The following is a 72,089-nucleotide window of genomic DNA, read 5'->3' on the forward strand; positions in this document are numbered from 1 at the left end:
AAGTTATAAAGGTTATCATACGCATGCCAATATACACACGCACCAAGTTGGGTGGCATCTGATTATAGCCCTTACCTATCTAGTCTTGTACACTAAATCTCACAGTACTTATTAGATGTGCCATGGCTTTTGTCTGATTTTAGATTATCAGCCAACGATCTTAAGGTGGATGACATCATCAGGCCTTGTATAGAAGGGCAGTCATTTTGTAAGCCAGCAGGCTAGCCAAGTCTATTGTGTTGAATGGGGATATACATATATATATATATATATATATATATATATATATATATATATATATATATATATATATATATACACACACACATACACACAAGTTGGTTGGAGTCAGATTAGAACCCCTACCTATCTAGTCTTACACACTATATCTCACAGTACTTATTGCATGTGCCACAGCTTTTGTCTGATGTTAGACTCTCAGATGGCAGTCTTACGGTGAATTACATCATCAGGTCTTCTAGAGGTGGGCAGTTTGGAAGCCAGCAGCTAGTTACAGGGCTAAAATATGCATAACCATTGCATGTAGATAGTCCATGAGGGCATGCCCATTGTGTTTCAGGGATATATATATCTATATATATCTATATATATATATATATATATATATATATATATATCTAGGATGTTTGATCGAGTGATCAAATGTCCAAATCCGTAACCACTGAACACACTTTAATGAAAGCACTTTAACCAAAAAAGCACTTTTGTTAAAGCATGTCAGTAAAAAAAAAAAACACTACATTTATGTTTTTGCAGGGGGTCCCCCCTGCACCCTCCGTGTGGAGAGCTCTGCCCCCCACACCCCCTACTTTAATATTCTCCCTCTGAGACCACACTACAGTGGGGAAAAGGAAATTCTCCCTTAACCACACCATATTACAGCCTCAGCAACAGCATACTTACGCAAAAGTGCTTCTTCGGTGAAAAGCCCTTTTGCATAAGTATGCTCGCGCTTAATGGATTCAGACATTTGATCTTTCGATCAAATGTCCTAGATCCATATATATATATATATATATATATATATATATATATATATATATATATATACACACAACACGCACCGATTTGGATTGAGTAAGATTAGAAAGCCTACATATCTAGTCTTATACACTCACAGTACTGATTGCACTTGCCACTGGTTATGTCTTTTGTGCATGCAATTGCAGGCACAGTACTTGTGGATTACACCAACTAGACTTGTTTTGCTCAGCATCTGTGGCCTGCAGTGTGATATTGCTTTGTACTGTTATCTGCATCTAGTGTCCTAGCAGTTGGATAACTGTTATTATCCTTGCTATGCGTGTAGAGTTACCAGAATGGCCATATGTGACTGATCATAGTTAGAGAAGCAAAACTGTGGCCAGGGACATTGTGCCTTGTCCGTGTGTGTGTTGACAACATTATACATTAAACCACCTGCTCACATGTGACTGTCTACATGGTGACATCCAGCAGGCACAAGGTCTGTACGTGAGTGGATTATGTACTGTTGCACCCTTAGTTTGGTTCCTTTGAGCAACTGTATAGATGTGCAGATTTTCTCACCATTAATAGGGTATGTGGGACAATGCATGCATCCACACATCTGTCTATAACAGGGATTGCTGTATAAATGTAGCTGTGTATGTTTGATATATATATATATATATATATATATATATATATATATATGCATGTGTGTTATGTAGATACATGTGGAGAGTCTATGCATCATTGTAATATATATAGCTAAATATATTGGCATATATCTATTTACACTACATAGTGGTATATATATATATATATATACTAATCATGTGAGAGAGAGAGAGGGGCAGACAGATATGTATACTTATATTTCTGCATGTACAGACATATTTACACATTGCAGGTCATTTTGATGATGAGGCAACAGAATTGCACTTGTTTTAACTAAGTGTAGTAGCATGCCTAGTGGGACTGTCAGTTCTTACAAGGTGACTCCAGGCCAGACCTACCTGTACTCCAGTCTGGGATTTTGTGTATTGCATACATTGCCAGCTGCACCTGTTTCTGCAGCACTGCACATCTGTCAAATTGTTCATGGCATTACCCAGCTGTCTGCTGTAATTAATATGTGATTGAGGTTCATACTGTTAATCCACACACAGACTGACAGTCTACCTCTCAAGTGTACAGATTGTCCAGAACATTGCCTCATATTTCTTGTTTGTTCCTCATACATTTGTGGTATTCTGGTAAATTATTGTATATCGAAGTCACTCAATAATACTAACTACAGACAAACATATGAGTGTCAGACTTTATATCCTTCAGTTATTCTGTAATAATTCTACTCAATTTCATACTAGCAACATTCTAGGTTAATCTGAAAAATTTGTACTGCCTGTCTCCATTTTGGACCTTTGTCCCCCCATTCTTTCTGACTTAGTCCAGATTTCTTGCACTAACAGATTAAGAGGTATGACAGTCTGTGGAGTTACCAGCATACTAATACCTCACCTACAAAAGCTGTGCAACTTCCAGATTCGAACCATAGACACCATTACCCATACTAACATCCCTAGCCCACGGAGCCACATGGGCTGCCAGACAGAGATGTGTCCATCACACAATTGACAGCATACTTATGTACATTGTATTCCTGTGTTACGTGAGACATACACTGTGTGATCGGGTTCTATGTCACAGCCATGAGATTGCATGGTATGCTGATATACCATAGCTGCCTTACTATTACTGCATTTGTATGGGAACACTGATGTGATGGGGGTGTGGGAAGAACAGCACATGATCTGCTGGCATAGACAGTAGTGCAAACATCTTGTGTTCCCACTGTTTAACATCTCCCTTGACTGCTGTAGTGAATATTCCAACCATGAGGCCTAGTGAATATTATGGAACACATACTGTTGGACTGGATATCTGTAGTCCCATGTGGATATTACATCTCTACAAATAGCCCATTATATTCCCTTGCATACATGCAGGAGGTCAATACATACAATACCATATTATCGTACTCCTTACAAGTGGTGTGTACATGAGTGACTTACCTTGCAAATGCAGCAGTTGACAGAACTGTAGTTCAGGGCTGACTGATGCATGCAGTACACAGCCAATACATTGTTATGTACAGGTTGTGTGGGTTGATTGGTATTATTTTTAATATATGTTTGTGAGTTGGAGTAAGTTGTCAGTCCCTAGGGCCCTAGGTTGTCAGTGCATGTGCTATGCATAGTCTCTTAGCCAAAGCCAGGGTGTACTGGGCATGCCTATGTCTTCCTCTAGGGACATCATCAGTGGGTTCCTCTTCCGAGTCCTCCTGTGACTGTGGCTGTGATGACCTAGGCACTGGTGGGAGGCTGTGTATCCCTTTCCTTGCTAATCCTGCCTGTAGCTATTTCCACAGGACCATATTGTGTAGCTTAGCACATACTTTGAATATCTATACACATGTGGCTGGAGAGTACTGCAAGGCTCCACCAGATATACGGATGCCATGCTACCACAGAAGCCCAAACACACACTCTGACACATACATACATAAATACAAATATTTCAAGCACGGGCATTAAAAGCCATTTTAGCATGCCGATATACCATTACACTTGTTCCCATAATAAGGCCCAGGCTGTTCTTAAAAATATCTAAACTAGTACTTGCTTTAATGTAATTTGGTAGTCTGTTCTGTGCATTATCTACTATGTCAGAGAATCAATTAGGGCACTTCTCATTCCTATAGAATGTTCTACATACACTGTCTGATGATTCTCTAGTACTTTTTGATAACCCCAAACTTTCTCAGAGGTAGTTGTCTCTAAATGCCCTATATACTTGAATAAGATCTCCTCTTAGATATCTGTAAGAGACGCTGTACAAGTTCAGATATTTTAGCCTTTCATAATACTTACATTTTCACATCCATGGATGCTCTTGGTATATTATCACTATACTCTTTCCAGTTTACTCATGCTTGTTTTCTTATAGGGTTTCCATATTGTTATTCCATACTCATGTTTGGGTCTAATGTAACTAACAAACAACGACTTCATTTTTGATTTCCTAGATTTTATAAATCTTTTTATGCAACTTATAGTTCTATAATTATCATTAAGCAATTGGTTGATATGATTAGAAAAACTCATAGCTGAATCTACCCATATACCGAGGTCCTTAAATGAGCCTACAGTTTCAGTCACTGTGTGCTCTATTAAATATTCACCTTTCAATTTATGTCTCCTATATCTGATATGCTTAGTTTTTGATGTATTTATCAGCATATTATTCTCCTGTGCCCAAATGGTCAATTTAGTCAAGTTATTTTGCAGGCATGCCTTATCTGTAACACATGTAATCAGTTCACCCAATTTCAGGTCATCTGCCTATAAGACAGTACAACACCTCAGATGAAAAAGTTAGATCTGAAAGATACAATCTAAACAAGTAAGGGCCTAGGACAGAGACTTGTGGGACACCCTGACTGTAACCATGGATTTCACATATCCAGTTGCTGTATATTTGCCATGTCCTGTCTGTAAGCCATGTGACTATCATCCTATCAAGAGTACATCAATACCTAGTTGTACTAATTTATTGATCAGTGTTTTGTGCATGACCCTGTGAAATGATGAAGTTAAATCTATATAAATTACATCACAGCACAATTTTTCATTCATAGCTGTTATATTGTGATAGAACATCACATTACAAGTCGTGATAGATCTGTTTTCAACATATGCATGCTGATCCTAGTTTGTGTGTATGTCTCATTATGGTGTTCTTCCATGGATGTGTGTGCATTTCTGATGGGTGTCATCATCCATGGTTCCAATGTGTAGGCAGCATCCCCCAGCAAATGGCCATGTGGGATGCCTTCCCCAGCAAACATCTGTTACAGCTGTGAATTGTGCCAGATATGCAAGTTGTAATAACTGCCAAGGCTGCCAGCACACACATTCATGATAATGCCCTGGGTATTGCATATGACCTGGCAGTTGATGGAGTAGTACCCCTTGTGGTTAATGTAGATTCTACCCTGCTCACCAGGTGGTGCCTTGATATGTACATGAGTGCAATCTATGACACCCAGTAGTTCAGGGTAGTGTGCTACAAGGTAGAAGTGTTGCATATGGCTGGCCCTTGCCTCAAGGGTGAGGGGAAATAAATGTGCTCACTGGTATGTGGTAGCATGGCATCCAGGAACTGGTGGAGTAGCCAAGATGCTGATGCCTGTGAAACACCCATCATGTCCCCAGTTGATCTCTGGAAGGTACCTGTGGCTATTATTCTAAGGGGTATACATACCTTTGTTTCCACTCTGATGGGTTCTCCTCTGTTTACTCTGGGTCTAAGTTGAGGGTGGCAGAGTTCAGTGAGTTCTTATAGCATGTCCCTGTCCACCCTGTAGCACTCTACAATCAATCTCCAGCTCATGTAGCTCCTGGAAGGTTTTCCTGGGCCTGAGCACACTTCTTCTCTGCCTAGGCCTATTGTCAGCAGCATCAGCACTGACTTCACCATCTAGCACATACAGATGTAGCAGGCCTGCAGCAGCCCCTTACATTTTTTCAGTTAAAATTCCCAAGTCTGTACTCCAATGCTGCAGAGTATGGTAGAAAAAAGCAGATTGTAGGGTATGTGCATACATTATAGTGCTCTGCTGCAGGTGCTGACTGTGTGATTGGCTACCTAAGATGCATTCCCCCTGCCTAGTATATCATTAACATCATTTAATGACCCTAGTTTAAGTTAAATAGCGGTCAAACCAAATTAATATGTCATTGCCTTTTAGATGCACTCACCACTGTGGTGCACTGTGCAAACTAGTGCTCCATAGGTATACAGAGCTTAGCACTTAGTGTACACATCCTCCATCCATCCAGGCTCGGCACGGTGGTGCCCCATCAAACATGTGGCAATGTGCGACTCATAGGTCAATAAAGCTTGAACACACACAGCAAACTTCCACACGCAGCATGGCGGCTCACTGCTCAAACAGGCTCAGATAAGCTCAGGTCAGCTTAGAATTTATTGGATGCACTCTCCCTTGATATCAGCTACCTCTTGTGTGGACATCAACATGATTCTGCGCCTACACAGAGGGGATATGCAGACACGGATACCCATTTGTTCTATTCAGTATCTCCACCTCATTTGCATAGAGATCCATGCTCAGACCTGGGAAACAACATGGTTCAAAGCCCTACCACATTAGCAGCACCACCAATACACCATTGCAGATACTTCATGCAGCGTCCTATAATACATTTCTGTCACATAATATTACTGTTGCTTTTCCAATTTTATTTATTTATTTATTTTAATGAGGCATGTTTGCATATTATGGTATACCAAGCAAACATGCACAGATTATTAAACAAATTATTTTAACTTATTTCTCTTATTTTTTCAGATACACGATGGATAGTTTCGCTCATATCTGTATGTGCCATGCCATTTCTGTCCATCTACCTACATTTTTACAGCCCCTTCTCTCTGTCTACATTCCGGTACATGGAAGTTTTTTCCCTGTACACTATTGACACTGACACAGGGTCTCCAGAACTGCCTATCAGCTTGCTGGATTGCTCTACTTGACCCATTTGCTTGGAATTCATCTGCTTATTAGATGATTTGCATGCCACAGATATTTCTGTGTTGGAGCATGCATGCATGCTGCCCAGCTGTATTTACTGACTCTAAAACCTGCTTACTTTCTTGTAAGCAGCATGGCACAATGCCTACACAGAAAACTAGACTGTGTAGACTTTATTAAATATCCCCCAATCTGTTAATCTATTTTTTGAGACGTTGTTTTGCATGCCCTGAGATTTTTGCTTGGTGTATGGTGTTTGCAAAGTTGACTGTGTTATAGTCAGTCATCGTTTTTCAGTATTTCCTTACACATACGTATATATATATATATATATATATATATATATATATATATATATATATATATTTGTTTTAAAGATTGCTTTGGTCAACATATACTAGGGGTGGCTGAGATTGTTGATTGTTCATATAGTCGAACGTATGATATCTTGAAGTGACATTTATGTGAAAGAGGTTTTAGAGTGTGTACATATGTGTTTGGGTGTTAGGGTAAGGGTTAGATAGGGGTATAAATGTTGTGTGTTTTCAGACAATTGTCTCTATTTCTGTGTTTTGGACGGAGTTAGGTAAATGGTTAGATTTTATGTTTGTAGTGTGAGTTGATGTGCGTTTGTGTGCATTAGTTTCTCTTGTGCAGTGACACTGTGCCACTGTTATAGGAAGGATTTTTTTGTAAAGTATGGTGTGGGGTTAGGGTTGCGGCAGGGACAGGAATATCGCTCAACTGTCCAGGTTTTTGCAGAATGCCCACATTTTTGCCTCATATTTTGGTCTGTTTCTCATAGAATTTGTAGTTTTCTCTCAAATCACTGAGGATTGAAGTCACTAAAGATCACACATTTAAATTCCAGTCTTCATATCTCTCAGAAAATGCATGCTAACATAAATCCTGTTACTCTTGCAACTTTTTAAGTTTATAAAAGTAATGCTTAAAATCTGTCCCTATTTTTGGTCCTTTGTCCCTCCTTTATTTTAAGCATTTCCAGATTTCTTGCACTAAAAGGTTGAGGTATGATTACAGAGAGGATGCAGGGGGGTGGATAAACCACCTTTGCTTCTTTGATCATTCTTAACCTGATACATGGCTGTAACATTCATATAAAAGTTACACTGTGAAGTGCCTGGCTCTGATCTATAAATATGTATCAACCTATAGCCTGTAACATTTGTCCCTTAATGTATATTCTCAAAAAAAAAAAAAAAAAAAAAAAAAAGTTTTTACTGGTAGAAAGACCCTTTCTGAATGCATTAATGCATGTTGGGAGATGTCTATAATTCCCTGTTTGGTTTTAGTCGCCCAAACAATTTTTACCATGACTTTCAAAACCCCATGTAGTATAAAAGAAGTACAACTATATCTGGATCCTTTAGTCTAATATGTAGGCTTAATGATAACCTTGTTCTATTTATGGACGCATTTACATTCTGTCAGAAATCTAGTATGCACATGACCTAGAACTGTAAATATTGCTTTCATAACTTTTTCATGTCAGAACTTGATTCCAAGATGGCTGCCGGCTAGACTGCACCTTATTCACTGTGCTCCTTACTGCTCTGTAATAACCAGTTTTTAAGTATCTTTATAGAGAAGTTTTTCCACAGTTTTTTATTCAGAAAGTTGCCGGAACTTAAATACCCCACTCAGATTTCATTTGTAGTGGGAAAAACTATAAATTATAGAAAAATTTACTACAGAATACTTTTGGCCTCAAGAATCTCTTGCCACGTGCACTCCTGAAGCCTGTCTCTGTGCCAGTTATCCTGATTTCATACCTTATCCTGGGCATGGCTGGGAACTCTGACTCCATGGAGACTCAAACAACCAAGGCCAAATTTTCCTCTATGCTTTCTCCTGAGAAGGACACTGGCTCCAAAAGATTAAGAACTACTAAACAATCTACTGAAAATATCAAAGTAAGTACCAAAGAAAAAATGGACTCTAGCTTTCATATTGAAGATTTAAAAATGGCTTTACAACCTATTCAAATTGCTATACAGAGTTTTTCTGATCAATTCATAGACTTTGGTAAAACACTTAAGCAAATCAATGAAAGAATGGACTTACTTGAAAATAAGAGTGTAGATATAGAAATTAAAATAGTCTCTGTGGAAAAAAATCTAAAGATTCCCTTATTGCTGAGTTACAAGCCAAAGTACTGGATTTAGAGGCGAGAAGTCGCAGAAACAATGTAATAATTAGAGGACTGCCTGAATCTTATGAGAATCAAAGCCTTATTTTAGTCACTAAACAAATATTTGGAGCATTGCTTAAATGTGAATTAAAACCTGACTCTCTTATTGTTGAAAGAGTGCACAGAGCCCTACGTTCCCGCCAAGAATCTACTTCACCGAGACTCATATATACAAGGTTGTTAAACTTTCAGGATACCCAAAACATCTTAGAGGCTGCAAGAAATCAAAAGACTTTTGTATGGAACAAACATAGACTCACATTCTCACAGGATTTACCTTTACAAATAAAACAGAACAGACAAAAACTATCACCTTATTGTGCAGAACTGATTAAGCGCGAAATCAAGTTTCGCATGAGTTATCCAAATACGCTATCCTTTCTGTCTAATGGCAGGAGATTCTCTGTAATGGATCCACAAGAGGCAAAAGATATTTTTTTGAATTTATTCAAATCTCTCCCTGATTCAGTTACTTAAAAATAATGATATACTTCTCAGAGTACTGGTTGTAATCGCTGAACTCCCGTCACGCAAACTATAAACCTGAATGACATTAAACATACAAAATACACGTAGCTTGAAATAACTTCAAATATAACCAAAAAAACATGAGAAATAATTCTACTGTCAATGGACACTTACTTCATAATCAAGCTTGTTTCAAGAGCTGTTTATTTAGTTATTCATCATAACTTACAGGTGAAAACACGAACATTTGAGTAGATATTCTTTCAGGCTACAATTGTTGAACATACCAATGCGAGAAAGCATTTTATGAACTGACATATCATCTGGCATAAAAACTTCCTTTGACAAGATCCATGCTCGTAATACAGTTTGATCGTATCAATACTTTGAAGTTCTGCATTTTGGCATTTCCATAAAACCTGAAAAAGTCACAAATCACTCACTTCGGATGTTATGTGACTAGTCGGAAGGTCAAAAACATGATTCATATCTTGACTGCTGATGTTACATATAATCCGGCATAATGGCTGTTTCCCTCAGATTTCCGTTGTCTTAAAGTGTAGTCTTCCTGGAGGGCTGTGTTGTTGCTTTAGGACCTTTGACTCAGACCCAGCCACATCGGAGAGATTCTTGCAATTTCTCCCTCGTTGAAGAATGTATCTTCATATTTTGCCTATCATGTCTGCAGTCCTAAAGTTCCGTATCTGGTTCTTTAGCTTATGTGTGGATTAGAAATGATGCCTCCGGTGTGAAGACAGCAGCGTTTTTCTTTGGCTTTTTATGTCTCTTTTTTCTGCAGCCCTTCTCCTCCTGGTCCTGCCTTATAAGCTGATGAAGGAGAGTCTTCCCTGATTAGTAAGATTCCTGTAAGCTTAAGAAGAAAAGGACATGCTTAAGCTTATTGCCAATCACCTGTTTGCTGGTTAAGTCGCTGAATTGAAACTAGTTGTGCAATGTACTATGCATAAGTGTGGCTATTTTAATAGCCATCACCAAAGGTCCTGCTATTCATTATAAATTACATGACCAGGCAGCTCATCTCTTAGAAATATATAGCATTTGTAAAAACTTTAAAAAGATTACATTTCCAGTTATTGTATAAATCTCGCAATAGGGTTATTTGATATGTGTTTTCTGTGTTAGTTGCTATTATTTTTTAGTGCTCTGGGGTTTCTTCTAAGTATGAAACAACACATACACACTCAAACAGAATTTTATAAATGTTTAACTATATTTTTTGTTAATAGAAATATATGTATAGAAATATATTTATAGAAGCATTCTCATCCAACAAGATTCTAGCTTCATATATCATCTACGCTTTTTTCACCATGCTTTTACTGAGACCCGATAAGCCACTATTCTTCACGCATATCAGTTCACATAAATATTGTTTACAATTGTTTACAATTTTTTTTTTTTTTTTACTATATGTGATCATCAGCACTTCAGCTTATTATGTAAATGAATATATTTGAAACCTCATGTTACTATAGTATTCATTAACAAAATGAATGGTGTAATATAGAAATTTAAGGTTATGCTAGTAAGTAATGTTTTGACCCTAGATTGACATCTACTATTAGACTATATTTTGACTACATACATAATAACACCAGATGCCTATAACATAATTAACAGGGTCTAATAGCCTAGAGCTTAAGGAGTGATTAAACAAAATGTGTCAGATGCTTAGTTTAAATTTACTTGTAAATAGATAAAATTGTTAAGATATCTTGAACTATATAATAGATACATTTTTTACTTCAAAATGGATACATATTTTACTTTTTAGATTTTCATAAAAATGAAGATGTACAAAAAAGAGGTGATTTACAGTGTTACTTATACATGATTCATCCTTACTCTACATTAAGGAGTGTTGGGGGCTCAAGTGAATGGGTAATGGATATGTTGGACATCTGGTTTTATGATAATCTTGTATATATGTTTAGTTTTGTTAAATATATTATAGTCCTTTTTAGGACTTCACTTAAGTCTTTCCTTTGTATTTTGAATATATTGGTAACCAAGTTTTTATTTATTATAAGTTGTGTTCTCTTTATTCCTTCTGTAGTTAAGGTACTGGTACAGTATAGGCACTGGGGTAGATAGGAAGGAATATCATAAAAATAACTTCAAATTCATCTCGAAAGACAACATTACACAAGGATAATAGCACTATTAGGACCAACCTTCATAGCTCTCACTTTATTCCAAAAACTAAATATTCATAGTTTATTCTTCAGAGCTCTTTGAAAAAATATGGCTAATTCAATGAATATTGATTCATGGAATGTAAGGGGAATTCAGAACAAAACCAAGAAATCCTTATTATTCCATTTAATTTTTAAATCTCAATCCAACATATGCTTTTTACAAGAGACTCATACTCCCAGGGATGATTGATACAAAGAAATGAACAAAAAGTGGATTCAAAAAATAATAGCATCTGGTGATACCTCTAACTCGAGAGGGGTAGCCATCATAATTAAACAGAAATTTCAGGGATCCATTATAGAAGAAAAATTTGATACTAATGGTAGATGGTGTTATTTTACCACTATACTACATAACCTTGATAAACCTCTTCTTGTCCTTAACTTACATGCTCCCTGTAATCATCAACATTTATTTATTCTTCAAATATATGATATTCTTTCTTCCTTTAAAGATCATTACATCATTGTAGGCGGAGATTGGAATGCCATTATTAACCCTGAGATAGATAGTACTAGTAGCTCGTCTTCATATAATCATCAGTCTTCCATAGCTTTAGAAGATCTCATATTAGATTATAATCTTATTGACCCTATACAATTCACGAAATACACAAATAAAAAAGATAGATACACATATTATTCAAAATGCTATAACTCATGGTCCAGATTGGACTTCTTTCTTATTTCAGCTACTCTTTCACATATGGTATCAGAGTTTTCTATTGAACCCAGATATCTCTCTGATCATTCAAGAATTTTACTAAAACTAAATTTGATTACGAGCGCTGGGTATTCATATAAACAGAATATGTGGACCTTGAATAATAACTTGTTACATAACAAGGAAATTATTAAATTAATTACAGAAATAATACAAGAAATAGAGAGTAACCTAGACTCAACAGCTATTCCCTATGATATACAATGGGCTGCATGCAAGGGGGGCTGCATGCAAGGCAAGACTGAGAGGCATGTTTATAAATCAAGCTTCCTATCTTAAAAAACAATACAATAATAAGGAAAACTTCCTAAAATGAAAGATTCACACTCTTGAAAATCAGTATAGATTAAACTCTGACCCTACATATTATAAACAAATCCAAGAATCCCAAAAAGAACTTCTTCTCTTACATCAAAACAACCTCTCCATCTTTGAACAAAGACTTTTAGCTACTTATTCGGAATGGGATCAGGTCCCCTCTAAACTTTTAGCAAGAATTATTAAACAAAATTTCGCAAGGCCCAAAATATCGCCTATTCAGTATAAAAAACAGATTTATAACACAGATAAGGAAGTTATACAACTCTTTACTCTATTATATACTGACATTTACTCAAAAAAATCTAATCCTATGACCAATTCCCATATAAATGGATTTCTAAGCTCATTAACATTTCCTACTTTGAACGATCAACAACAGTGCATTCTTTCAGCTCCTTTAAGTGTCCAGGAAATTTCTGACTCCATTGATAGACTCAAATCTAGTAAATCACAAGGCCCAGATGGTCTCACACCGGAATTCTTCAAATTCTTTAGGCCAATACTTGTCCCCTTCCTTCTTAAAATTTATAACCATATCAAATCAAATGATATATCTGATCTGCATTGGAACACTTCAAAAACTATACTAATCTTAAAAAATAATAAAGATAAAACAGATACCTATAACTATAGACCCATTTCTTTAATCAATATAGATATAAAAATTCTATCCTCCATTCTTGCAAATAGACTTAAGAATGTCTTGCCTTCAATAATCTCTTCAGATCAAGCAGGTTTTATGTCCTGCAGGCATGCTTGGGATAATACTCTAACTCTGGAATCTATTATACACCTTACCAAAAATGAAAACAATCCATTGTATGCATTGATCCTTGATGCGTCGAAAGCATTCGATAGAGTGAATTGGGATTTCCTCTTTCAAACCATGTCCTATTTCAATATTCCCAATACATTTATAAATCTGATTAAAACTTTATACAAAGACTCTTTTACTAGATTATATATTAATGGTTGCACCTCTACCCCTATAAAGATTACTAATGGTACAAGACAGGGATGCCCTTTATCTCCCTTCCTTTTCAACTTATATATAGAACCACTGCTTTTATATATAGCACAAAACTCCTTGCATAGAATTCCTAGGGTCTTGAACACCAATTTACTCTTATCAGCCTTTGCAGATGATCTAGTTTTATACTTTCAAACACTAATTACAGATCTTAACAAGCTGGCCAATTCTTTACAGCAATTTTCAATTGCTTCAGGTTATAAAATAAACTCCCAAAAAACACACATTCTTCCTTTAAACCATTTGGCGCATAAACCATATTTATTTCCTGAATCCCTCTTTCAAATTACTTATGAGACTAAATACTTGGATATTAATGTTGAACATAACACCCTATCCTTTTTTCAAAACAATTTAAACAGAATATGATCAACAGTTTTATTGGATATGCGTAGATGGGAACTACTCAACTTATCACTTCTAGCTAAAGCAGCGATAATCAAAATGAATATCCTCCCTAAAATTCTTTTCCAGTTCAACTCCTCAGACCAAATTGTGTCTAAATCCTTTTTCAGTAATGTTAACAAAGAATTGGCCAAATTTTTGTGGTTCCCTAAGTCTGTTAGAATTTCATATTCCAAATTATCAACCCCCAAAAGTAAAGGTGGATTGGGTCTGCCGAATTTTCATCTTTACTATCTAATCACTGCGGCTAATAAATTGTTGACCATTTCTAATTTGAATAAGCTCAATTATAATAATAACCCTATTTGGGTTAAACTTTGGCATCAATATATTGTAAACAAAAATATTAATTCCATTGCCATTCCATTTCTTTCTATGGATATTATAAATACTCTTAAAATCTCAAATTGCCTAAAGCAAAAAGTTACATAATTTCATGAGATATTAAAACTTATTAATCTGGATAATATTTCTTATCTATTACAACCACTTCATTTACATCCCAATATTAAGTTGAATGAACTACAAATTAATCTTACAAATTATCCTCAAATAAAAAATATGAATGTGTGGGATCTTTTGAAATATAAAGATGAATCTTTGACTGATCTTAGAAAATTACTGAATGTCAGTAGCAAATATACTACTATCCTACGCCAATTAAGACTCATAATTAGTGCTATATTTGCGTATATTAGGCCAACAAATCAAGACTTAAATAATCTAGACATGATAATGAAAATCTTGTTACTTCCTGAGAAGATGCTATCAAAAACTTATAACTTATTAAATAATTTAATACATGACTCACAGTGTCTCTTTTCTAACTTCTAGGATAAATACAATTCTCAATTAACTATAAATCAAAAATTGGCTGCTATTAGAAACACTCTTGAGTATTCTCCTTTCAAGAAATTGTTCTATACTCAATTAATGATTAATAATAATGCTTATTGCACTCCTTCCAAACTAAATAAATTTAATGCTAGTAAATCTCCATCTTGCCCGTGTTGCTCCTTTCCCACTGCTGATCTTCTACATATTTTTTGGTTTTGTCATCACACACACAAACTCTGGATTTCCTTGAAAGTACGGTTACAAAAAATGGGATACCATAAATCAACCTTATCCTGGGAAACAGAAATTCTTCATATACCTATGGTACATCTTTCTAAATTTGACATGCAAGTGTATATATATATATATATATATATATATATATATATATATATATATATATATATATATTTGTTCTCTTATAAAACTTTATATATCCAAAAATTGGCTTGACCGTACTAAAATGAATTGGAATGATTTTAGGTCACTGGCTTATTCTTATATTTCGGCACATAAAACTTTGTTGAAAAGTCCTAAAAAATGGCTTTAAACAATAAAGCTTTAGAGAAGGTCCTCTATATTATTAATGTTGATATATAGCTCTTTCACTTTCTGTCATGATACAATATATGATATATCAATTAATTTATATCATTTTACTAAATGGGTATATTTACCATGCTATTTCTCCTTGGTTACCTTTTGTAAATATTGTATATAGTTTTGCTTACTCTCTTATTTATGAGTTTGTTATATGTGTTTACAAGCTATGTAATTTTTCTAACTCATAAATATCAAGTTTCAATGTCATTATTGTTTGTATGAATCAAAATTCAATAAAGAAATTTTTGAGAAAAAAAAAACTTTTTCATGTCAGAAGCAGAGATAGCTTGTCCTTTTTTCTTTTCAGGTTTTAATAGCCTAAGACTCTGCAACTTTTTATAACATTGTTATTTCCATCATACCACTATTACCCATTAATATCATAGTATTTATACCATCAGAGTGATCAAAACTGGATTCAAAGGCCACAAGAGTGGTTCATTTATCCAAAGCGGATCCAGGGGATCCATTATTATATAGTCATTCTTATTTTTTATTGTAATTTAATTAAGAGTTTGTTAATGTCACTCCAAGTAATAGGCATAACTTACCTAATAGTATTTAGGTTTGTTCTTCCCTTTAAGCTGATATGGAGTTATTTGTACTCCATTTGAACCAATGCATGTTCTAAATATTACCAACTTTTGTGTCATTTTCTTCTTAATTAATTTTCTAGTATCTCTGGTGACTTATCTAATGTATTTATACATTCTACTACCTGTCTTCCTTGCTTTTTGACAAAGTGCAAAACTTAATTTTATATAAACTCTTCACACCTTCAGAACTTTATTCTCAAAAGTCCAGCCCCAAATCTAGTAATTCATTTATTCATCCATACTTGAAATATGTCCTTTCTTCCTCCTACAAGATACATTATTTACCTTATTACATTTCTGTGCACTGCTGTGAATTCAAAAGTGCCATTGTAATATTATCTCACCATAGTTATGACCATTTGTTAAGTACTGGCTCACTTTTGTACTAACATTTCCATGTCTATTGAGGTGTGGAGTGATTTACTGTTATCAGCAAGATAATCACAGTCTGCTAAACTGCGGCAGTTTAACTTTATATACGGCACTTAAATGTGTCATTGAGTCATTTCTGTGAGCCCAAGCACTTGAAGTCAGATAAGTTAGTTTTGTGTGATGCAGACAAGTTGCACTGATCAAGAAAATACTCTCTTCTTGAATCCGAGGTGGACAGTTTGGAGGCCCTTGTAGCCCAAGTGCAGTCAGATACAGCAGAACTGTAACAGGCATCCCTGGAAAGCACTGAGTCTGCCACTTTGCACACCTCCACCAAGCTGCAAGAGGCTCAGGTGCAGAAGGTTTTAGTTATGGTAGAGCCACCCAATGTGAAGAAGTTGAGTTTTAAATCCCATGACCGAAGCAAGTAAGCCAAAGCATTCACTCTGCCTCTGCTTTTCAATAGCCAGTCTGCTATTATACTTATGTTGGCACAGATAGAATGAAGAATATCTGTAATGTTTAATCCACATGAGTGATGGTATGGTATCTGAAAGAGATTCCCAAACATGCATGACATCAGTATAATCTTGTAACCTTTAAAGTTTTTGCAACTCAATACAGGCTCATGCCATTTGAACAGGTAATGTTTGGCAGTATGTCTATGGGGATGTCTAGATATTTAGGCCAACAATCTTCTGCAAAATGATAAGAGACTGGACAAGGCAGGTAAACATTGGGTTAATGGCATTTTGCTAGTCATGGGGGGGGGGGGGTCACAGGTTCATGGCCTGTCAATTGTTTTTAGAGGACAAATAGAATCTGCCAATGTCTTCCTTATGGTTTTGACTTAGGCATGCCATAATGAAACCTTGTCTAAGGTGTTTGCTGAAGGTACTTGTCTGATCTTTGCTCTGGATGAAAAAAGGCCATAGTAGTAATTTTAACAAAGCAGCTCAATGACATAATATTATTTTGATCTCTGCAGCTAACAGAACCAGGGAGACATTATATCAGATTTTTGCAATTTTAGGTGAAGGAGAAAATGAGGAACGGTTATATCTATGAAACATTGATTTTGCTTTGGATGGAAGGTTTTTGTCACCACTGCATGGTTTTGTGGAACTACAAATGCATTTTACTTGCCAGAAAGAGGTGGTTGACATTTTACATAGGTGTTGATGTTGCCCAAAGATGTACTAGGTATGGTACAAGACACTGGACTTAATTCAAGCGAGCTTTTAGTGGAATCTTTCATGGTAGGTAAGTGGTTATTTTTATGAGGGGTATAGGAGTTCCTACACTTTTTTCGGTACTTTTTCATTATCGGCGCAACACTTTAAATGCAGTTGTTGAGCTCCGAATCCAGTCACTTATCATGTCTTTTTTTTTCTCTTAATTTAACCAGATGTGTGTAAAAATATTTTACTTAATATTTTAAAACGAAAATGGCATTTCTAAATTTTACACAAACTTGGTTAAAATACATAAGGCACTGGATTTGAGCTCAACAATGACATTTAAAGTCTTTCCCTCCTGTGTACCAAAGAGAGAAATCAAAAATAAGAAATGAACCAAATCCCAAAAACGTAGGCTTTTTTTTTTCTTAAAACAGTAATAATATGTCTGATCTTTGTCCTACAAAAAATTAAAATTAAGCCTCTACCTTTAAAGAGTGTTCATGTAAATCTCCTGCATGCAGCTGGTATGTGTCCACAACTCATGAACTCATTGGCTATCACACTACTGACGGGGACTGTTGTTACCCATGACAGCATACTGAGTTATGAAATAAATGTGTAGTTGAAGCAGTAATGTGAAACAGCAGTAAGTAAGTTTAAACTCTGTGTGTGAGCTTGTAGAAAAAAGAAGTTTCCTTTTAGTTTGATTTTGAATGAGTGGTAGGAAGTGATAGATCTAATTTCAGATAAAAAAGTGCTTGATAACCTGCTGTAACGTTTTCTATTATTGGAGCAGCACTTTAAACTCAGTCATTGAGCTCCGAATCCAGTGTCTTGTCATGTCTTTTTGCTCTTAATGTAATCAGATGTGTATCAAATATTTTACTGGATAATATTTAAAGAAGGAGATTTCAATTCTAAATTTTAACACAAGACCTAAAAGATATGACAAGAAACTGGATTCGGAGCTCAGCAACCACATTAAAAATGTTTCCCCAATAATGGAAATGTACCCTTTTTTCTATGGGCTGGATGCTGTGGTTCCTGCAAGATTCAATGGTGATAAGAATATAAATAGCTTCAAAATAGAACTTTCCTGAAAACCTGAGTATAGATGGAGAGACCTCTTGGTTGTAAAAGACTCTCGTATTATTAGTTAGGAAGGTCCATAGGATGAATAATTCTGAATTACTAACCACTGGTGCTGTAGCCCGTACACATGATGTTACCACACACTTATGATGATGTTATTTACAACTTGTATCAACTTTTGTTAAGATTCCCAGGCACAGATCCATGATCAGCATGCAATAATCAGACAACTACTATTCAAAGCAGATGATCTGTTGAATCATCAGCATCATATGAACCTTAGGCTTGTGTGGGTGAAATAAAGACTTGAAAGTGCAGATACAATGCAATTCTTACTGGACCAGATTCCACTACTGCTTCATTTGGAGGACAGAGTAACAAAATCTCAGAAGGGGTGCACATGACACTAAATTGGCTGCCAAGTGGGGTGTAGCCACAAAGGCAGATCATCTTTCAAATCTTACACCTTTATAACAAGAATATACTACTAATAGCTGCTGAAGAGGTTAATGAGTTCTCTTGGGAGGCTGAAGGTTCTTCTATTCTAACATTATTTAAATGAAGTACTTAATAGGAAAACTGCCTTCACCGATGTTCACTTTTCCTTCCCAACGTGCTTAAATTCCCAGTGCCTCAGCATATTAAATGGGAAAACACTTTGAAAAAGTTTGAATCTTCTGATGTAGTTATCTGTTTTCTGCAGCCTGAAATTAGTGCCACAGACCTATCTAACCTAATTCTGACCGACTCCAGATATACCCATGAGTACACCACCTCATATGTCCAAAGCAGATGCCAAAGATTCAAACCAGATCAGTTAAGTTCACAGCAGCATATAAGGAAGTCTCCTCACGAACTGAGTCCATTAAAGAGGCATACCTTGTAGTGGGAAACTTCATCCTTTCACTCCCACCAGTGAAGAAAGCTCAACCACAGCCATTCTCAGTGCCCATTCAGAATAAGTACATGGCATTAGCAAGTGAAGAATGGAAAAAGTGCAAGGACCAGCTGACAAATACCCCCAAACAAAAGGAAATTTTGTTTATAAACTGGTAATATGGGAATACAGAAACCCTTTAACTCCTCCTTTGCACTTTCTAAGCAGAGGCTAGAGATCTGAACCACCAGCAAGACTCAAAAGCACAAGTCAACAGAAGACACAACCATGAACTGTGTGCACTGTGTCATATCTCAGGCCTAATGTGGAGCCTCGAACTAGAAGTGTGTTTTGCTTGTTTTGACTGAGAAGGCAGCAGCCAGTAACTCAGGACTACCACTTTGCTGTACCCTGAGCTCCTTAGCTAGTTCTCCAGTTCTGGATGCATGGCAACAGCTAGGCACAATTTTGATTGGTTATTTATTGTTTGTATGTTTGTTAACCATATAGATGGACTGATATAAAGACCCTTTTCAGCCATTTTCCAGGCCAGAAAGGTGTGTTCAGCTGATGCAACAATTATTACATTGAATAGGAGAACATAGCTAGTAGAAATTAATAAAGATAATGCAGGTGAAATAGCATATTATGTTCTAACAATGTAAGAAAAAGAGGCACAAATTAATTGAGACTAACTCCAATGGTGTTGTCAAGCATTTTCTGTCTTATTTTAATATATCTTCTGTATGCTGCTGGCTTGTTATTGGACATGCATCAAAGCAGTAACATTTAATATGTTTTTCAAATATTTTGATAGTACAGCAGAAGCCTGATATTGTTTTTAGCTGTTAGTATATGAGGGTGATTGAACTTTTGGTAGAGGAAGAATGACAGAGGCTAAGAATGTTAAAATACTCAAAACTGCCCTTCATTTTGTAAAACGTTCATGCCTCAGATTTTCACTGTGCTTCTAAGAACATTTTTCACTTTCTGATAAATCAGTAAGGACTATAATTAGTCAGTAGGGTTAGACATTAAAGTTTTATGCCTATTATTCTTTAGAGAAAAGCAGATGAGACTTGCAGGAGACATAATGGATGCTGGGACTTTTACTGGCACTAGTTGCTGCAAACATGGTAGTCCCTTATAACTGAGGAGTGTCTGTTTACATCAGTACAGAGTTAGGGCAAGTTAGGTGGGCAGTAGCTAATGACAGTGAGGAGCTATGCATGTTAGTGAAGATGGGCATCTCCTCTGAAATCTTTGATTAATGGGACAATATATGTTCCCACTGAAAACTCTCAACCATTCCTCTTTTATTTCTTCAATGTGTTGCAGTCAAGAGACTCCAGTAATACTCATATTTTCTTAGGTGGGGAATTTAAAATAGTCCTTAGTGCTGATCAAGGTACATCCTTCCCTGGATCGAGAACAGTGCACCAGGGAACAGCAAATCTTGAGTAATAGATTGATGGACAATGGCCTGTGTGGTCCATGGAGTATTTTGTACAAAGTAAACATTGAGTACAACTTTATATCACCAAATTCTTTTTCTCAAAGTTGAACTGATTAATGGTCAGGCACAACTCCTATAATAAGATATGATTCTTCAGTGGCAGGTCTCCTCTGCCCATAGTTGCAATATGTGTGGGTTTGCATGGAGTTTTTCTAAGGCTGTCCTGAGGTCCCTGAATAAAGTAAATAAGGGCATATTTTCTTGTCATTTAACACCCAGAGTGTTTGCATTCATACTGAGACTGTTTGGTATATATCCAGAATGAAGTATCTAGAGTTGAGGGGATGAATCCTATCAGCAGTTTACCCATCTATGTATGGTGGAGGAAGTTTAAGTGCCTCCTACAGGACACGTGGAGAGCTGCTAAGGCACATTTATATGCAAGAGTTGACAGAAACATTGGAACTCTAGAAAGAAAGGAAAGGAAGGAAAACAGCAATGCAAAAAAAAAAAGAAATAATAGTAGCAAGCACATTGTGAAAGATTATATAGCAGTACAAATCTATGTGTGACAACATTAAAAGTTACTTGTGAAATGCATCTTTATTTTTTTTTCCTCAAAAATGTTTTATTTTTCAAATACAGTTGAATAAATTCCATAGTATTTGTATATAACATCTTAATAACTATGTACACTATTTACATCAGCCTGATCAGAGCTTAATATATACAATTACTTTATAGGTATAACAATCCAGTTATTAGAGAGTATCTGTTCAGTTACTGTAAAGTGTCAATCAATGATAAGACTTTTTTTTTTCCATGGATTGTTAATAAATGGCTTGGGATGAATCCTTAATTCTTTAATTTTAATTTCCAACAATGCTGTGGTCTTCAGTAGGCTGTAGAAGTCTTCCAAAGTCAGTATTGTGTATTCCATCTTCTTGTTATACACTTCCTTGAGATTGCAAGTATTGTCCATACTAGATATATATTTGATGAGGACCTTCGTACACATTAAATAATACTAGAGCTTTAGATAAATGATTCATTAAATAAAACTTGTAAAAAGTGTTTAATACCATTCCAAAATGGTTTAATTTTAACAGTTGAAAAAATGTGATTCCAATCTGCATTGTGTATTTGCTCACACCTCCAACATATTCCCTTTGTGGAAGAATTAATTTTAGTAATTCTATCTGGAGTTAAGAATGCTCTGTGCAAGCATTTCCAATTAAAAACTTGTCAGTATTGTGTAAAGAATGTATGTTTTATTCATAAAATATTTGATTTAATTTTTTCAGTTAGCTGTAATGAGTGTCCATTTGTTATGTAATTCCAATATGAGAATTTGGGTGTTATTTTATAATTTATCAATATCTTGTAAAGTTTTAAAATACTATTTCCCATATCATAATCATTATATATGATTTCATATAAGTATTTTGTAATTTTAGGTATTTCTTTAAATGAAGAATTACTAATTATTCTGCATAAATCTTGCTTATATATCAGAATGCTTTGCATAGTCAGTCTTGTTGTGGAATTCTGTATGTTGTTTCTATTGTTTGATTTGATACATTGAAACCAACAAATACATCCTTTAATTATTTCTCTGTATATTTTATGTGGATAGCTCTTTGCAACTATGAATGGTGTTAAACGATCAAACCACATTTTCAAATCTATATTTGCATTAATAGTTTTCCTAAATGAGTCAATGTAATAATTAATCATACAAGTTTTAGTCAGCTTAGTTATGTTATATTGTGTACTAATGCATACTATGTGCTATGGCAAATTTTTATCTGTTATTTGATTTTTTTTTGTAAATCAAATTAATTTATTGATATTACAGTTAATAATTTTTTTTCTAATTTTCAGAATAATTTGGACATATCCAATAGACTTTGATGCTTTTATATATGTTTCTATATCAGGAAAGTTTAACCCTCCCTGTTTCCATGGTTTTTATATGATGTATTAAAGCTGACTACAACTTGTATGACTAATTATTACATTGACTCATTTAGGAAAACTATTAATGCAAATATAGATTTGAAAATTTGGTTTGATCGTTTAACACCAAACATAAAAATGTTATTAGGCATGAGTTTATTTTTTGAGTATATTCCTTGCTGGTAACAGTTGCATTGCCAAAGCTATATATAGAATCTTGGGTAGTAAAACCATTTTTATTAACTGTAGTCTATCTTCAAATGTTAATATTATTTTGTTCCATTTTTCCACAGAGATTTTAATTATATTGATGATATTATTGTAGTTTTTTTAGACTAAGTCATTATCATCTTTGCATAACTCAATTTCTAGAAATTTTAAGGTAGATTATTTTTTTCCTATAATGTGATTCCCCTTCAACTGCAATTCTTTTTTTTTATTTAAAAATAAAATTTTTGATTTTGAATTATTGAAATGGAGTCCTGAAGTCCTGTAAAATGTGTCAATTAAAATACCTAATTCTTCTAATGCCACTTTTGTATTGGATAAAGTTAATAATATGTCATCAGCAAAGAGTATTACGTTAGAATTGTATTGTTTATAAACATCTACTCCTTTGATTTTTGTATTGTTACATATTGAATCTGCCAATATTTCAATAGCCAAAGCAAATAGAATCGGTGACATGGGACATCCTTGTTTAGTACCCTTTGTTATATGAATAGATTCAGAGGTGAAAGGACCTAGCTTAACATACCCTAAATTATATATATATATATATATATATATATATATATATATATATATATATATATATATATATATATATATTCTTTAGTAGAGGAACAAAGGAAGGAGAAAATTCAAATAACACCAGAATTTTGAATAAATAGTCCCAATTTAGGGAATCAAAGACTTTCTCTATATCTAAGCCAAATATGTTTCTTTTCTTTATTAACATAATATATAAGAGAAATGGTTCTGTTAATATTGTCATGTGTGTGTCTATGATATATAAATCCAGTTTGATCATTATTTATTATTTTGTATAGTGGTATTTTCATTCTGTTAGTTAATATTGTCAAAATATCTTATAGTCATTATTTAATAAAGATATAGATCTATATGAGGTACAGAGGTTTGGGGATTTGTTTTCCTTTAGGATTGGCGTGATTAAGGGATATCTCCAAGACGGTGGTATTAAAGTGTGTGAGTGAATTTCTAATAGAGTTTTATGGAAGAAAGATAGTATCTTTGAAGGAAAAAGTTTATATGTGTCCATAATTATGCCATCTATACCAGGAGCTTTATTATTTTTACCCTAATTTCTTTGTAGGATACGAGTGCTTGCAGATCTAGTTTTAATTTTTCTGTTTTTTTTTTATATTGGAACATTTTTCATCTAGAGTTAATTGATTGCTATGTATATTTTCGTTTGGAAATGTTCCATATAGTGATTTCTATAGGGATCAAGAATGTCACCTATACAAGACATTTTTCCCTTTCTTTTCATGGAATATACTTTTAATGTCATTAGCTTTTGATTGTATTTTGACTCTTGTGGATAAATTATGTAAATATTTGGGAGAAGTGGCCAATGTATTAATTTTTAGTTTTTCTAAAGCTAAACTAGTTTTATGTGTTAGAAGACGATTTTGATTTTTTTTAGCTTTTACTGACAAAAGTTTGGATTGTAGATCTAATAATTCAGAATCACATTCTCTGATTTTTTATACCAAGTTAGGGTTTTACCATATATGTAAGCTTTTAATGAGTCCCATATCATTATTTTATTTATCTCCGTGGTGTAATTAATATCTAAGAAGAACTGTAATGCAGATAATAACCAGGGTTTGAACACTCTAATTTTAGTTATATATGCTGGAATTCTGGAGTTAAAGATTAATGGTTTGTACCCATTTTGAAGTTTTAGTATCAATGAATTGTGGTCTGAAAAGGGGCATGGAGTGATTGAGAAATTAATGATTTTAGAGTGCAAGTCATGGGCAGCAAATATTTTATATTTTATGCCATAAGGCCTTCTTTATCTTCATACTTATAAATGTTTTTTGGGTTAATCACATTGTTTTCCATAAAATTGTTACCCCTTTTGTCTTTGTCTTTGTCTTATAAGTGGACTGTGCCAGTATCATATATTCCTTAGGATTCCATTTGTAATTGTCATTGGCTTTGAAATTAGTTTCTTATAGGAAGACAATTTGTGCTTTGTTCAGTTTTAAGTATTTCAGTAGATTTAATCTCTTGCTATGATTGTTTAAGCCATTGGTATTTAAAGAGAATAAAGTTAAATCCATCTTAAGTTATTTAGACTATGCATTTTTTGTTTTATTTTGACTATTAAACATTTTCCTCTGATAACTATAAAGTATATGTTTGAGCTTTTAAAGGAAATCATCAGTTTTATACGTTGAGTGTTTTCCAATAAAGTGTTTTGGTCAGGCATACTAAAAATGTTATTGTGAAATAAATTTAAACTAATAAATGTTACCAAAACTAAGATCTGCACTAGCCATGGAATGAAAATCATTCCTAATATGATGGATAAACCTAAGTCCATCAGGTTACCACTCATACCTTGACAATCCAGAACATATGAGCTCCATAAATTGAATTATCATATGGAGAATATTTGTAACAGGAATAAGCAATGTTTATATTATTTTGAACAAATATAGTACTATTTTAGATTAGACAGAATTCTAATACAATATAAATGTCTACTTATTGTATAAGCAATTCATATTTACATGAAAGATAGATGATAAGCAATTCAATTATAGTAAAGTAGGATGCATCATATATAAAACCTCAGTAAAATATTATAGCACACAGTTATTTAACATAGTCACCCTTATTGATGAAGTCTTTCAAAATGTATTACTTAATATAAATAGATGGTAATGATATTTATACCTAATGTTTATAATATAATGTATTTTACTAGATGTATCAGAAGTTATATTTCATTGTTTCCCAGCATTTAAGTAATCACTTTGTTGCTAAATTACTTAAAGCATCAAGTTTGTTTTATGTAAACAATGATGAAAGTTAGTGCATTTTAAGTATCAGTGCACCCCCCCCCCTCCTTTCCTACACATAAGGATTTTCATATCTGTCATTTCCTATTATAAAATGAGTGAACTTATAGGTTAAAAACAACAGATTCACTTATTGTGATTAATGATTACAAGTTCCCTTTCCATATTCATAAATTGCCGTAAATGTTTTTATTTTTAAATGGCAACATTCTATTTTGTATAATCAGCAAAGGTAAAACTGATTGATTGTCAATTTAATCCTATTTGTTCAGAATGTGAGTTGCATTCTCTGGCATTCATGGTTCAGGCTTCTGTTGTTTCCCTTGAATAATTTTGTCAGTTTGATGTCCTGTATAAAATAATAGTTACCTTGGTAACCGCTTAAGTATTATATATGGTCAAGATGGGTTACAAAAACTACAATTCAAGTTAAAGCAATTACATGACATGTTATGCATATTGACTTATTATAGAAAATCATCATGCTTCCTCTTGATGTTCAATGTAGCATATATCATTTATGATAAGTTAAGACAGTAGTGTTGTTATACTCAAGTCTATGTTATTAAATCATGTCTTTAATATCAAAATTCAGAAGACTACTTCATCTTATATGATGACTTCTATTTTATGCCTGTATTTACTAAAATCATACATTACATAACTATTGTGTGTGTTTTTTTTTTTTGGCTGTTGCTTAGTTATTTGAGAAACCACAAGCTGTAATGTTTATTCTTATTAGCTCCTTCCAAGCATGTTATTACAGTCCATAGACTTTAAATTATGAGACCCATCTAGTTTCTTATTTGTTATAAGTATATTTCCATCCTTACATACACACATATCAGTACTTCAAGCATGGGCAACAATACCCATCCAGTTTTGCCAGAATACCATTCACTAGTTCATGTGGTACATTTCCAGGCTGTTCTTGAAATATCCAAACCAATATTTGTCCTATTCCATTTTACCAGCCTGTTCCATGCAGTGACCACTCGGCCAGGGAACCACTCAACACACTTTCTATTCTCACAGATATTTCAATGAAGGAAATCTGAAGAATCTGCTAGAGTCTGCTATCCCCATATGCCCAACACATCTGAGCAAGCTTACCTCCCAGACCACTGCAAAGGGTACTGCACAAGACCAAGTGCTCTTAGTCTTTCACAATAACCCAGACTTCCACTCTTATGCACATCCTTAATGTGTTTCGAACAAAATACATTTTAAATATAAAATTGTGCTTATTATTTATTTCTTTTATCAAGAATCAACTTAATGAGCTAAATGAAGTGTTGGGAGACCATCAATATGTGTACATGTGGTTTAAAACAACCCTTTAATTTTATATATATATATATATATATATATATATATATATATATATATATATATATATATATTTTAAACCAAAAATATCATTGCTGAGAATCATCTTGGAGGCTCCTCAGAGCCATTAAGCATTATTGTCACTCTGTCTCTGTCACCATAGCAAGCTGGGAGCGTATGTTTCTGTTAATGTGTCTGTGTACTGCATACCAGAGGCTTGCGATGCCCCTGAAGCAAAGCTTCACTTCACTGCAACTTCAGGCCTAAATTTCCTCCCTTTCAGCAAGGCAGCAGCCAGGAAAAAAAAAAACCTCCCAACAAGTCGCCACAACATGAGACAACACACTCCTCCAGCCCTCCCACCTCTCACTTTGCAGACGTACAAACAAACCATTCTCTGCCAAAATATCTCAAATCACAGTTCTATCCACATCCTCCCCCTGGATTCAGGCTAAAACACCAAATGTCTCTTCCTAATACACAAGCATCAGTAAACCTCGATCACAAGCCGCAACTCACAGCTTCCCAAAGATGAAAACAGCGGCATATAAAAGTTGCCAGACGCAACTGCATCCACGTACACCATGTTAGGCTTAATCAAACAGCACTCAAAGCTATGATACCTGCCATAATTGATATTTATTATGTTTAGACAGAATAATAATGACATTTGTACTAGCTGCCAGACACGGCTGCATCCACGCACACCATATCAGGATTGATCAAACAGCACTCATTGCTATGATACTTGCCATAACTGATATTAACTATGTTTAGACAGAATAATGACATTTGTACTAGCTGCCAGACACAGCTGCATCCATACACACCAAGTCAGGATTGATCAAACAGCACTCGTAGCTGTGATACCTGCCATAATTTATATTAACTATATTTAGACAGGAATAATGATGACATTTGTACTAAGAGCTTGCTACTATTATTTAACCAGGATATACATGACATTTCTAAATCATACTTCAACTGAAAAAGGCATTAGACTCCATGACAGCATTTTTTTTTCAAAACACTCTGCTGTTACTGGTATTATATATGATGTTAATTTGTTACATTTGAGTCTAAACTCTAATGAATGGTACCTTGTTGAATTAGTTAATTATTTACTGAAATTATTATAAGTAAAATCAATGAAAAAATGAACAAGATAAGTATTCATTGAGTTCAAGTAGGGGAATAGAAACTTCTATGTTTGTATTATATGTTGTTTGGCTTATATATAATGTAAATTAGTAACCCATCTTGACCTACCTTTGCTTGTGAAGAATTATTGGACTCTCTGAACATTCTAAATAAATCATTACTGTTTCTCAGTTGTTTAAGAATCCCTCCATTTTTAAAAATAAACACAGAAGACAAGCGATGTACAGTATCAGTTGATACTTTGAAAGATATAGTTGTAAGAGTTATTTTTTTGGGACAGCTATCTTGGAATAATTTTTTGTTTCTTCTTTCTAGCATCAGTCCAAGGATTTCTTTCTTTTATTCTTTTAAGAGTAGGAGCCATCCATTCCATTTCATCTGGGATAGACACTATGTTGTTGTTTTTGATGAATATAGTAGCGTCTTCTAAGTCATTAAAGGTTTTCATCTCATTGGCAAAAAGTATTTTTATCTTGGCTGGAAAGGCCAGCTGTGCTTTTATGTTGTTTTGTTTCAACAGTTTTATTGTTGGCCAGACTTTTTTTCCTTTGTTCTAGTATTGTGGAAGAATAATCATTGTCAAACACAATCCGGCTTTGATTATATTTTAAGGGTGTTTTTCTCCAAGCAGATTTTAATATTAGTTCCTTTTCCAGAAATGACAGGCAGTACAACTATGGATCTAGTTGGAATACTTGTTGAGATAGAAGCAGGTTTCCTCAGTGCTCTATGCACCCTTTCAATTCCAAATGAAAGTTCCTCCTTCAAGTCTAAAAATTCAGGAATCCAGGTTGTTAAGAATGAAATAATGTCTTCTCCTTCAGTGTTTTCAGGCAGACCAAAGATCCTTATGTTGTTTCTCCTTTCCCTGTTATCTAAGTCATCTATTTTGTTAAGCAGCCATGTATTCTGTTTAAGCAGAAATTCTTTTTGGAATTATTCTTCTTTGAGTCTCCTTTCAATGTCATTTAGAGAAGTCTCTATATTTGTTATTTTTGTATGGTGTTGCTGTAATAGTGCCTTAAGATTATCAATCTGTTTTTGAGAATTTAATTTGAGGTTTTCTAAGTAATTTTTAAAGTTATACATCTTCAAAGATAGTTCCTGTAAGGTAGATGTCATCAATCGCAGTTCTTTTTTCAAAGCAGCATCTGGATGAGAATTCCTTGAGTTGTTTATATTCAGTGACTCAATATATCTCCAAGTTACTTGACATGAATTTTTTGTATATCTCCACCAAAGTTAATATTTATGTAGTTTAGTAGCTTATCTATAGATTCCTGACATTTTAAACTTGAAAATAATAAAATGTTCCTATATTTTACTCTCAACATTCACTGTTTTCAGTTGGCCATCTAGGCTCCAGCCCCTGAAATGCATCTTTAGATGGTAGATCTATAAGCATTGGGCATTTTCAAAGAAAGGAGGCTAATTGTTGGATTTTTGAATGACACAGTGAAGGCTGGGACCACATATGTCAATAACTGAAGAAGGAGGTAGCAAATTTATTTTCCAGAAAGATGATAATATATCCTTTGGAAATTACTCAGACCTATATATGAATTTGTAAAAAGAAATAGCAAAGCAGCCCAAAATAAAATTCACAACGACTTTAATCATCCAAGGTCTAAAACAACATCATCTGTAACTGACTAAGCGCTTTCACCCAACCAAGGGCATCTTCAGAGTCAGTTAATTCATGATTACAGATCATATTTAAAGAAATTTGTAATCTGACAATAACCAATAAGACATAATTACCATCAATAATTATTCACTTAATTCACCACATATTAACCCTTCACAATAGTGCCACAATAAGTGTTATAATGTATCATTTTACAAAATATATCATTATGTAAAATGTTCACAAATTAATACATTAAAAAAACTGTTATGTGTTAAATGTTATAAATGTAAAACAGATAACTAGATAGATAAACTACTATCCCAATGTGTTTTTTTAGAATTTTATACCAACAAAGCCTTTTGTTTTAAAATACAGGCTAAAGAGACAACATCATTGATGCCAGGCTTTGTACTAGCATCCAATCTAACTTGTCATAAGCACTCCTTTACTTCTAACATATTCTGATAATCACCCCCAAAATCTCTTGTTTAAATCTTATCTATAACAAAAAATATAAATTTATTAAAACTTACACATCTTTGACTATGAATAAATAGGGAATTTGTTGGTTTTTGTTCTTTATATCTCTTGTATGTTCAAGTATTCTTTGTCTTATTTTTCTAGTTGTCATTCCTATATAGAATGCAGGACAAGAAAACAAAAGGCTTTGTTGGTATAACATTCTAAAAAAACACATCGGGATAGTAGTTTATCTATCTATCTATTTATCTGTTTTACATTTCTAACATTTAACACATAACAGTTTTTTTAATGTGGTACTTTGTGAACATTTTACATAATGATATATTTTGCAAAATGATACATTATAACACTTATTGTGGCACTATTGTGAAGGGTTAATATGTGGTGAATTAAGTGAATAATTATTGATGGTAATTATTTAATTGATGCTTATGTCTTATTGGTTATTGTCAGATTACAAATTTCTTTAAATATGATCTGTAATCATGAATTAACTGACTCTGAAGATGCCCTTGGTTGGGTGAATGCGCTTAGTCAGTTACAGATGATGTTGTTTTAGAGCTTGGATGATTAAAGTCGTTGTGAATTTTACTTTGGCCTGCTTTGGTATTTCTTTTTATCAGTTCTTTCCTGCTATATATGAATTTCTAGGGTCCTTTCTCTGAGTGAAAGGCTATATGTGAGGAAATTTTAGCCATTATCCCACTTCCAAATGTTGGTGAGGAATGCCAAAACACATAGTGTTAGCCCATTTGCATTGATGAGATCATCTCTGTGATTTATGCCTGAAAGTTAGGGAACTTTCTAGGCATGAATGGTTCCCCATCCTCCTTTTACAAACTTGTACATGGCTTTGCAATTCATTTCTTATCTTTATTTACTAATATGTTGTTAACTGATACTTCTCTAGTAACATTAAAGGAGTCTTCAGTCATTCTGATTCTCAAACTAGGTAAGGACCACTCTAAAGTTAGCAACTATAGCTATAGCTCATTCTCCATCATTAGTGATGTAAATTTATTTGTTCATGTACTGACCAAATAATTACAAACATTAAAGTCTCTATTCACTCATAAGATATTGGCAGGATTTGTTAAAAGCCACTCCAGCACTGATCATATCATCATCATGATTAAATTAATGCAAATAATATGTTATCTGACAATCCAGCTGCAGATATTTTATTGAGTTTGAGAAGGCATTTGACTTGAGCTGGACTTACCTTTGGTCAGTGTTGATGGCAAATGGTCTTCTTACATTTTTTTTTGCTATTTCACTCTTTTGAGTGTCCCCACAAGTACAAGCCTTTCTATCCTCTTCCCCTTCAGTAGAGAGAAAATCAGGGCTGCTTGCTATCTACATAATCTTAGCTATTGAGCCCATGACAGCCCAATAAGGTTGAATTATTTGCTGTCTTACTGGAAGTTCCCCGGGGTAGTGTTGAACACCATCCATATTTTTGCAGGCAACTATATGGTTTTAATATTGATGAAGACATTTGGGCAGTGTCAAAGCACTGCTAGAATCATTGGTCCTGTCCATGACTCAGAATGAATACAAAGTATGTATCTCCTTTAAATACCAAAGTTTGATTTCCATTCCTGCTTGACATCAGTATGTTTCTGCTAGACTAAGCAGGGAAGTCATCTTAGATTCATTGTCCTCATGTTTCAAAACATTCACTATGTTTGGGTCCTGTGATGTCAGCAAATATGTGTGCAGTCCTATGATTGCAGATCAATACATGTCATCAATTTCAAGGAGGCCCATAACTTCATTGGAATGGGGAATATATAATCTTGGTATGCACTATGCACTGATTTTTATAAACCATTTGATGAGCATGAAGCATCCTTCTAGTTTTCCTGTCGAATCTATCCAACACATTTTGGGGCCAGTTAATCACTCCAAAACTGTAATTTAGGACAGGAAGAGAAAATTGGTTTGTAGCTTGAATTTTGTTCCTAGATGTGAACTCTGTTTTCAGGATTAAAGTCAAGTCTTCTAAAATATTCTTTACTAAGTTTTATTAGTATTTGTTCATGTTTTATTGTTGATCCTTTATCAGATCCCAAATACTTATACATCCCTTCTTGCTCAAGCTCCTTTTATATCGCATTCTTGTCCCAAACTGATGTTTTCTTGGTGCTGCAGTTTCCTGCTTTAAAGGTTGCTTTTGCACACTTATCATGACCAAATGACATTGTTACATCATCTGAAAAAAATTTGACAACTTGCAGTTGTGCTTTCAGTTCCTCATCTGATGAGCTATACAGTTTTAAATCATTGACAGAGAAGATGAGAAGTCTTACACTTTGTTGTTTTCTTGGAGCCAAATTATAGCCATGACCTAATCTGTTAAGTAGACAGCTTAATGGGTTAAGGGCAAGACAGAATAACATAGGTGACAGGGAGTTTCCCTGTAATATCCCCCTTTGAATTTTTATCCATGGAATACTAATTTGCCCTTTATTATGGCGTAACTGCTAAGTGGTCTGTCACTGTTTCATGGTCACTGTAATGTAGTTGATCATTGTAGGATATATTCTAGATGTTTTTAGGAACTCTTTTATCCATGAATGTGGGATACTATCAAACACTTTTTTGTAGTCAATCCATGACATACTTAGATTCTTCCCCTTTTCATAGATCTCCACTATGACGTTATTTAGCAACATATGATCCTTTGTTCAATATGACTTTCTTTTATTCCCCTTTTGTTCTATTGCCATGATTGAGTTTTCTTCTAAATTACTATAAACTCTTTAGGCATCAATTCTGGTGTATAGTTTATATGTAGAGAGATGAGACCCATTGTTGCAGCACAAGGCTGGCTTACAGAACCTATGTCCGTCTTTGTTGAGTATTTTACCCGACCTCTAGTAGATAGTGTCTCACATGTCCTTAAAGATAGTAAACAATTCCTTTTGGAATTATATGGATATATGAAAAATCTAGATGTTACTAAAGAATACTTTTTGGTCACTCTGGATGTAGTTAGTCTTTTTACGGTGATTCCAAATGATATAGGAGTTTTATATCTACAGCGATTTTTACACTCTAGATCAACCTAAAAACGAACAAACTTGGTAAAACTGAAAACAATGAAGCTGGCAGCAATAAGGAGATAAAGCTGTTTTAATGTAAGCGCTTTCGGCTCAGACCTTTCCGAGCCTTCTTCCGACAAAACAGTAAATAATATCAAACAGACATTTAAATAAGCCATTCAATTAAAACATCAATTAATTTTTAAAGTCGAATGCCCTTAAAAACAGCTTGCTTAGTTTTGTGAGGCGTTCTATATAGGCAAAACGGAGCGTAAATTTAGACAAAGGGTATATGAGCATTGCTACGCTATTAAAAACAAAGATTGTAACAATGCTCTAGCAAAGCATATTTTTTCCAATCCAACACATTCTTTTAAATTTCTCATTTTGCAGAAAAGAATGAATGATATTAGAGGTGGTCCTTGGCAAATTAAGTTAGAAGTAGATGAGCTCAAATGGCAGATTTTGACCAATGCTCAAGTGTCTCCAGGGTTAAATGAAGCACTTTCTATTAAATGTGTATTAAATCTATTGTCTCTTAATAGATGATGATTTTGCATTATTTAATACATAATACTTTTTTAATATATTACATTTAACATTATTTACTTATTTATTATACTAAGGTAATTCATATTCTAGTATTTATTTGTTTTTGTAATTTGATTCTTTGGTATTTTATGTGCTTGAGGATATAAAACAAAACTAAGCAAGCTGTTTTTAAGGGCATTCGACTTTAAAAATTAATTGATGTTTTAATTGAATGGCTTATTTAAATGTCTGTTTGATATTATTTACTGTTTTGTCTGAAGAAGGCTCGGAAAGGTCTGAGTCGAAAGCGCTTACATTAAAACAGTTTTATCTCCTTATTGCTGCCAGCTTCATTGTTTTCAGTTTTACCAAGTTTGTTCTAGATCAACCTACTCAGATGATAGGATAGATCTGATATGTTTATTTATGGAGACTATACTTTGTAACAATGTGTTTATGTTTAGTGATTCAATATATTTGCAGAATGATGGCGTAGCTATGGGCACACCTTGTGCCAATAGCTACGCCAACATTGTCATGGCTTATTGGGAAGATAAGTTCCTATTTGAATCTAGTATTTTTAAGGAAAAGGTTGACTTCTATAAAAGGTTCGTGGATGACCTCTTTTTTATTTGGTTGGGCGACCCCAACAGTTTGGTGATGTTTGTAGAGGAGATCAATAATTCTACTGAATTCTTAAAATTTACATTAAACTACTCCAGTGAATGTATTTCTTTCCTGGATGTGAACATCGCCAGGCTTTCTTGTGGATTGTTGAATACATCAATACATCGCAAATTGTGCTATAGGAATAGTCTATTACATAGGAACAGTATGCACACCAGATATGTGTTTGATAATGTAATGAAAGGACAGTTAATGAGAGCATCTAGGTTGAATCCTAGTGAAGATGGTTACTTGGAAGAAATAGTTAAATTGAAATCTATGTTCCTCAAGAGAGGATATAGTGAGGCTGTATTTGACAGAATGACGCTAGAAGTGGATGATCTTAGACCTACATTCGCTAGACCTTATTTTGCGGAGGCTTTTGAGAGGGATGATATAGGTTCAGAGGAAACATATCAACCACCTAGAGTGCCTATGTTTTACACCAAAGATGCAACCTATATCAGAGGCCTATTGACTAAACACTGGGAAATACTTAGGTTAGATCATGACATTGGTGAACTAATAGGCCCTGAACCGAGGATAGCATATAAGAATAAGCCTAATCTGAAGAGTATGCTATGTTATAGGACTTTGTCACATAGAAATGCTAAATACTGTGATCATGCATACAATACTGAACCATGTGGGGGGTGAAACCAATGCAGTCTAATAGACACTAGAATTACTTTTTTAAATCCTAATAATAACTTTGAGTATAACTTTAGTACAGGTACAAACTGCTTGAGCAAGAATGTAGTTTATTTAGCTAGGTGTCAAGCCTGTAGATCGTTCTACATAGGTAAGACCAATAGGTCCCTAAGAGAGAGAATTAGGGAACACCTCTATCAAACCAGGATAGGAAGTGACAAAAATGCCCTAGCTAAACATATTAAGCTCTCAGGTCCTGAACATAGTTTTATATTCTGTGTGATACAAGAGGTTTTTGAGAACATGAGAGGGGGTGACATAGTGAATTATACGCTAGAGTGTGAGATGAGGTGGATTGTGAGATGCAAGGCTGATCATCCGCCAGGTCTCAATGAGAGGGTTAATTTAAGACCTATCCTTAGGAAAAGGAGATGTCATAAACCTAAGCACTGACATATCTTTATTTTTATTTTTACTGCCTTCATTATGTTTTACACATGTCACGCTACACTATGCAGCTGTTTTTACATTTATACACAGTGTTACAAGTTTACACTATGATGTGATATATTCATATCCATATATATTTTTATGATGTCCATATATACTTTGTGTTTTATTATATAGGTATATATTTATTTAGATTTTCTATTTGCATAGTTTGTTTTAACTAGTTTTTTAGACATAGTATGCTGTATGAGTCAGTTAATTGAATTAATATATCTGTTTAAATATTTTAACCAATAGGCTGTTGTTTAAGACTATTTAAGATTTGAACTGTGATGGAGTAATTTGTACGTCTGATGAAGCCGTTGGGTGAAAGCGCTTACGTTTTCTAATAAACAGCTGTGTTTTATGGACCTTGTGTTGTGGCTTGAAGGAGATTCAACAGGAGTGTATTGTTTCGTTTCATTTGGACACTTAAACTACTTGGTTAAACTGCCATAGGACCCTGCACATGTTTTTGTGCTTTACTCTACTTGGTTTTACTTTTGTGGCTGGGTCCGAGCTCCGTTGGATTGGTGTCTTACTGTGTTTTATTTATAGTTTATATGTAGTTGGAAGGCAAATTATTGGTCTATAATTTTTAGGCTAGCTTGCAGGGTCACTCTTAAGCAAGAGCATTGTTTTCCTGTTGTTAGTCAGGTTGTTATCTGTTCAAGGTGCTCATATAAATAGTTCTTGCTCATGGCTAAATCTTCAGCAAAAATGTCAATAGTTTTAGCCAGATGTTAGGTATTGCATCTGGGCCTGGTGTTTTCCAGTTAATAGCTTTTTTTAACTTTGTTTCAATCTCTCTTGCTGTTACTTCATCCCATTTCATATCTTGTACCTTTGAACTTCTTATACTTTCTTTTACTACTTCTATCTATTTAGCATCTTTATGTTCCACAGGATCTTCATAAATACTTCTCCAAAATGTATCTATTTCTTCTTTTTTTGGGTGGTCTTTCAATTCCTTTTACCTTGTTTCCCAATTCTCTATAAAGCATTTCTGGGGTCATCAATAAATTGCTTATTTTGTACTTTTCTTTTATATTTGTCTGTGTATCTTCTAAGTTATTCTGCCTGTACTGATATTTTTAGTTTATCATTTGCGATAGTACATGACAGATCCTGATCTGTTATAATATTGTTCATTGCTTTTATCACGTCTGAGTATTTTTGTTGATCTGTTCCCCTCTTCTATATTTCTCCAGCAGTGAGAATTCTTGTCTTAATTGCTTTATAGTTTAAGACATTCTGTGATGGTATTTGATTTCCCCCCTTCCTTTTCCTTACTACCCTTTGTTCTTGCGGTAGAATTTATCAGTTATTAATTTAGCTGCAGAGTAATATATCCTGTTTATTTTGTCATATTGCATGGATCACTATGGCCAGTCCTAATTACTGTGTTCATTTGTTTTATCAAACTTCTGATTTTTTGGGGCTTTATTAACTGTCTTCAGTCTATTTCTTTCATTGATCTCAATATATCTAGCTAAAGCAAGCAACTCTTCTCTTAGCTCATTATCTTCTAAACTGATAGCACATTTGTTGTCCTCCATTTTCTACAGGCATTCTGTAGAAAGTTCTATAACATCTTCCTGTGACACATTCTCTTCAATTTCATCCTGTGTCATCCATTGCTCTGTCATATGGGGGCTCACTGGCCTATCACTCCTCAACATTAACTACTCCAGTGTCAAAACAATTTCCTGTTCCTTCCCTTGCTGTCCAGCTTCAAGTGAACATTTATACTGATTTCCTGTGTAAGGCTCCAAAATATCTTCATATGGTAACCAACCTATATAAAATACAGTCTATATATCAGTGTCATCTTGTTGAGATTTAATCAAAAAACAGGGTCCACTCTCATGAAAGTACTCACCAAGACGAGGATAAATTCAGTTTCAGCAATACTACTCTCATTTGCTTGCTGACTTATCTCTCCATTCAGACCCCTAGCATCTCTTCATTTGGAATCCCTCTCTCCCTTGTGATAGCCAAAATGGCTAGATAAGTTGATTCTAGATGCATCTCACCTTACCATTCAGGAATTTAATGCCTCCTTTGAGGAATTTAAATGTCATTTTGGTCTTTGAAAAAGTGGATTTATGAATATACCTTCCTTCCTTTACCCATTTAGCTCTTTCAGTTTCTGACAGATATGGATGGACAATTTCCTATATTTTCTCCTGCCGGTTTAGTTGATATGGGCATCCTGAGACAGTGTAGCAACTGCCTCATGTACACAAACAATTGTCTACTACTACCACCTAGGAGCACAATTTATGAGAGACGCAAATACATCAAGCACCTAGTGTCATTGCTCTCTCCCCCACAAACCAGTATATCTGGCACTGAGAATGTTGGCAACATGAACACCACACCTCAAACACCACCACACCTACATAACACACTTCCACATATGCGAAGGCCCTCAACAAAAGCATACCCAAACAAGAGAGACCTCCAAGGCATAAACACATGCAAACTCCACTGCCCACCACACCACGCACCACAAATAGTCCACACACCTGTGTCTCACAGCCACTAAGGTGTAAACATAAACTCAACATATTAATCATATGAGACTCCATTGTGAGACTCATATGTGCCTCTCACAGGCTGGATAAGAAGAAAGTCACAAGTTAGTTGTTTGTCGGGTACCAGAATCCACCATATGACCGATGCACTCAAGTCTCTCAATAGGTACTGTTAGGACAGTAACAATAATAAATTATTATTGGCAATGCTGGGATGTGGCCATGGGCACACCCTCTGCCAACAGTTACTCAAATCTTGTTTTAACTGTTTGGGAGAGAAAACACATTTTTAATACCATCAATCCTTGGTACAGCATTGTGGCCTTTTATGGATGTTTTGTGGATGATGTCTTTCTTTTATGGAAAGGGGATGAGAATAAGTTGAAGACATCTGTCACCTATTTGAATTAAGCCACAACCTTCTTAAAATTAAATAACATTTTTTGTGTAAAGCTGACTGTAATACACAGCATTTAGTGTACATTGCTACTTGCCAATGCTGCACTGCCTATTATGTAGGCAAAACTCTTTAAAAATAGAATACTTAGGCATCTGAAAGATATTCATAATAAGGAACTTAAGAACGCCCTTACTTGTCATGTTGCTCAATTTCCAGGACACTTTTTTAAGTTTAAGGCTATTGAAGTTATATCTAAAGGGATGAAACTAGGAGATATCACCAACAATACTGAAATGAATGAAACCAAACGGATCATAAATTTGAGAGCAGAAAAGCCTCCTGGTTTAAACACTAGTTCCTCTGAGACCTATTCTGAAGAATAGGAGAACAACCATTTGTTAATGTGAAGGTGTGTTTTCTTTTAAGTGCTCTGGTTGGCAAGTTTTCTGATTGGAGCTCAATGATGATACCTGGCTGTGATTGGCTTGTGATACTCTGACTGATGATTGGTTTATGCAAATAAGTACTACTTTCAAGCTTGTTGATTGGAGGTTTTCCAATTGGTTCTTTGGCAGGACAAACTTAAGCCGATTGATTATGCATATCTTTTAAAAGCATGTTGTTCCTGTTTTCCTTTATGATCTGAAGGTATTTCCGAAAGAGTTTATCATTTGAAAGGGATTTTAATTTTGTCTTGCCACGTTTTATGTCTCAAGTTTTCAGTAAAAGATTTGTGTTCATCTTTTTTGTTGGATTTTAACAAGTTTGCCAGTCATCTGTGGTGGTGTCACTGCTTTTCTCTTTGAATTTTTTACTTTATAATGGGTCTAATGAGTAATGAGTAGAGGGGAACAATGACCTCTTTTTTCCAGGTGTGCCACATAGAAGGATTTCCTGACCACTGTGATGATTTGATTATTAAAGGAGAGTCTACTGTCCACCTGGGTCCCAAGGACTCTTATCACACTTTCGGTGTTAAGTAGACTGTCGCCTATGAGGTAGTTCATGGGTACAAAGTTTTTACCAAAGGGGATGACAATGCACTTTTTGGCATTGAGCTTGAGGCCATGGCTCTGACACCAAGCATCTGTGTCAGTGAGGCCCTTCTGTAGGATGTCTACATCATTTGTGGATTTGACTATGGCAACTAGTTTGCAGTCATCTGTGAACTTCATTAGGCAGAGACCTTCTATGTTAGCTTGTACTTCAGAGAAGTAGATACCAAACAGGAGAGGACCCAGGACTGAACCCTGTGGTACTCCACTTGTCACTGGTTTGAAGTTGGATTTGGAGTCAGCAACTTTTACCATGTGGGTTCTGTTAGTGAGCCAGTTGGCAACCCATCTTGTGAAGTAGGGATTTTTATCTGCGTAGTTGTGATTACAGGGACTCTGTATTCTTCCAGTATAGATATGGGCCCTTTAGGGGGTGAGAGAGGGTAAAGTTAGCAATGAACCTATCTGCCAGGATGTTGGCAATATCAGTTGGTTCTGTAATTTTCGCGCCATTGTGCTGCAACTCAGAGCAGATCTGGGTGTTGCCATTGAGATTCTTGACATAGCTATAGAATGCTTTGTGGTTGTCCTTGGAATCAGTGGCAGTTTTGTTTTCGTAACTAGCTTTGGAGGATTTTATGAGGAATCTCAGCTTCTTACTGAGGCTGACCAGGGAGCTTTTCCACTCGTGGGATTTTACTCTTTTGCAAAAGTTTCTTCCTTCTATTGTAGTTTGTTTATGGCATGGGACCACCAGATTGGCTTCCTTTTTTTGGAGGATAACATCTTGGCTCTGTTAGGGATAGCATGATCCATGCACTCATGTAAGTGCTTATAGAGTACATTTGTGTAGGATTCATCAGTTATAACTGTATTGTCCATCTGTATAGGTGTCATGAAGTTCACCACTTCTGTCTTTAGAAGCATGAAGTTGGCTTTTGAGAAACTTTTTATGGTAGTTTCCTTATTGGGGGGGGGTGGAGGCAGAATGCGGATATCTAGGGTGATTAGCTTATGGTCAGATCTGACCAATGAGGAGTTGACCTCTGGTTTGGAACACCAGTCACTCATGCTGGTAATGACTAGGTCTAGGATATTGTTGCCCCTGGTGCGGGTGTGGATATGTTGATCCAGGGCATTGGAGTTTATGAATTCCAGAAAGCGTTGAGTGAAAGAGTTGGTAAATGAGTAGTTTTCCCAGTTAATGGTGGGGTTGTTAAAATCACCAATTATTAGGGTGTCTGTTTGAACCCTATATTTTACAGTATATCAGGAAAAGAGGAGTGGGAATCCTTGGCCACGGTGGGAGATCTGTAGAAAGCTACCATTTGGATTGCAGTTTTGCCCAGAGTTAGTTGCACTTGGATAATCTTGGATGCATTATGCTGAGCAACTAGCCTGGAGGTATGGATATCCTTAATATGGACACACCTCTGCCTTTCGTGTTCCGGTCCAGGTTAGATGGCTGAAAGGTGTGGTATGAATTATAGCCTGGTAATGCAGGGGTGCTCTCCAGATCTTTGAACCAGGTCTCAGTCACTGCACAGATATCAATGTTCTTGATTTTAAGGAGTGCCTTGAGTGAGTGAATTTTAAGGTTTTGACTTCTAGCATTGAGTAGCATTACCCTCAGTTTTTGTTTGTTTGCACCTGTTATGGTGGTGAATTTGTCATTTGAACCTTGCCTAAAAAAAGACACTATAAGAGGAGGCAAGAGCCTTAGCCAGAATCCGGAATCCCAGGGACGACAGTTGCAGGACATCTCTGGCAAAGCATCATGGTCTGTCGACCATGTCATCCCAGGCAGAGAGATACTGGATCCCCTTAGAATGACACCAGAAGCTTAGTCAATTGTTGAAGTTGATCATTTTGTCCTTGTACTGTGGTGTCATTCAGGGTGATGGCCGGATGCTACTCAGGGCAAGGGTCATATCTGCCTGGGCTACAAGATCTGAGCGCTCTTCCATGTCTCTTTTCATGTAGCCCAGGGAGGTAAAGCTCAGGTTGTTCACACAAACATGGACAATGACAGAGTCATATTTGTACTTGTTGTGGAGTGACCTGAGTGTGTGGGTTATGTGGTGGATCCTGGCACCCGACAGGTAGCTGACAGTAACCTTCTCCTTGTTTAGCCTGGTGAGTGGGACATCAGTGTGCCTGACTATAGATTCACCTATAACTAGTGTGTTGGGTACGTTGTTTATGGGCTGTGGTTGAGTGGCACACTGAGTTTGTGGCTATGTGTCATTTGGGTTGTGTTGGGTGGTGGAGGTTTCTTGCATTTCTGCTTTGGAAGTCTCTGTTGCTTGGGAAGATTATTATTGAGAGCCTCTGTGAATGTTTTTGTTTTTCTTTGTGTGGATTTTGGTGGTGTAGGTTCAGTGGGACTATGTGATGAGTATGGTGTGGTGCAAGTTTTTACCTTCTCCTCTTGACTGTCAAGTTCATTTTTGGTTGTAGAGAGCTTTGCCTCCAGTTTGGCTAGATAAGTGCATCTGTCACAGTTTGTAGTGTTGGGTGGTAAGAGGAGAGGGTTGTCTGTGTACATAATTTCTACATTGCCCCAGGATGCCCAGATTCATCAGATAGACAGGAAAAAAACACTGGGAGCTGAACTTTGGACATGCCTGAATAAAAAACAAATTTCCTCTAGACAAGTGTTGAAAGTAAGTACAAAGAATGTTTTCCTCTAGGCAATTGAGAAGAGTAAGTACAAAAACTGTTTTCCTCTAGGTCAATGAGGAAGGTTGAGTGCTGTTGTAATTTGTAGCTTATTTAGTACTTACGACAAGTTTTAGAGACACGCTTGGCTCAAAGAAGCAGATTCAAGTGCTAAAACTAAGAAACTGGCTAGTTCTAAGGGAAAATTTATAAAGCAGATTTTATGGCGCCAGGAATAGTTTAACCTTAGTTAAGCAGTTCTGCGTGATACACAAACTCAAACAGTGGTTTTTAACTCAGAATGTTGAAAGGGATAGAAATCAGCTCAAAATAGCCAATAAGGTTTAATTTCAGAGCTGGTAGCCACTTCTCTTGTGATAGGCTGGTCATTGCTTACGACTCTCACTGATAAGCAGAAAAACTTCCTTCTATCACAAGATCTGGGCAATAAAGTCCTGAAACCAGCAAATCTGGGATCCGGACTATCCTAGTATAGGAAAAGGTGGGAAATGAGCAAACAGTATTTTTTTTTTGTTTGTTTTTTTAGTGAAATTAAACAGAAAAATGCAATTTAACAATAAATATGCACAGAAAAGGCTATCACACTTAAGTGTGAAGCCTACAGCAGTAAATGCAGTTTAAATTATTAACTTTTAAGCTGAAATAAAAGTGCACACACACAGTAAAATGATTTAACGGTAAAATCCAGCAGAAATAACAAAACTACAGTAAAAACAGATTTTAAAGTGTGGTAAGCAAAACCAGTTGTGAAAAAGCCAAAGAGATACTTTAAGAACTTCTCAAACCACGTGATATGATTAAAAGCAATAGTTAGATACGTATCAAAAGTTATCTGAAATCACTCCATTTACATTCACAGCTAGTTATTAACATAATCTTTACTGCAATTTAGCTATAGACCAACAGGTAACCCTATATTAAATACATAGACAAATTGTAAGGCATTGATAAAACATAAAAAAGAAGACAGCAGTAAATCATCGATTTGTATACAGAAAAAATAGCAGAAGTATCCAGCAGTTTATATTGTATGCACACCATAGTCATTTGATTGAAACAGTCCCCGTGATTCTATAAACTCTGTGTAGGCTTCATGCAAAGCCTACACAGAGTTTACAAGTGTGTGTGTGATGGTATATGGTGGTCAGCAGTGTGCAATGCATATTCATGCCACACACTGCGTTTAAGCAAGGCTTCATGGCTGGCAATAGTGTTGCCATCCAGAAAACCATGTAAGTGAACATGGATAGCACTCTTGTTGAAATCAGAGCACTGACTGTCCATGGTTTTGCACCTAATGGCACTTTGATCACCAGAGCTTTAGAGATAGCTCGCAATCTCTTAGTGCAAGACATCTGGACAGAGGCCAACATAGTTGGGGGACAATGATCCATAAATAGGGACAAATTTGACATGTGTGCCCTATAGAAATGTCCTAGAATAACCAGGGGTTTGTGTTAAGATGTATCTTCTAAATGATATGAAGTATAAAATTCAAATGTATGTGATATTGAGTCATATCAATCCTGAGATCATCACAGTGATGTGGTGGAAAGCACCAAGTTTGATAAGGAAGACATCTGGACATTCTGTGAAAATATGAACAGTGGAAAGGTGTGAATGCTAAATACATGGTCCAAACACAGTACAGGACAGTGTACCTAATAGTGCAGAGTATTGTGATACCCCATTCCTAGCATTCTGTACTGAAGCCGTGTAAATGATCTGTAATGGTACATGGACTGCTATGTAAAATAAACACTCAGGGGACGTGTGTGTATTGAATAGGGGCACAGAGACGAATTGTAGGAATGAACGCAAGGAAAGAGGACAGGTGAAACAACCTAATGTGCAGCAGATGAGGTTAGAAGCAATGAAAGATCGTTAGAGCAGCATCACCAATCACATAAGGTACAGTAGGGACTGCACAGTGAAAATGTGTATTATGTGACTGTCATACAAGGTGACATAACAATGGGGTGGATGTCTGTATGAAATAAGCATCCTTACATGAATAATGCAGATGACATCTATCAGGGATATGGCATATAATTGGGGTAGGGTACATATTATGAAGCTGTGCAAATTGACCTGCCTGAATATGAGTATAAGCTGAGCAGAGGTCTCCAGCAAGTGGTATACAGGTAAATGCTCATAGACAACATTAAAAGAACCAACCACAATCATGGACAATATCAAAATAATTAAAAACAGTATACCAATGAAATAAAACACTGCCAGTCAGTTCATAAAATAAAAGGTGGACATTTTAATACATAGGTAAACGCTCTCACAACTGCTTCATCAGACCTATAAAATCCAACTATATATATATATATATATATATATATATATATATATATAGGTAGATATATATATATATATATATATATATATATATATATAAAAATATATATATATATAAATATAAAAGCACCAATTAAAATACACCAATCAGCAATCAACAGCAGGACAGTGTTGAAAGGGATAGACATCAGCTCAAAATAGCCAATAAGGTTCAATTTCAGAGCTGGTAGCCACTCCTCTTGTGATAGGCTCGTCATTGCTTACGACTCTCACTGATAAGCAGAAAAACACAATTGTGTACATGTACATTATCAGCATCCATTCAAACTCTGATTACAAAACACACATGAACTGTGTTATGCACATATTCAGTATGTATATCCCAGTTAACTTGTTAAAACCAACTTCTAAAAGGGAAGACATTAGAAACTTACATGTACTCCCATCAATGCCTAAGCTCTCATCCCTTCAAGATTGGTCTAAGTGGTACTTTTTCATTAAGCCCACTTCATTGGTCAGCTCTTAACCTAATCATCCATTTGACCTCCCTAGTTTCAGGGGTGTTCCTTATGTCACCACCTCTGACAATTGGAATAATTCTATCAATAACAATGAATCAAAAAGTGTGATGTGCATTGGTGCTATTGACATGTTTTGATAGTGCATTGTTAACAGAGTTATAATAAATACTGTATAGATGTTCCCTTATTCAATCCTTGACAGCTCTGTCTGTCTTGCCAACATAAAATGCATGGCAGGACAGACAGTAGGCAAGACAGACAACATGAGTAGTGGAACATGTGGCTCCAATCTTAAAATAGAATTTCCATCCTACATCTGGATGGTCAGAGCTTCCACTGCTGTCCATATAATAGCAACAGTTGCATTTTCCACAAGGTATTATTATATTTCCTCCTTCAGATGGGTCAACTCCACACTTGTCAGGATAACATAAAAATCTTCTCAAATTCTTCTTATTCTTGTATATAAAATGAGGACCATCTACTATCTTCTTAATATTGGCATCGCAGGTTAGCATGTTCCAGTGTCTCCTGACTATGCCCATAATGGGTTCCTATTAGAAGACCAAAGACGCATTCTTTTAAATGCGTCTTGGTCAAACTTAAAAGACTGAAATGGCAAAATATCAAAGCGGCTTTTAAGTGAATTCTTTCCCTGGGAAAGAATTTGCTTGGCCACTTCGTTACTTTGCCATTTTCAGCACTGTAGTGTGGTCTCGGAGTTTGCATATTTAAGTAGGGGTGTGTGGGGGTGAAGCCCCCCACTTAATGTAAGGTTTAAAGTGTTTTGTTTCTTATTTATTTATTTTTTTGTTGGAACAGCGATTTTTGTTCTGACAGTTTGACGTTGTAAGCTTTCACTACATAGGTTCGATTAATCACTGTTCACATTTTTAAGCATTTGGTGATCTAATATAGACTCCCCCCCCCCCATAATCATTCTATTGTCCAAAGTAAAATATAGTGGAACTGAAATGTTATATTGGTTAAAGGAGCAAACTCTATCTGGGGGTTCCACTTGTTCCGAGTAATATGGTTTAGCTACATCATTTCTCAGAGAAGGAATAGTAGCTAATATCCCATCAATCTATGACTCACTATATCCTCGCACTAATAACCTAGCACGTAAATCAGTCCACTCAGAATGAAAACCAATGTCCAGGGCATTCAGCCTGGATGCCCTCACCCTTTCTCCTTTAATGATATTTCTAAATATATTGGGAGGGTGCATACTTTTCTGATGTAGAAGGGAGTTCCTATAGCAGGGCTTTCTAAAAACACCTGTACTCAAGGAACTATCAGGTTGTCTAGTAAGCATCACATCCAAAAACACAATCTATCTATCTGAATAGGTCATGGTAAGCTTCAAACAAGATGTAGATGAATTCAGAGCTTGATGAAACTCAGCCAACTCATTAATCCCACCTGTCCAAATAAAGAACAAATTGTCCACAAAGTGATGATTAAAGGGGACAAATTTTTGAAAACTAACATGTTCCTCTTCCCACATGGCCATAACCCTATTGGCATAACTGGTGGCACTGGAAGTGCCCATTGCCACATCATCCCTCTGTTTATAATAAATGGAATCAAACACAAAAATATTGTTCTCAAGAACAATGTCCATACACAGACTAATCAGTGTTAACATAGACTGATCAAAAGTTGATTAGGAATCATTGTAAACAAGGATTGTGCATCTATTAAATAATAATTGTGGTTCAAGGGTAACATCTTAGCAAAATTAAAGAGATTCCTAAGAAATTGTTGAGAATCTCTCAATATTACATCATTCTTCTCCAACTGGCCACAGGTGCTTCTCCAGAAAAATGGAGAGGTGCTCAGTACTCCAGTTGCATCCAGCCATAATGGGTCTCATTGGTGGTCTTTCACTGTTCTTATGTACCTTGTGGAGGCCTTGGATGATTGGTACCAAGGGCTCTTTGATCATGAAGTAATTATACTATTCAAGATTAATCATTTTATTCAATAAACAATCATGAAAAACATTCCTTATATGTGTAACTAGCTGGTCAATGTTGTTCCTATTAACAATCATATAGTGCAACACATCATTTAACATCTCTTTTATGGAGTTAAAATAATCCACCCTGTTCATCACAACTATAGAGCCACCTTTATCTGCTGGCCTTATAGCTATAGTTGTATCATTCTGTAATGTGTGCAAAGCTGTTCTCTCATCTAGTGTAAGATTAGAAAAACATTTACACCTCTTAACATCAAAAGCTTCATGAAGATCATTTTCAACCAGCTTACTAAATACCTCCAGTACAGGGTGTATAATTGGCATATAGAAACTAGGTTTTTTGAAACCATAAAAATTCACATCATTCACCTCACCATCACCAAACTGTAATTTCAATGAAACATTCCATATGATCATTTTAATACATTGATTACAGTGATTCTCAATCAAATAGGCATCTCATATGTTACTAAATACTTGTCCAAACATGCAACTTTTGATCAATTTATGTTAACACTGATTAGTCTGTGTATGGACATTGTTCTTAAGAACAATATTTTTGCGTTTGATGGCATTTATTATAAACAGAGAGATGGCATGGCAATGGGAACTTCCAGTGCCAATAGCTACACCAATATGGTTATGGCCATGTGGGAAGAGGAACATGTTATATCTTTAGCTAGTTTTCAAGAAATTGTCCCCTTTTATCATCGCTTTGTGGATGATTGATTCTTTATTTGGAAAGGTGGGACTAATGACCTGGCTGAGTTTCATCAAGCTCTGAATTCATCTACATCTTGTTTGAAGTTTACCATGACCTATTCAAATAAACAGATTGAGGTTTTGGATGTGATGCTTATTAGACAACCTGATGGTTCCTGTACTGTGGACCATTTAGTGATGTGGTACACATGGATGATATGAAGACATTTTTGTCAACATATGATAGACAAAGAGACAGATTAGGGATGGAGTGAGAGGAAAAAAAAATATAAAATTAGTACCATCATGTGTGACATACAATGCATTAATGCAATTATACAATTATTTTACCTTAAGTATTACATTTAAGTATACCTCCTAACAGATGCACACTATACTACAGATTGCTGAAAATAATACTTGAAATGTGATAATATTGGACTCTTACAAGTGGCTTATGCTACAGACTAATGCACACATACTTGCTTTTGCACTTGGAATATGCATGCTGAATTTGATACAAGTCCATAAAATACCAGAAAAGCTACCCTTAACTTCCAGTGCAACAATAACACTTCTCTTCTGCTGCATACAGACTACATGCTTCCCTCAGTCTCTCCAATTGAGCAACCTGGACCTGGATATTGAACTCATGCTTCCGGCAGTTGACGAAAGAACAGAAAAGAGCAGAACATCATTATGCATACCAGTCTTGCCTATATTAAGCGTTCTAAGTCTTAAAAGTAGTCTTTTTATTTAATAGTAACACAGTGGTAGGATGTCCTCATTCTCATATTCCTAAAACCAGCCTTTAAGAGTATCCCTTTTTCTCCTCTGTGGGTCATTAAAATGATGCCTATAGTTCTCTCCAGTGTGTGGGATAGCGGTTGCACTGGTTACAGCCTGAGACAAAATATTCCATGCCTCAGACTTGTATTCAGAGTCAGAATAGTCACCCTGCAGAAGACTTTGGCTGTGGTGCTTTACCAGGAGTCCAATAAATATCCTGGAATCCTGGACATCCCACCTCTGTGCCCTAAACCTGGCATCTTCCCCACTAATGCCATCCATGTCTACAAGCAGGACTAGAGCAATGTAGACTGATGCATTTCCGCCAATTCCAGTTATCGCATTTACTAGTAGTGTGCAAACCTGAGCAACACATTTGTATAATGTTAAGTGGAGGGCAGCAGTACCAAGCAGTATGACATTACATAACTGCAATTGGAAGGTTAATCTGACACTTAGCCTTAACAAAAAGAAATTCAAGGAAAAGAAAAAAGAGACAAGTAGTTGAAATGAGAAAAAAAATCAGTCTATGGCATACAAGCACTAGAAAATGGTGGTTCATATGAGATATTTCTACATAAATCTGTTTTGAACTCTCACTCCAAAGAACCTTCATAACACAGGAATGGTACCTTAGCCCTATTTTCCACACAAACAGCTTTTCAGCAAAGAACTGAAATCATTCTGCATGCAACCAAATGCAACATCATTTACAGTAATATGAAAGCATACAACTGTTATTTGTAGACTTATTATTTTTGTATGTAGTGCACTAAGTGATTACACACCCAAATATGATTATTGCTTGCAAATGTACAGCTCTGTCTCACCTCTCTGTGTTTGTTGGTCATTCTTCTCATCTGATCAGTAATCTGAGGCATGCAGTCTGTAAGCCATTCTGTAGCATTGGCTTTAAAATGTATGAGGATATTAAATGGCAATAATATCATATGCAGTTACCAACAAATGAAGGGGAGTTTGTATGTTAATGAACAGAACCTGTGAATTGTGTGCTGCTCACTTACATTTCCAAACTTACATCGAACACTTTATAAGTTTAAACTAACACACCCACTGAATGTAGGGCAGCCTGCATTGCTGTTGTGTTTTCTTTTTCCCAACCAGTAATCATTCACAGTTGCGGCCATCAAAAACAAACACTGAGAGCGTGCCTGCACTATGTTTATATCTCCTACACTGAGCCAAATATTTTGGATTAAGCAGTTCTAATCAGCTCAAACCTCATTTGCATCTTTACCATGATACCATCTCCACCATGTAAAAAGGCAATTATGTAGCTAGTAAAATTGAAAGTGAGGAGACTTGTTTATGAGGAGAACAATGAAAAGAGACTACTATTTTGGGATGTATCTGCACAGTATTATTGCACTTGAGAAGGTGCTTGCATTTTGTCAGCTACATACTGCATATGTTGGAATGTAAAGAAAAATGTGAAGCAAAGGTTTTTACACTTTTATCTGTATGCCTTAGAACTGTACTGATGCAATGGGCATGTTTGTCAAGGCATTTCACATTCATACATGATCAGCAATATCTTAAAATGGAATTTTCTGTGATAAATCTGTAGATATGTTTCAGGGAAAGTTCATTTGATAGCACTTTTAGCATTTCAAAGATGGTGGGTTTGTTAAATGTGTCATTTGATTTTCTCTTTTGTGGGGGAGCAAAAGTGCATTTCTGTTATGGCACAAACAAAGATATGTTGCTATTGTTACTCTCCCTTTTTTGCATGCAGTCTGTTGTTCATATTTCAAATCTCTAGACTGTTTTATGTTTCTTCAGTATGTAATACTGAGATACTATCGTTTCTGTTTTATCTGGGAGCAGTTATTTTGTAATTATGTGATACTTATGTGTATCATCCTTCTGTTGCCTTTCAGGACACCTAGGACTATGCCACCCAGACATCTCAATCCTTGAAGAACACCCTTTATTGATTCTGAAAATCAAGTTATTGTCTATGCTTTTAGGCAACATGGTGCCTTCTTGCTTGTACAGGGAGATATGTCACACAGAATGAAGACTTAGTGCTAGATTGTCAACAGTGTTAATGCCATAGGTGGCCATGGCAGGACATATGAGCAAGTGCGCCATAGGGCCACTGACATGATCACATTTGCATGGAGGAGAGTAGCTTCAGTAGGCTGTGATCAGATGAGTACCAGGGGTGCCTGCTATGCAGCCAACACTAACACCAAATTAGTTCATATCTACTGTCAGGGATCCAGGCAGCCCCCAGGACAGCAAGCATGCTCCAGGAAGAGCTTCCATATAGGCTTTGATATCTAAATTGTTGAATACTATTGTATAGTAAAACAATTGAAATGAATACGTTACTTTTGTTTCACAAGATTTTGGGGGGGGTGGGCATTGAAGATTGTGACAGTTCACAACACAATCTGATTGATTATCTTTGGTTGGAGTTGTCAACCAAGTTCTTTTTGAAAGTATAGTTAATGGACATTGATTAATTAATGAGTCGGAGGACTGTGAAGTTGGGCAGGCCTTATCGGAAGGCTCCGGGTACAAATAATGACATATAAAGGGGTAACATTTTACCTCCTGTCTTACTGCTAATTGTGATGATGTCCTTATCTTTTTCTTAACTTCTTCCAGGACCATCTGGCTTGCAGAGGATACTCACATCTGCAGATGGCAAGCCAGACATTTTTATGTCAGTACTGATGAGCAATTTAAAGAAATATTTTAGTGTGTGATATTAATTTCAGGAGTGTTGTGTGTATTGCTGTACTGTTTAATAGTGGCAGCACTGTTGTTTTGTTACCATATATTGGAGTATAGTAGTTTAGGTATTAATTGCTGCAGTGTTTGTTGCTTATTAACAGAGGTGATCCTGACAGTGGAAGTGTTATCACCTGATGTCATTGTATCAGCAGTCTCTGATGATGATGGTGGCCAAACAGAGGCACAGTTGGGGCCAGAGGTTGAATTTGACACTGAGATTGACATACAGACATCCCCTGCACTTCCATTGGACACAGCCAGTAGGCCTATGCCTAACCCATTCCATTGAGCCCTCAGATTTTGAACAGGTGGAGGACAAGGCAATTGATCAGGGAAGTGTGGTTACTGTGGCTTCAGTGCCTGTTGACACTTGCTGTATCTAAATTGTGGGTGAGGATCCATGCAGGATGGTTGTTAGGAGAGCTCGGAAGAAGAGGCATGGTGTCCATCCTTCACTTGATCCAAATGTCTCTTTCTGTGCCACTCAACATATGTTTAGGGCTATCATGGAGGCATATGCATGTTCCCATAGGTGCTCCAAAGAAATGCCTAGGGTTGAAGATGTGGCACAGGCTGACATGCTTGACTGTCTCCACCGTTCTGCTGATTCATTGGATCAGATGAATGGCATATTGGAATGAGTGGTATCTGTGATGGAGTGAGTGGTGTCTGTTATGGAACCTTGCTGGAAGGGAAATGGCATCCTAATGGGCCATGCTCAGCCACATCATCTGCTGTTAGGTAATGTGGCCATGCCCAATCATGCTCCCATAGTGGCAATACTTCCATTGCTCCATCAGTGGGTGAGCTGTCCACACCCAGATTTGGCAGGCCATGGGGTCATGGTCCTGGTCATCCTCATGAAGAGAACTCATCCAGCAGACATTTATTTATTTATTTATTTCAGTTTGATGACTGGGGATGTCCATTGGGCTCAGGAGCCCTTTTTCAGTGGAGGCCCAGAGAGAAAAGCTCCACAATACATAGTAAACATTGAAACATAACAGATTAAAGTTAAGATTCAAAGATACAGATGCATTAATATACAATAAATTAAAATTAAGATTCAAGGATACAGATACATTATAAATCAGAGACATGATATGGTACATTGGTTACATAGCATGTGAGTCATATGTTGACATGAATGTCACAATGGTTACATAGACTGAGTCTTGTTATGGCAGTATGCAGAACAGGTACAAATGATAGGGAGGGGAGAAAAGGGAAAGCAAACTATTTACAGTATTTACATTATGTACACAAGATAACACTGAAGAATGAGTAATTTCCAGGGGAGCTAAGTAGTTAGGAAATAGGAGTAGTATTGAAATACAATTTAGAGTAGAGATAGAAGAAGGCTTAGGTGGGGAAAGTGCAATTGCACTTCCAATTAGAGAAAAAGTAGGAATGGAGTTGGGTTTTGAAGTTGTCAAAGTCTTCTATGGTTCGTAGTGAAGGAGGGAGAGAATTCCATTTTTTTTGGCTAAGGAAAAGGACAGGAGGTGTTGTCCTGCAGAGCAGTTTGGTTTGCAGACAATGATTCAGTTTAGATGAGCAGATCTAAGTGGCCTGTTAGGGTTGTAGGATGTCGGATAGTGCAGGACATTTAGTAGGGTTAAATAATAGCCTATGGGCAGTAGTAAGTTGGAGGTAGTTGAGATGGTTCGGAAGTTCTAGCCAGTTTAGTAAGTGGAGGGCAGACCAATGGTGGGAGGAGTATTTGGCTTTTATGGCAAATTTTGAAATTTTATTATAACATCTTTCCATTTTGGAAGAGATGGAAGCAGATAAGTTAGTTAGTAGAGGGGCACCATACATCAGAGATGGAAGAAGGTAGGTAGTGGCGAGGGTTTGTCTAATAGAAGGAAATAGATAGTGGATGTTTCTGTATAGCTGTAACATCAGTCACATTCAGGTAGCAGCAGTGCATCTGACCATGGAGATGGTTGGGGATGACAACTGTGGACTGACACGTCTACCATGCCCAGCTCACACCTGCCCAACATACCAAGATATATAGCTAGCACAGAGCTTGGTTTGTTTCATGCAGACACAATTTCATCTGGAGGACTGCTACAGAGACACACACACAACAGTTACATCTTTCAGCCATGCAGCTTAAAACCCATTTTGTCTCACCGGCCATTTGTTGGTTTATCCAAAATTTTGCCTGCTTCTCTTTCTTAGTCACACACACTCTCCAACCTTTTGTGTCAGCCTAGGCTTTCTACTCCCCACACAACATTCTGTGCAAGTGATGATAACTATAGCATATCCCTGTTTTGCATTCATGGATACATAAGCTTTGTATCTGATGCTCAGGATGCTTAGCTGACTTAGTGCTTAATCTATCTGCATTGGTGATGTTGAACTGGTAATTGTACCTTTGACTTATATTAGTGTTAGAATGTTAGACAGCTGATAGCATCAAAATTTCCAAAGTTTATTGTGAATGATATTCTGAGGGTTGTGAAATCTGAAATTGCAATGTGTATCATTAATTTCTAACTGCTCCCTTTAATGATTTTGCAGTAAAAATGCATGGTGCTAAACCAAGGGCATGCACTGACCATCACTACTTTTGAGTGGTGTGACTGTGTGAATCTTTGATGCCTCAGGCCTAGTGCTTAACAATGGACACATATAAGCCAAATAAGTCGTCACATGTTAAGGTAATTTCTGTACAAATATTCCATCTTTTACTTGCTTACATTACCAAGTAACAAAATGTAAGTATGTGTCGCTCATTCATATCATTGCACAATTCACTCCAGGTTCAATACATACCTTGTAAATCTAGCAGTTGTAATAGATTTAGCTCAGTACATGGAAAGGTAAAGGTTGTGAGAGTTGCCTGGCATCAATATTAGCATATGTGGTGAGTAGGAGTAAGATTTTAGGCCATTAGGTGCTGAGTGAGTGTGTTTTGGGTTATCTCTTAGCCAACACAAGGGCATATTGAGTACACCTATGTCTGCCAACACCCACAGTAGCTGCTGGTTCCCCCTATGACTCCTCATCTGTGTGTGGCAGTGGTGATCTTGACATTTGTGGTGGGATGTTTGCTGCTTCTCCTTGTTGATACTGCTGAAGCTGTTTTCTCAGGATGATGATGTGTAGCATGGCACATACCATGAATATTTCAGTACGTTTTTGGATTGCACTGTAAGAGTACCCAGCTATATCTAAGCATAGGAAATGCAACTTCTGCAGCCCAGAAACATGATCTATGATATTTCTGGTGTGAGTGTGTGCCTCATTATGGCATTCTTCAGTTGGTGTGTGAGCTTTCTGATGGGTGTCATCAGCCACAGTTCCAGTGCATAATCTGCATCCCCCAGTAAATGACCTTGTGGGATATCCCCCCAGCAAACATATGATACAGATGGGAGGTGTGTCTTATATATGAGTTGTGGTAAATGCCTGGGTTGCCAGAACACATGTTCAAGATGATTCCCTTTGCATTACACATGACTTGGCAGTTGATAGAGTGGTAGCCTTTTCTGCTAATGTATAACCTTCTCTGTTCCCCAGGTGGTGCCTTCATTTCTGCACAAGTGTAATCTATGGCAACCAGTAACACAGGGTAGTGTGCTACCAGGTAGAACTGTTGCATATTTTTGGCCCTCTCCTCAGAACTATAGGCCCTCTCCTCAGAACTATAGGGAATATATATGTTCTCACTGGCATGTTGTAGCAAAGCATCCAGGAATTGGTGGAGGATCCTGCATGCTGATGCCTGTGACACCCCCAGCATGTCTCCTGTTTGTCTCTGAAAGGTATCTGTAGCTAAGATTATAGGGGCTACACATACCTTAGTTTCCACTGGGATGGGTTCCTCTCGATTGACTCTGGCTCTGGGTAGAGTGCGGCAGAAGTCATAGAGTTCCTGCAGCATGTCCCTGTCCATTCTGTAGTTCTTTAAAATACCCATGTCATGTAGGTTGTGAAAAGTTAAATAAGGCCTGAAAACTCTTCTCCTTCTCAGCCTAGGCCTATTGGCAGCAAAAGCAGCAGCAACATTGGCTTGAGCCTCTTGCACTTATAAATAGATTAAAGCACAGCCCTTAACATTTTGTCTGTGTAGACTTTGCATACATGTAATACAGAAGTTTTGACATACACAGGAAAACCAGGATGGAGTTTACAAGGATGTTTATGGCTTGTTGAATAACTCCATTGTGCTGGATTACTTGATTAGCATGCAGTTCAGCTGCTTATGCTGTAATTAGCATTAGATAAAAAATATATGAAAACATAATCAATGTCTATGTTTGCTACTCCAATTACATGGATTGCCTGTATTCTGATACTTGCTCATGCCTACACATCCATTTCATACAGGCCTCCCAACCTCTTGTCCCACATGGCCTGCTAATGTCATTTACTATAAGTTCACCTACATTCCTGTATAAATCAGACTTGAGCTGTGGTGCATGCATTTAGTAGTATGATCTGTAGTCTGTGTACTTAGATAGGTAGGGGTAATGTTCTCACTGCAGTCAGCTGTATGTGTGTAAGCTGTTGTTTGACATTACAGAGAGCATTTTACACCAGCATGTGGGACATTGTCATCTTCTCCTCAAAGGACAATGCTGATGTAATCAGATAAATCACATTTTTGTATATGTAATAGTTCCACTAGGGCAGGATCAGGGACTAGCCTGGGGGTCAGGCAGAAGTCACCACATCCTATACAATAAAGTATACAGTGACATAGCTTTATATACCCACATGCATCAACATGCATCATGGCATGGTGTGTAGGCCCTGTGTTTTCTTGCTGAGAAAGCTCTGTTGTCTTTCTAGCTGCTACATGTAAGTGGTGAGGTAAATGTGATTATGTGCATTATACTCTATTTATGCATACTGAGGTTTGACTATAGTGCTGTCATACAGTCCAAAGATATCAGTATGATGGCATGACTTATGATGTGCACATCATAGGCTTTCAATAGCAGTGTGAACACTTGGTGGTTAGCGTTCAGATTGGCTATCTAAATGTGTTCCCATTGCTTGCATCACTGGGTTTCTGCATGGCAGGACTGTTGTCAATGCTGTGATTAACATGGGACTCCACTTTTCAGATGGACAACATTACAAACACACATTTCAACATTTATTTGTACATTGCGTGCCTTTGCCATCATTCAGTTGTGTGTATTTGCTCCTCAGGATTATGTTATCACCATTGGTGGACTCAATTATTGCACACAATATGTAAGAATCAACAAACCTGGTAAGCCAAAGTCCATATACTTTAGTCTGAAATGTTAAGAAATGCAGTTCAAACAGTGAAGGGCCACACACAGATTTCTGGGGTTTGCCAATGATGACAGCTTTACTGGTACAGGTTGATTCACAAACTTTCACATGATGTATTCTGTCAGTGAACCAATTGTTTGCCCATCAACTGATGTAAGGTTTAATCCCCAGCTTGGAGGTTTCCTCAATGATACCTATGTGTGTGACTGCGTCAAAATCCTAGGCCAGATCTCAATAGACTGTATGCACTGTCTTGGATTCATCCAGGCCTATCATGTGAAATCCATGTACTGTGACAACATCACTGATCACCTCTGTATTGATCCAGCACATACACCTTCCTGATATGGTTGAGTACAAAGTTTAATACACCCTCCACACAGCCTACATTCCCATACAAGGGTTTACATCAACAAGCATCCATCTAAGTTTGGGGGACAGCACCTTGATGCATATATAGGGATATCCTGACTCTCCTCGACTGTGAGGTAGACCAACGTATCATCATGGACCTCTTCTACATTTACACTAGTAATATTCCATGTGTGTGCGACAGACCTGTGTGACCTGTTACTGCTACAACAGGTCTATTACATCTGCTGGATGTCCTCAAAGAGGTCATCGAGGGCATGCATGATGACAATATAATCGACTTGTGGAACTTGAACAGGTCAAGGCATTTGACAAAAATCCACACTGAGTTATTCAATCAACACTGTCATACATGGCTACGGACAGCTATATTATCAAATACGTAGACTAGTGTATGACATTCATGGCATCTCACTATGTTGAAATGACATATCTCAGGTACAGTGATTGGGTCGGTACCTCAGGGGTGTCTGCTAGGCCCTTTCTTGCCCATTAGTTAAGTGAGGGACATCACAGATGACATACAAATACAGTGTCTAGACAGCTTCCTGAAGAACTACAGCTTGTGGGCAATCATTGGCTACAACTGTGATTAGTATAATACACAGTATCAACATATACCAGAGATTGCTGCCACAGCCATGACAACACCTGCCTTGTTGAGACACATGGAGGGATTTGTTGAATCAGGAAACAGACACGCCACCCAAGTGTAATATGGACATCACACCCTATAATCAGACCAATAGGCATGTAACCTGTGTCCTGGGGTAGAGGGTAAGTGTTACATCCACCATCATGTGGTCACAGTGGTGACTACATTCTTGAATGTAATGCAACTACTTGTATGTGAAGGACATGCACATCAGTGGCCATAACAACTTCATGGTTTCCAGCCTTCGTCACACAAATAACTGTGTACAATGCACCCTTCTTCATGTGCATCCCTATAAATCTTCCAGTGATATGTAACTGAAGTGTACCACCTTTGTCACAGTGCACTGTCACACAGCTTATTGGCCATACCTAGGTTCTCTTTCTTTGGAATATACTTGACTGTCTGTTGGTGTGGAGCAATAATCAAGTTGTTACACCAGATGCATGTGTGTTACCGGTTCACCTTATGCGCACACTGCATACATAACTATTTGACAACATTAATGACATGTATATCATTTGTGACAGTGTCAGCTATGCTATTGATATGTTATACACACAAGGCAGACAGCTTGTAGTATACATTCTGTCACATACAGGTATTTCAGTGTCCCTGCTAACACCTCCTACAGATATTATAGTACTAGGACAGTATGATTAGTTACCCTCATAGAGTGTGAATGTATCATACTGGTTGTCCAGTGTGTGTGTAGGCTCTTTTCCTATCACTCCACATCACATATGTTATGTCAGAGGCATGGCATTAGTGATGGTATCATTCAGATATTGTTCATGGTTGTGGTTGGTTCTTGTAATATTTGCCATGATCCTTTACCATGCTGGAGACCACTGCTGAGAGAACACATATTCAAGTATATCAGTTTGCACAGCTTTGCAATATGCACCCTACCTCAGTTGTATATCAGATCCCTGATAGAGGTCCTCTGCATTATTTATGTAAGGTGTAAGGATGCTTATCGCACACATGCGCACACACACATACATATCCTCCCCACTGTTATGTCCCCTTGTGTGTCAGTCACAGACAATGCATTTTCATTGAACAGTCTGTACTGTACCATATAGATATGTGTTGGGTGTTGTTGCTTCAACCATTTTTCCATTGACATGCCCACTCTGCTGTACATGCTGGAGTTTCACCTGTGTTCATTCCTACAAATCATCTTTGCGTCTCTATTCAATACACATACTTCCCCTAAGTGACCATTTTACATGGCAGTCCCATGTCCTGTTACAGATCATTAACAAAACTTCAGTACAGAATGCCAGGAATGGGATATCATAATACTCTGCACTGTAGGTACTGTGTTTGGTCCAAATACTTCACATTCATACCTCTTAACTGTCCAGATATTCCCAGGATGCCTAGATGTTTTCATTATAATATGTGGCTTTCTGCCATCTCAGTAGGATGATGTCTGTACTGCTGTGACTCAGTATTACAGACATTTGTGTGCATACCTCCCAACTGTCCTGATCTGTGCAGAATGTCCAGTTTGTGTCTCATATCTGTGATCTTTTCCTCATAGCATGTTGTTTTCCTGCTAAATCATCATGTTATTGCAGAGTGCATTCAGAAACTGATGAATGACATTTAATTTTCCAACTTCATGGTCTTTAGAATGTGGCTGCTAATGTACAATCTACATATTCTATCATTTAGCATATGCACAGTGGTGCAGTGGTTAGCATTGTCACCTCAAAACAACAGGTTCTCCAGTTTGATTTTCAACTGGGCTACCTTCGGTGTGGAGTCTGCCTGTCTTCCCTGCATTCATGTGGGTTTTCTCTGGGTCCTCTGCTTTCCTCCCACATTCCAAAGACATGCATCTGGAGTGTTTCTCCCTGGGCCTCAACTGAAAGTCTGCTCTGTCCCAATCTACCTTTCCTGATAAACAAATGTTAAATAACTGCAGCTTTACATAAGTAAATGCATTAACATTATTTGCATGTATACCCCCCAGGCAATAACATAGCCACACTGGAAGAAACTCTTCACTCTCTGTCTTGTCATTACCCTCAAGAAACCCTACTGCTGGGAGACCTTAATATAAATTGGGGAACCTGTTCCTCTGAATCCCCCTCTACCCACATCAATCTGCATGCTTTCACACAAACTATAACTACCCCTACCAGGCTAGATAAACCCAAACAAAAAGAAAGTATACTTGATTGGGTGCTTGTAAATAGTAATCCCCAACTTTACACTGTGGGGACCTTTCCCAACGGTCTAAGTGATCATCTCCTCACTTATGTAGTTAAGCAAAAAGGTATTAACTCACAACCACCCATACTCAGTAAAGTCAGGCACATAAAACACTTTGATCAGGCCAAATTCCAACAGGAACTTATCTCCTGCAACTGGTCTGTACTAAAACACCTACCCCTAGAGGAAGCTGTACTTTATTTTAACAATAAATTTATAGAAATCCTTAATCTGCATGCACCTGTCCGCTCAAAGCGAATGAAAGCAGCTACAGCACCATGGCTTACCAAAGAGTCCAGGCAAAAAATCCATATTAGAAATAAATTATGGTCTCATTGGTGGTTCACTAACGACACCCTAGACCATGATAAGTACAGACAAGTCAGAAATGACACCAAAAAAGCAATTCTAAATGACAAAAAACAATATTACTGCAAAATCCAGACTGAAAACCAAAACAATCCTCAAAAGTTTTGGGCTAGTCTAAATAACCTACTCCACCCAGGAAAAACATCCACTCCCATCCCCACTGGTTTCATTGACAAATCTCCTAAAGAAGTCTCAGACAATTTCAACCGCTTCTTTACTGAAACAATTCAAACCCTAGCTAGCCAATTTCCTTCTAGCGCCCCTTTAGATAGACTTTCATTTAGCTTCCAACCAGTTCCTACTTCACTCATCCGCACCCTTATCAAAAAAGTAAAACCCACCACCACAGGTTGGGAGGGTGGCTCAATGGCTAAGGTGTTTGCCTTACAAACACAAGGTGCAGAGTTTGAGTCTCACAAGGGATAATTGGCTAGGCTTAAAATGTCTCGCAAAGGCAGTTAGCTTAGTACTGAACTATGAACCTATCTGCTGACCAACTACCCGCTGAATACCTTCAAAAATCAGTGGATGCTATAGCTTATCCACTATCAATATTAATTAACCGTACCATAGCAGAAGCAAAAATTCCCACCATTTGGAAAACATCCTATATTATCCCACTAATAAAGGAGGCTCCTCCACTGAATTCTCCAATTATAGACCCATAGCTATACTTTCACTACTTGCAAAAATATTGGAAAAATGTATACACAAACAACTCATGCACCACCTAATCAAAACTCACCTCATGTCTGATACCCAACATGGCTTTTGACCTTACCACGGTACTACCTCAGCCCTACTTGCCTTTACCAATACAATAAACAACAACCGCAATAATAACCGCATCTCCTCATCCCTCTTCTTGGATCTCTCCAAGGCATTTGACATGGTAGATCACCAACTTTTGTTACACACTATGCAAACATTCAGTCTAGACTCTAATGCCCTATTATGGTACAATTCCTACCTGACTGTGAGACAACAGGCTGTTCTCTGGCAGAACAAGCTTTCTATACTACTACCAAACACCCTTGGAGTACCACGAGGCTCCATATTAGGGCCACTACTGTTCTCAATTTTCATTAATGACATATACTGTCATCCCAAACGTCAGCTGTATCCAATACGCTGATGACTCCACTCTGGTTTGCTCAGCCACATCTCCTGCAGATTCGAAGAATGCTACCCAGTCCACCTTTAATATTGTACAAAACTGGCTCACTAGTCGAAGGCTAATAAATCCCAAAAAAACTAAAATGTTGCTATTCACACCTACTCAAAGGTCTGCAACTTTCTCTTTCACTATCAATGCAAAAGATGGTACTGTTATCTCCCCAGACCCCTCTACAAAACTGCTTGTTGTCATTATTGACAATAACCTAAAATTTGAACTTCATGTAAATCAAATAATAAAGAACACCAATAAAAAAAACTTGGTTCATTGTATAGAATTAAAGCCTTTCTAACCCCTCCAGCTAAGATTGCCATTGCCCGCTCTCACCTAATTTCAACAGTTACATATGCTTCCCCCCTTCTGTCTAATCTAAACAAGTCACTACTTAACAGACTGTCTATCTGTTGCAATCACATTGCCAGATTTGTCACTGGTCAGCCATGCAGAACCCACCATTGCATTAACCTCAAACAGCTTGGGTGGCTAGAATTCCCCAGTCTCATACAATATAACCTTCTGATCATATCTAACAAGATTCTCTATAATCCAGATAACACACCAGCTCTTAGAAATAGTATCACCGCCCAACTAATCAGAGACTGCTTCGATCCTCTAATAAACTTCAAATTCTTACAATCAAAACCAACAACACTGCAGGAGTGTCTCTCTCTTGGCAAACTCTGCAGGTAGAGCATGGAATCATCTCCCAGCTGACATTACTATGCTCTCCTCCCTAGGTGAATTTAAGACCAAACTCAAACAACATCTGGCACTAAACTGGCTCTGTCACTGTAACAAACCTGGATAACTAACTTTAATAAATGTACAAAAATGTATAAAAATCTACTAGATGTCAGTGCTAATGTGTTTTCATTTCTCCTCACTATAATTACTGCTTACAAATGTCATGAAGCTGTCTACTTTGCTTACTTGTATTTGTCTGCATTGCTACGTTCACCTTTGTTTCTGTTATATTGTCCTTATTGCTATGTTTTATTATGTATAATCTGGAGCTTTTCTCCCCAGGCCTCCACTGAAAATGGACATGTATCCAGTCGGACTATCCCAGTCAACAAATGTAAAATAAAATAAATAAATAAACCTTCATAAGTTTGGACATGGCATTTTAGCAATCTGGCCATTTGTCCCCCCATTTTCATGGCTTTGTCAAAATTTCTCATTGACCGTGTTAAAATCCAACACATTCCCATGTGATATCTATGGTCAAATATGTCCCTGTGAGTGGTTATTTGCCCTCTGATTAAGTTAGCCCCTATGCAGATATGTTGCCCTAACAGAATGACAGCTATGTACCATACCTCTCAACTGTACAGACTTCGTCAGAATTTTCCTCATATTTTTGGACTATTTCTCATACAATTATAGTTTACTGGTAAATTATTGAGGGTTGAAGTCAGACAATAGTGACAGACATTTGAGTTTTAGACTTCATACCCTTCAGAAAAGTCATGCGTATCCAAAACTTCAGAAAAGTCATGCGTATCCAAAACCTGTCTCTATCAACTTTCTAAGTTTTAAGAGCAACATTTAATGTGTGTGTTCCTAGTTTACATCCTATGTCCACACATTATATATGGCCTTTGTCCACATTTTGTGCTTGTGTCAAAATGTAAATGATAAATACAACCTTTGAGCTAAGGCAAGTCAAAATGTGATAACATTATTTTATAAAGATGTTGATACTTTACTGGAGTTTTGTAAGTTACAGTAGCTGTAATTCCTTAGTGCAGAGGCTTTTTCATTGCTAAATCAATCTCTGTATATTAAGTGGCCTTTGCTGTGGTTGAAGCAACCCCCTCACCACTACCTATTTTTTAAAGACTTTACAAATTCACTAGAAGAATTAACTGACTGTCTCTAACATTTTTTGCATTTTGACTTGCCTTAGGTCAAAGGTTGTATTTATCATTTACAGCTAATTTAAACAATGTTTTCACATTTTATTGGCTGCTTAATTTGCACCAACAAGGATATTTAATGTATTGTTTACTGGCTGCATACCTCTTCTTTCTGCTTTTTCCTGATTAGGGGTCGCCACAGCATAACAGCTGTCTGCTCATGATTGGCAGTGGAGTTTAATGGTGTTGAGTTGCCAGTCCAGTGCCCAACCTACCACAGAAGGCACACACATGCATCCACTCATACCTAGGGCCAATTTAGAGTGTCCAATCCACCTACAGCATGTCTTTGTGATGTAGGATGAAACCCACATGACCACAGGGAGGACATGCAGACTCCCCACAGAAGGCACTCCAGCCAAGGATCGAACCGGAGAGCCTCTTGGTGTGAGGCAACAACATTAACCGCTGTACCACCATGGCCACCCACCAGCTGCATACTCATTTCTAAAAATGTTTTTCTGAAGAAGTTCTTGTCACGATTAAAGAATGAAAACACTTAACACCAGCTCTGTTTTTATTTTCCTTCTTGCATGGTTTTAAAAGTTTTATATATACATATATATATATATATATATATGGATCTATGTTTCTACATCAAAAGTACGTTTAATTGAAACATACTATAGCGAAAATGTACTTTCATGAAAAAAAACTGCAAGAATAAAACACTACTCACATTTATGCAAGAGGGCAAGCCCTCCTGCACACCTCCTTACTTTAATATTCTCAGTCAGGATTACACTACAGTGGGTAAAAGATAATTTTCCCTTATCAAAAACAATTGTATCCCGGCACTATTAAGGCTGTCCTTTATATCCCTCTTTCTCCTGCTAGACCTCCGTTGTGATTACCAGCATAGAACCACGAATAAACGAAGTATGCAAAAACTGATTCTTTAATAAAAATAAACAAAACAAATGTAAAAAAACATCAGATTTAGTGCTTTCATCTCCTGGAACGGAGACTTCTTCAGAATCCAGTTGTAAACTAATACCAACAGTCTTTTATATTGTTCTTGATTCCCAATAGTAGTTGAGTGAATTGATTAATTGCTTGTTACAATGTAAATTTAAAATTTAAAAGGGCAATTCATCTTCATGTTGAACCACATCAAATGCAATGACTAATACAGGATAAAATGTTCTAAGTATACATTCCTTAAAAATACTGAATAATTGAGTTAATAGATGTATAATAAATAAATAAATAATTGTATATAAATATAATTATAAATATGTATATAAATATGAATAATGAATTATGAATGATAAATTGTAAACAATGAATTATGAATGAATAATAAATTGTGAATAATAAATAAAGTATTTCTATATAGATAATAAATAATTCTATACAAATAATACCAATAAATAAAATGTCTTGAATTGTTTAAAAACTTCTAATATACAAAATATCAACAAGACATTCCAAGGAGCTTATCAAAAAACATTTCAAAAAACATTTCAAAAAACATTGTAGGACTATTTAAATCTTATTATTGCAATATCCCTTACAGTATTTTAATCGCCTTTTACAACATATTTATGACATTTTTATATATATATGTGAACCCTTAAATAACATTTTATAAACATTTTATGACATTTTAATTTTTGGGTCATTAGCTAATATTTTCAGTGCAGGGGTGATAGATATATGGTCATTCAGGCCACAATTACCACAGGCATCAAGTCTGAGTTGCCATATCATCTCCCTATATTCAACTTTGGTTTCCCAATCACCCCCTCGTTCCATATGTTCTACCAATTCCAATACCCAAAATTTATAATCAGCATTTTTACACTCTATTGCATGTCGATATAGGGCATTATTTTCATTGTGCCTGTTTATATCTCTTATGTGCTCGTATATTCTATTTCTAAGGTGCCTTTCAGTTTTCCCAATGTAATATTTTTGACAAGCTTTGCACACCACTAGATATACAACACCTTTGGAATAACAGGTACTATATTTCTTAGCCCTTAAAGTCAGGTGTAAGTTGGGTAATGTTACTTCCTTTGTTTCTGCAATATATGGGCACTGTGCACATCGGCCACACTTAAAAGTCCCATGCTTTTTACTAGTCCCTTCCTTCTCTGTTTTCTTTCTCTCCAGAGTGTTCTTAATGTTCATATTTCTTCTAAAACTGATTTTAAGCTCACTCTTAAATACATCAGTTTTAACTGCCATATTTTTGAACATGTTCCAAACTTCATAAATGCTCTTCTTCAACCACCCAATATCTTTGTAATAGGTAATTGTAAGGTATGGTGTAAGTTTATTACTAATCACATTATGTACAATACCATTATCAATATTAGCATTATTATTGTTGTTTGTCCCATTATCAATTATGATGTTGTCCGTCTTACATAGCAGTGGTTTATATTTAGTCTGCCTCCCCTGTGTTACATATTTTTTATAGGCATTATAAGTTCCTTAGGATAACCTCTTTCATTAAACATTGTCTCAACATAATTCATTTCTTTCAAAAAGTCTTATTCCTCTGATATCATCCTTGCCATCCTGATCATTTGTCCCTTTTTGTGGTGTGAGGCAACAACATTAACCGCTGTACCACCATGGCCACCCACCAGCTGCATACTCATTTCTAAAAATGTTTTTCTGAAGAAGTTCTTGTCACGATTAAAGAATGAAAACACTTAACACCAGCTCTGTTTTTATTTTCCTTCTTGCATGGTTTTAAAAGTTTTATATATACATATAGATATATGGATCTATGTTTCTACATCAAAAGTACGTTTAATTGAAACATACTATAGCGAAAATGTACTTTCATGAAAAAAAACTGCAAGAATAAAACACTACTCACATTTATGCAAGAGGGCAAGCCCTCCTGCACACCTCCTTACTTTAATATTCTCAGTCAGGATTACACTACAGTGGGTAAAAGATAATTTTCCCTTATCTCCGCTGTACCGCGATCTAAGCAACAGTTTGCTTAGTTGTACAATCAACAGTACATGTTGATGTACAACTAAATCTACATGCAAACTGCGTGTTTTTTTTTTTCTTTTTTTTGCGAAAGTGCACTTTTGAAAAAGTGAGCTCGCTGTAGTACATTGCGATTTAATGTACTTTTGATGTAGGAACATATATACATATATATATATATATATATATAGTTTTCCATAAGAAATTGTTGGCAGTACAATGTGTAAGTGTGCGTATGCAATGATTCACTTATTTTGGGAGATTTCTCCCTTCTTCAAATTAGTGCAACTGTTCAGTTGAGACATATAAGTTTAGTTGGTTTGGGGGGCTTACATTCCACATCATTGGATGCATGCCTCCCCCCTGCAAAAAACACTTACTTTTTTGCCCTTATGAATTTCTGACAAAACTTTTCACTGTTTCTGATCTGATCCTCATAATTGTAAAACTGACATTTCATAGCAGACCTATATATAAATATATATGTATGTGTGTATATATATATATATATATATATATATATATATATCTGTATGTGTATTTATACACACAAACACACACACACACACACATACACACACACACATATATATATATATATATATATATATATATATATATTTATATAGTTCAGCTACTTTGTAGTCAGAACTCTTGTGTTTCCTCATTAACTTGGCTCAATATAGAGATTTTTTTCTTGAGAGTAACAGTTATTAGACACATTTCCACAGGTGTGAATTTGCAGTTGCTTGTTATTTTTCTGAAGAAACATGTATTCCATAGCCTGCCCCTAATGATTTCAATGTCATTTATGTTTTATTTACATTGGTCCCATATTACAAAACTAAAAATAAGTACATATTAATCTGCATGTTCAGCTTTTAACTACAAGTGCACTACCTCACCTCTCCTAATTAGTGTTTATTTGTACCTCAACCATTCTTCCCTGTATATGATTTCAAAAGTATTGCAATGTAAGTAAAATGCTTTTGTTGATTTCTAAAGAATTACTCATACATATTAATGTGCTATCAGTTCTATAGCTTTGAAGTGGCTGTATGTACATACGCATCACATGACTTGTAACTGAAAAAGTACTTATGATTTATAACATAGTTACCTCCCATCATTGTGTAAATGAGGCTTGGAATTGACTAATGTTTTCGCTCTGCTTATTTGTTAGAAACATTTATAACTTTTTTCTCAAGGGGTTTATGTCTCTAAGAATCAGATGATATCTCAAGAACCCACACTAAAACATAACTCATTCTAATTACCTTTGAGTAAGATATGTATACCAGAGGGAATTTTTTTCAGGCCTAAATTTGCAACTAACAGCATCTAATTACAGATATAATCTTGTACTTCTTGACATTACATAATTCTAAGAACTGAATAATGCATGTTCTGTACAACAGATACTTCAGAATTCTGTAGTAAAATATGCTGTAATAAAAACAAACATAATCACTTAAAATGGTACCTTGATGAGGAGTCAGAGAACAGTGTGAGGTATGTCTTCACCACCTGTAAAAGCTCACTTACTAAAACCTTTATTTTATTATATAACTACAGAGTAGCTGCTTAGCCACATAAAATGAGTTCACAGTTATAGTGGCCATCATAAGTTTGCTTCTTCTGTGTTAATTAACAATGATGATAGGGCAACAGTGTTATGTTACAGTCTACAGTAGTTAGCTACAGGCCTGCAGAGATGATCTGATTAAGTACAAAGGATGGAACACGGTTTGCTTTTTTTTTTTTTACAAAACAATGCAAAGTGCATAATTTAAGAGGTAAGTATAACTCTACACCTTTTCTCCTCTTCACATAATTTACTGAAATAAAGTCTTATATGATCTATTTAGAAGTGAGATTTCATACTTACTACAAAACTGAGGTGTCTTTTGTCAGCTGTATGGGATAGTTAATCATATAAGTTTATTCTTAGTTTGCATCAAGTTACTGTCATTCAGTCATTAAATAATTCACACTCAAATTTACTCCAGTGTGCTATCAGCACAACATAATATTAAGGTAAGAATGGAATATATTGCAGAAAAACTGAAATGCAGAATGGAATATATTGTAGAAAAACTGAAATGAAAGGTGACATTTTATCAACTTATATAAAGTTTGAAACATAGTGGGATGAGAGAGACAAAATATTTGTTTCAAAAAGCATGCTTTTGTTGCAATTTTTGTGTCAGTTCTGATTGTTTTAACATTATATTAATGGCTTCCTTCTCTGTGAGACCATTCTACCTTTGTATGTATTCTGTAGAGTTCTAAATGGATACCGCTTGCCTTCACCTTTTCTTTAACTACAATGTTATCCAGATATAAGATTAGTATAAAATATGCTTAAAAGGGAATAATTCTGTTTAGTAAAGATTACCTCTATCTCACCATCTTACTTCTCTTCTGCAGTATTTGTTTCCATCTGCATAATCTAGCATTCTTTTACATCTCTTTTCACACAGCTACTTGAAGTATTGTTTGTCTGTACATTTCTACATCCATGGAAAAAAACGTTTTTTGACTTTGACCACAGGTTATTAATCTGTGCACTCACTTTTATACATAAAGGCAAATCCATCAGTCATTAAATTGCTTAATCATCACAGAGATCAAACTGTCACTTGCCATTTATTGTCTAATTGTCATTTATCATACTTTCAGTGACATTTTTCATGTTTTTTCATAAACAAGACAAACAACATCACCTGCATATTGTTCAAAGCAGATAATTCTCTGCAGCTGAGGTAACAATAAAGATGCTCTAGTCTCCTTTCTTCTCATTGATATTTTAAAGACCTTCGATACTTCCTTACATGAATACTCCTCTCCAAACTGCCCATCCTTAACCTTAGTCAGTCATCTCTGAACTGGATCCATAGCTATTTGTCCAATGGAAAACAAGCTGTAATATGGCAGTAGCCACTGTCTTCACCCTTAGCTGTGACTGTAGGAGTCTTGCAAGGCAAATTCCTAGGACTTTACTTTTCAACATTTTCACAAATAAAGTACCGCTACTAACTTTGCCACCATAGTACAATATGCAGACAATTCAACCCTCATCTGTTCTGCTTCTTCCCCTCCCCAAAAGTCCAGGAAATCAGAATCCTGGCTATCCAACTCCCAACTACTCCTAAATCAAAAAAAAAAAAAAAAAAACAAGGATTTTACCCCCAGGAATTCTGCTATAAAGCATAGAGGTGATATTCAAAAAGATTGCATGAACTGCATCAGTTTGGTAAAGAGTCTGCACAGGACCTGCTTCTGTTTAATGTTAATCTATAAGACAAACTCAAGACATGGGGTGCTTGGTTATGCAATGATGTTACACAAGACTGGGCTCTTTATGTACAGTGAATAGCTAATTTAAAAGCCAATCTGAAATAAGAATTTAGTCAGAGAGGTGCTTACACAGCATTACTCTATTCAGTGCAGTGGCATACTTCATAGATTATGAATGGACAGCCATGTGCAACAGCAGTTACAGAGACACAAAACACAGATTAAGATATGTTATAAAATTGTGCAAAGGTAACTCTGCAGAGTAGCTTCTGCACGAAGATATTGCAAGTGCCAGTCAAGAGTTTTTACATTGAAGTGAAGGCAGAATATCTTTAAAAAAACGCATGGAAAAATAATTAAGGAAGTATGCATGTATATGTATAATTCTTTATTCATTTATTTGTTGATTTATTCACACTGGCAGCTTAATTAGCTACTATCAGCAAAGACAATTTATATAGAGGACCTTATGAGAAAAGGTCTATTATCTTATAAATAAGAACTAGAAATTAAATAATGCATTTATGTGCAAGTTCAAATGGAGGTAGTCACATATGGTACAACAAGTTCACACTTGTAAAACTGAACAGAGCAAAAGATACATTTTTATATTTCAACAAGGATAAAAGCGCGCATACACACAAACACACACATACATGCAACCATGCATGCACACACAAAGACACAAGCATACACACATACACATGCACGCATGCACACACACACACACACACACATATGCAGAAATGCACACACATGCATAGACATGCACGCACACACACACTTGTGTGGCTTTGCAGTACTTACCTCCCACTGGGACTCACCACTCATGCCCTGCTCCTATCATAGGACTGAATTGGCATATACTGACAATGGATGCTATGCACATTGTTTCACTTTGCACCCCAAATAGCATTCTACAGCTCTTCTTTAAATTGTTTTGCAATTATGATCCAGATGAGAAGTTGAGATGAAGCCTATATGGTTACTTGGCATTAGTCTTGCCCCCCCCACCCACCCACCCACACTTCACCTAGTTGCTTGCAGCTGTAGCTGGGAAGACTGTTTCAGCATTACAGTATGTGGCACAAAAGGTAACTCACTTTCTAGTACATCTGAAGGCTATGGGTTCTACCCACCCAGGTGCAAGGGTTAATTTCCAGTACTGGCACTGCAGTGCAGCATAAAGGGGGGTGGTCACTCCTGAGTATATTGTCTGTTGGATAAGATAGTAACATGAGATCCCATCAAAAGGAAATAATGCCTTTCTAGCCTGCCAATGTACCACAACAGTCATTCACAATACAAGTATCCAAGTTGATCTTAATATATTTAGACTAGTACTTGCTTTAAAATAAATTGGAAAAATATTCCAGGAATCAGCTACTCTGTCAGAGAATCAATTAGTGCATGTCTCATTAAAATATAATCTCCAATACAGGCTTTCCTATGATTGTCTACTACTCTTTGATAATGTGAAGCTTTCCCAGAGGTAATTGTCTCTATATACTCTGTATAAGGTCTCTTCTTATACGTCTGTGTTAAACTGTACAAATAAAGATATTCTAATTTCATAATACTGTACAACTTTCACATCAATATATGCCTTGGTAAATTCCTGCTGTAGGGTTTTAAATGCAATCATTTCTTTTATATTTATTATAAGGCTTCCATATTACTATTCCATACTCAATTTAGGTCTAATATAACTTAAGACAATGATTTCCTAGACTTTATTTTTTTATACAGCCTCAATTTTGTAACTATAATTAACCAACTAGGTGATCAGATTAGAAAAACATCAAAATTGTAGCTACCCATATTCACAGGTTCTTAAATCAATCCACAGGGTGGGATTCTGAAGTCTTTCACTAAGCTACTCTGAAGTCTTTGGTATAATGAAAGGGGCAATCTACCAAACATATCCATGTGTGATGTGCAAATATTGCAAGGTAGATTTTATTAAATGAACAATGCACTGTGTGTAGGTTTTGCTTACATTCTGGTTATATGTACACGTATACAAGTGGAAATTCCAGAAATTATTGCACCTCTGTGTTGCAGAGTTTTTGAAGTAAATAAAAGGGCAATATAATAAACAGTGTTCATGTGTGAGAGGCACACATTTTTACCCATTGCATTGATGCAGTATAT

The sequence above is a fragment of the Protopterus annectens genome, chromosome 5.part1 (assembly GCF_019279795.1).
Source record: "Protopterus annectens isolate FY-2018-M chromosome 5.part1, PAN1.0, whole genome shotgun sequence".
Taxonomy (NCBI): domain Eukaryota; kingdom Metazoa; phylum Chordata; order Ceratodontiformes; family Protopteridae; genus Protopterus; species Protopterus annectens.